The 71511-nt window shown below is 42.3% G+C and overlaps 3 protein-coding genes and 1 pseudogene across 3 annotated transcripts; 3 read left to right on the top strand and 1 right to left on the bottom strand.

Moving 5' to 3' along the window:
- Positions 1–14666: 14666 nt before the first annotated feature.
- LOC134481919 (disks large homolog 5-like) lies at positions 14667–22007 on the top strand. The gene is made up of 5 exons (XM_087587152.1): positions 14667–15005; positions 15747–15909; positions 17074–17205; positions 17663–17839; positions 21412–22007. Exons 1-5 carry the CDS (start codon positions 14855–14857, stop codon positions 21494–21496), a joined length of 708 nt encoding a protein of 235 aa, XP_087443278.1. The 5' UTR covers positions 14667–14854; the 3' UTR covers positions 21497–22007.
- Positions 22008–32282: 10275 nt separating this feature from the next.
- On the top strand, positions 32283–35921 carry LOC148000732 (uncharacterized). The gene is made up of 4 exons (XM_087586987.1): positions 32283–32446; positions 33197–33356; positions 34740–34871; positions 35314–35921. The coding sequence occupies exons 1-4, from the start codon at positions 32356–32358 to the stop codon at positions 35513–35515; spliced, it is 585 nt and encodes a 194-aa protein (XP_087443113.1). The 5' UTR covers positions 32283–32355; the 3' UTR covers positions 35516–35921.
- Positions 35922–46602: 10681 nt separating this feature from the next.
- LOC134482245 (small integral membrane protein 14-like) lies at positions 46603–46913 on the bottom strand (annotated as a pseudogene).
- An 8141-nt stretch (positions 46914–55054) lies between these two features.
- Positions 55055–62288, top strand: LOC148000731 (disks large homolog 5-like). The gene is made up of 5 exons (XM_087587150.1): positions 55055–55256; positions 55997–56159; positions 57296–57427; positions 57886–58062; positions 61696–62288. Exons 1-5 carry the CDS (start codon positions 55106–55108, stop codon positions 61778–61780), a joined length of 708 nt encoding a protein of 235 aa, XP_087443276.1. The 5' UTR covers positions 55055–55105; the 3' UTR covers positions 61781–62288.
- Positions 62289–71511: the final 9223 nt, after the last annotated feature.

The following is a 71511-nucleotide window of genomic DNA, read 5'->3' as shown; positions in this document are numbered from 1 at the left end:
GTCCTTGATCCACTTGGACTTAAGCTTTGTACAGGGTGATAAGCATGGATCGATCTGCATTCTTCTACATGTTGACCTCCAGTTGAACCAGCACCATTTGCTGAAAATGCTATCTTTTTTCCCTTGGATGGTTTTGGCTCCTTTGTCAAAAATCAAGTGACCATAGGTGTGTGGGTTCATTTCTGGGTCTTCAATTCTATTCCATTGGTCTATCTGTCTGTCTCTGTACCAATACCATGCAGTTTTTATCACTATTGCTCTGTAATACTGCTTGAGTTCAGGGATAGTGATTCCCCCTGAAGTCCTTTTATTGCTGAGGATAGCTTTAGCTATCCTGGGTTTTTTGTTATTCCAGATGAATTTGCAAATTGTTCTGTCTAACTCTTTGAAGAATTGGATTGGTATTTTGATGGGGATTGCATTGAATCTGTAGATCGCTTTTGGTAAAATGGCCATTTTTACTATATTAATCCTGCCAATCCATGAGCATGGGAGATCTTTCCATCTTCTGAGGTCTTCTTCAATTTCTTTCCTCAGTGTCTTGAAGTTCTTATTGTACAGATCTCTTACTTGCTTGGTTAAAGTCACACCGAGGTACTTTATATTATTTGGGTCTATTATGAAGGGTGTCGTTTCCCTAATTTCTTTCTCGGCTTGTTTCTCTTTTGTGTAGAGGAAGGCTACTGATTTATTTGAGTTAATTTTATACCCAGCCACTTTGCTGAAGTTGTTTATCAGCTTTAGTAGTTCTCTGGTGGAACTTTTGGGATCACTTAAATACACTATCATATCATCTGCAAACAGTGATATTTTGACTTCTTCTTTTCCGATCTGTATCCCCTTGACCTCCTTTTGTTGTCTGATTGCTCTGGCTAGAACTTCAAGAACTATATTGAATAAGTAGGGAGAGAGTGGGCAGCCTTGTCTAGTCCCTGATTTTAGTGGGATTGCTTCGAGTTTCTCTCCATTTAGTTTAATGTTAGCAACTGGTTTGCTGTATATGGCTTTTACTATGTTCAGGTATGGGCCTTGAATTCCTATTCTTTCCAGGACTTTTATCATGAAGGGGTGTTGAATTTTGTCAAATGCTTTCTCAGCGTCTAATGAAATGATCATGTGGTTTTGTTCTTTCAGTTTGTTTATATAATGGATCACGTTGATGGTTTTCCGTATATTAAACCATCTCTGCATGCCTGGGACGAAGCCTACTTGGTCATGATGGATGATTGTTTTGATGTGCTCTTGGATTCGGTTTGCCAGAATTTTGTTGAGTATTTTTGCATCGATATTCATAAGGGAAATTGGTCTGAAGTTCTCTTTCTTTGTTGTGTCTTTGTGTGGTTTAGGTATAAGAGTAATTGTGGCTTCGTAGAAGGTATTCGGTAGTGATCCATCTGTTTCAATTTTGTGGAATAGTTTGGATAATATTGGTATGAGGTCTTCTATGAAGGTTTGGTAGAATTCTGCACTAAACCCGTCTGGACCTGGGCTCTTTTTGGTTGGGAGACCTTTAATGACTGCTTCTATTTCCTTAGGAGTTATGGGGTTGTTTAACTGGTTTATCTGTTCCTGATTTAACTTCGATACCTGGTATCTGTCTAGGAAATTATCCATTTCCTGAAGATTTTCAAGTTTTGTTGAATATAGGTTTTTATAGTAAGATCTGATGATTTTTTGAATTTCCTCTGAATCTGTTGTTATGTCTCTCCTTTCATTTCTGATTTTGTTAATTTGGACGCACTCTCTGTGTCCTCTCGTTAGTCTGGCTAAGGGTTTATCTATCTTGTTGATTTTCTCAAAGAACCAACTTTTGGTTTTGTTGATTCTTTCTATGGTCCTTTTTGTTTCTACTTGGTTGATTTCCGCTCTGAGTTTGATTATTTCCTGCCTTCTACTCCTCCTGGGTGTATGTGCTTCTTTTTGTTCTAGAGCTTTTAGGTGTGCTGTCAAGCTGCTGACATATGCTCTTTCCTGTTTCTTTCTGCAGGCACTCAGCGCTATGAGTTTTCCTCTTAGCCCAGCTTTCATTGTGTCCCATAAGTTTGGGTATGTTGTACCTTCATTTTCATTAAATTCTAAAAAGTTTTTAATTTCTTTCTTTATTTCTTCCTTGACCAGGTTATCATTGAGTAGAGCATTGTTCAATTTCCAAGTATATGTGGGCATTCTTCCTTGATTGTTATTGAAGACCAGTTTTAGGCCGTGGTGGTCCGATAGCACGCATGGGATTATTTCTATCTTTCTGTACCTGTTGAGGCCCATTTTTTGACCAATTATATGGTCAATTTTGGAGAAAGTACCATGAGGAGCTGAGAAGAAGGTATATCCTTTTGCTTTAGGATAGAATGTTCTATAAATATCCGTTAAGTCCATTTGGCTCATGACTTCTCTTAGTCTGTCTACATCTCTGTTCAATTTCTGTTTCCATGATCTGTCCATTGATGAGAGTGGGGTGTTGAAATCTCCCACTATTATTGTGTGAGGTGCAATGTGTGTTTTGAGCTTTAGTAAGGTTTCTTTTATGTATGTAGGTGCCCTTGTATTTGGGGCATAGATATTTAGGATTGAGAGTTCATCTTGGTGGATTTTTCCTTTGATGAATATGAAGTGTCCTTCCTTATCTTTTTTGATGACTTTTAATTGAAAATTGATTTTATTTGATATTAGAATGGCTACTCCAGCTTGCTTCTTCTGACCATTTGCTTGGAAAGTTGTTTTCCAGCCTTTCACTCTGAGGTAGTGTCTGTCTTTGTCTCTGAGGTGTGTTTCCTGTAGGCAGCAGAATGCAGGGTCCTCGTTGCGTATCCAGTTTGTTAATCTATGTCTTTTTATTGGGGAGTTGAGGCCATTGATGTTGAGAGATATTAAGGAATAGTGATTATTGCTTCCCGTTATATTCATATTTGGATGTGAGGTTATGTTTGTGTGCTTTCATTCTCTTTGTTTTGTTGCCAAGACGATTAGTTTCTTGCTTCTTCTAGGTTATAGCTTGCCTCCTTATGTTGGGCTTTACCATTTATTATCCTTTGTAGTGCTGGATTTGTAGAAAGATATTGTGTAAATTTGGTTTTGTCATGGAATATCTTGGTTTCTCCATCAATGTTAATTGAGAGTTTTGCAGGATACAGTAACCTGGGCTGGCATTTGTGTTCTCTTAGGGTCTGTATGACATCAGTCCAGGATCTTCTGGCCTTCATAGTTTCTGGCGAGAAGTCTGGTGTGATTCTGATAGGTCTGCCTTTATATGTTACTTGACCTTTTTCCCTTACTGCTTTTAATATTCTTTCTTTATTTTGTGCGTTTGGTGTTTTGACTATTATGTGACGGGAGGTGTTTCTCTTCTGGTCCAATCTATTTGCAGTTCTGTAGGCTTCTTGTATGCCTATGGGTATCTCTTTTTTTAGATTAGGGAAGTTTTCTTCTATGATTTTGTTGAAGATATTTACTGGTCTTTTGAGCTGGGAGTCTTCAATCTCTTCTATACCTATTATCCTTAGGTTTGATCTTCTCATTGAGTCCTGGATTTCCTGTATGTTTTGGACCAGTAGCTTTTTCCGCTTTACATTATCTTTGACAGTTGAGTCAATGATTTCTATGGAATCTTCTGCTCCTGATATTCTCTCTTCCATCTCTTGTATTCTGTTGGTGAAGCTTGTATCTACAGCTCCTTGTCTCTTCTTTTGGTTTTCTATATCCAGGGTTGTTTCCATCTGTTCTTTCTTGATTGCTTCTATTTCCATTTTTAATTCCTTCAACTGTTTGATTGTGTTTTCCTGGAATTCTTTCAGGGATTTTTGCGATTCCTCTCTGTAGGCTTCTACTTATTTATTAATGTTTTCCTGTGTTTCCCTAAGGGAGTTCTTCACATCTTTCTTGAAGTCCTCCAGCATCATGATCAAATATGATTTTGGAACTAGATCTTGCTTTTCTGGTGTGTTTGGATATTCCATGTTTGTTTTGGTGGGAGAATTGGGCTCCGATGATGCCAAGTAGTCTTGGTTTCTGTTGCTTGGGTTCCTGCGCTTGCCTCTCGCCATCAGATTATCTCTAGTGTTACTTTGTTCTGCTATTTCTGACAGTGGCTAGACCGTCCTATAAGCCTGTGTGTCAGGAGTGCTGTAGACCTGTTTTCCTGTTTTCTTTGAGCCAGTTATGGGAACAGAGTGTTCTGCTTTCGGGCGTGTAGTTTTTCCTCTCTACAGGTCTTCAGCTGTTCCTGTGGGCCTGTGTCTTGAGTTCACCAGGCAGCTTTCTTGCAGCAGAAAAGTTGGTCTTACCTGTGGTCCCGAGGCTCAAGTTCGCTCGTGGGGTGCTGCCCACGGGCTCTCTGTGGCGGCAGCAACCAGGAATACCTGTGCCGCCTCTTCCGGGAGCTTCAGTGCACCAGGGTTCCAGATGGCCTTTGGTGTTTTTCTCTGGCGTCCGAGATGTATGTACAGAGATCAGTCTCTTCTGGTTTCCCAGGCTTGTCTGCCTCTCTGAAGGTTTAGCTCTCCCTCCCACGGGATTTGGGTGCAGAGAACTGTTTATCCGGTCTGTTTCCTTCAGGGTCCGGCGGTGTCTCTGGCAGGGGTCCTGCGGCTCCTGGGCCCTCCCCCACGGGAGCCCAGAGGCCTTATACGGTTTCCTCTTGGGCCAGGGATGTGGGCAGGGGTGAGCAGTGTTGGTGGTTTCTTCCGCTCTGCAGCCTCAGGAGTGCCCACCTGACCAGGCGGTTGGGTCTCTCTCTCACAGGGTCTGGGAGCAGAGAGCTGCTGCGGGCCGGCCTTTGATTTTTTTATACAATTGATATATAATAATTAATGGGCAAGCAGCTTGAAATTTTTCCTTAATGATTATATCCTTGGAATTTTCATAAATGTTTCATAAATGTTATACTGTCTGCAGATAAAAATGTCAACTTTTAATTCCTACTAGTTACAGGCCTTAAATTATCACGATCCTCCATTCTGACCACAGCCCTCTAGTGTCTATAAGTGCGATCACCACTTAGTGCTCAATGAAAGGGGAACAGAAGAGTGGTGTTGTTCTGACCCCTTCTGGCCAATGGCCCTTATGTGTTTGTCCTGAAGAAATGGGGATATGGATTGCTAGGTATGGGGTGCCACCTTGTGGAAGTGAGAATTTAGTGCACCTGAGCGATGTCTTCTCCCACAGTTGCCTTGGCTGGAGGATTCCTGAATCATCCCAGTCACAAGCACTCCTCTCTCAAAAGAAACCCAACCTCAGCCTTAAAGGAAACGGACACTTAATTTCCAGTGAGATTCGTGCACATCCCTCACTCTGGCATAAGTCCAAAGGACTTTCAGAAAAATAAAAGGGCACTTAACACCATTAGAAAATTCATGCCAGAGTTTTCTGTCTAGTCCAATGGAACAATGCCTCGAAATACCCAGCCATGCCGTGAACCATCTAAGGTGATAGCATATTTCATAATGCCCTCTTAGGCACTTAATTGCTTTTTTTGTGGTTTTAGGACACAAAGAAGGAAGTTCCTTTCATGGTGGTGGTCCACTGTTAGTTCAAGAGTTGAAGCAGGAGGGCAGAGGCAGGGAGGAGAACATCCTTGTTTACATAGATAGTTCCATGCTAAATACAAACAAAAAGATCTTGGATTACAAATACAAGACCCCAAATGAACATGTCGCTGCAGATGTGTGTCCCTTCTGAGTGCACAGGTGAAGATCACACTTTATCATGCCGAGAGAACATTCATAAGAAAATTACTGGAGACACCAGGCAGATTAGAATAGAAGTACGGGGGTTGGGGATTTAGCTTAGTGGTAGAGCGCTTGCCTAGTAAGCACAAGGTCCTGGGTTGGGTCCCCAGCTCCGAAAAAAAGAAAAGAAAAAAAAAAAGTAATGGTGCCGGAGAGGTGGTTCCACAGTTAATACTGGCTACTGTTCCAGAGGTCGGAGTTCAATTCCCAGCAACCACATAGTGCCTCACAATCATCTATGGTGAGATCTGGCGCCCTCTTCTGGCCTGCAGGCATGCATGCAGGCAGAATGCTGTATATGTCAAAAATCTTAAACAAACTAAAATAAAAATAAATAGGTTTGGAAAACTATGTGTATAATTATATATAAGTATAAAAAGTGCAACTACAGCTACTGCTATCCTGCATATATATCCAGTGGCCTGTAGCGTTCTTTTATTTCTGATAGTTCACCCATCACTTCAATAACTGAGACCAGTGTCACTTATGAAATAACTTCATCTAAGTTATAAATGTACCATTGTTATTCAAGCCTGGAAATAATAACCATTTGATGGAATGTACAAAGAGTTTTAGTCGGTATGTTGCCACAGGATCTGTCAAGGGTTGAAGAGATTGTTCAGTGATTAAGAGCACCAACCACTCCCCCAGAGATCCTGAGTTCAAATCCCAACAACCACATGGCTACTTACAGCCCTCTGGTATGGGATCTGACGCCCTCTTCTGGTGTGTCTGAAGTTAGCGGCAATGTACTCACACAAGTAAAAATTAAATATTAAAAAAATAGAAAGGAAGAAACGCAGGACCTCTAAGTATAATCAGGGAGAACTAAATGTCATGGACTTGGTGGGTGGGGCAGGGTGGCCTTGATCCTACAGGAATCTACCTACTTCTTTATCCCAAGTACTGGAATTGGCACTTTGAGTCACAATGCCCAGTTGTGAAGAGTCCTTTCGTGGTCGTGCTGAGCAACTTTGCTTATCATTTCCCATCAGCCAATTCTTTCTATGTAAATGAGACTATTTCTGTAGTGTCTGGTTTCAGGTGAATTCTGATTGGCTGTGTGATTCTGACATTTTTGTGGCTCCAGTTGACTAAAGAGGAACCCATCCATTGTTTTCTAGGTCTCTGAGTGTTTTTACCTCTTTTAAAAATATTAATCAGGAGCTGGAGAGATGGCTCAGCGGTTAAGAGCACCCGACTACTCTTCCAGAGGTCCTGAGTTCAATTCCCAGCAACAACATGGTGGCTCACAACCATCTGTAAAGAAATCCAATGCCCTCTTCTGGTGTATCTGAAGACAGCTACAGTGTACTTATAATAAATGAATAAATCTAAAAATAAATAAACAAACAAACAAACAAATAAATAAATAAATAAATAAATGGTGACTATGCCTTTCTGAGGAACAGTCTCTTTAAAAAAATATTAATCAATCATGTTTATTTAAAGTATTAACATCAGAAATTTTTAATGGGAATTTTTTTAAAAAAACCAGTAAACAACCAAATCGATTTTCCTATTCTAGCCATAAGAGCCAGCTGGAGTTTGTAAGAAAAATGATCTAAAGCATCGCTGTCAAGGACTACAGAAAACTGCCACCCACAGGTAAACTGTCAAAGTAAAGTGACTACAGCACAGCTCTGTCACTCATACCAGACAACCCAGAATAAATACCTTATGAAAAGAATTAAAATCTATCCAAACCACTTAAAATACTTAAATGCAGAAACCTTAATTTTCCTTCAGTTGGGCCAGAAACCACTGCACATAAACACACACACAGAACGCACAAAACACACACACATACAACACAAGTCATCATATTCCTTAGTAATTCTGTCCAGAGCAGAGTGCTTATAGGGATAGAAGAAAGTACAATTCCCAGCAATTTCAACTGAATATCATGTAACGCATATTTGTGAAATACATATTTCACAGAATTTTAGGATTAGAGTACATTATACTATCTATCCTTTATTTTCAAAAGTATCGAAAGTTATGAAGAGAATTCCAGCCTAGTATCAGACTTGTGTCCATCAGAATCAGAACAGGTTGCTGTTTGAAACTTTCTTTTATTACAACTGTTTCCTAATGTCACATAGGAAAACCGGCTTCAGCCAGAAATGCCTGTAACTACCACATGCATCTGAATCTCACCCTGGGAAAACCATGAGAATCCATGAGAGAATGTGTGTGGCTCTTTGATGTCCAGCTTTCCTGTAGGTCTCTTCTGGCTTGCACGGACACCACTCCTTGATTCCTCCCTCTACATGGCCGTGCTACCTTCTTGTCTTTGCTCTGCTGATGATCATTGACAATTTGAGGAAGGTAAAAAGTGCCTAGTGTGTTAGTGAAGCAGGCCTTTGAATGTCACTCTGAGGGGTTTTGGGGAGAGAATCGACGTAAAACTCACTCTGAATGGTGGTAACACCATAACTCTCAGGCTAGGAGCCTGCACTAAATGGCACAGAGAAGAAGCTAAGAGCTAGAATTTCCCTATTTCTGCTCCCTGCTCCACCCACATGGAAAGAGTCTCATTCACATCCTGCCAGCCAGTCCACTTCTACCAACTGCACCTCTCACGGCTACACTCACCCCTTCTAGGACGGAGTCTGTGCTTCCAGACTCTGAGCCAATGGAACCCTCCTTTCTTAAAATGCTTCTGTGACAGAATGGGAAACACGACCAGTGCAGTCACTGCTTCGTTCTGCCCTTTGCAGTCTCCTCCCGCCTGGTTCCCTCACAGCCTTTCCAGTCCAATGTGTCTCCAAGAAAACAGGCTAAAGATTGCACCTTAATTCTCCTTTGACTTGTCTCTGGAAAGAGCCTTTTGCTACATCAGCCCAGGTAGAAGAGTGAAAGAGGAAAAAGAGAAGAGAAGACAGTAGATGGCCTAGGCAAGGGATAACTGAAGTTCTCCTTGTAACACAAGCTACTTCCCAAGATATTACCATTAATCCAGTTTCTGTGTCAATATGGCCCCCAAAACCTAATCACCTATCGTTAGAGCACATTTGCTGACACACTTTTATTGCAGTTCAATTTCTAATACATGACTTTTGAAAACACATCTAAAAGTGGGGTGGGCTTTTCCAGCTGGATTCATGACCTCCTCTCTCCCACTCAGCACCCATACTCAAATCACCTGTGACATCTTGTTTCCTAAACACAGGTGTGGCTGTCTCTTTTACTTTTCCCCATGGGATAGTTTAGTTAGAATGACCTTACTGCACCAGCCCATCAATTACTGGCCTTCTAGCTTTAATGACTTAGGAAAATTTTTATTTGTTGATAATGGAAATCGCCCGCTGTATAAAGTCATTTGCTCCTGCTCTCAAACAGAGGAAAAGAAAGAGAGAGAAGGTCTGCCTGCTAGGCATAGTCAAGGTAAGTCAAGGCCCGTGGGCAGATTTTTCAGCCTGCTGAGGTATGGAACCGTAAGAGAAGGTGTACTTGAGGCTTAAAATTCTATTGACCTTGGTGGAAAAAATGGAGAATTTTGGGGAACGGGAACGAATGCATTGTTTATTTTAACAATTTGTTCCTGTTAGCTTGTGGTTATGCTTCCCACAGTACTACAGTAAAACAGGGCTTTGAGAATTACGCTTGTTGTTACCTTGTACCCACCAGCAGCCCTTTCATAACTGTGTCTTCCCTCTTCTTTTGGCCTTTCATATTCTGATCCTCATCTGCCCCTCAGAGGACCTTTCCACTTCCTACCACTCAGTCCACCAAAGTAGGGCCATGCCATTTCAGGAAACTGGAATTTCTGAAAAGCCCACTGAATCTGGAAGGCAATGTACCCCAGGATATGTCCTGCAGCTCAGAGTAAGATGTTGCAAAAAGAGGAAAACTGACTGATCTCCCACTTTGTGCTTTCAAACAGAACAAATACTTCAAAACTTAGTTTCTCCCTCCGCCCCATTCCAGAATCTGATTTCAGCCCTGCACACTGTGCTCTCTTGGATCCGTGGATGCTAAGCTGCAGGTTCTGGAGATGCCAACCTCGCAGATGAATTCAATGTCTGCTCAACTCAGTCCATTCATTCACAGTTCCTGGAGTCATTGTGTCCACCGACCCAGACACCCATCGCCGATCGAGAGTATTCCACGCAGCGGATCGAGTTCCAGCAAGCAGAAGGATCTTCAGTCCCAGAGCACATTGCTGAACTTACCTGACACGCTGGACAGAACTAAGAGGTTAGTGAGAAACAAGTGTGTGTGAATACCATCCTATGTCGCCATCTGCTGGGCAAATTCAGAATTACATCCTATTACCTTACTTTGGAGTCCTTCTAGCCTCGCATGTGCCTCTGTTCAAGACATAGATGCAGATATTCACAGCCAACCATTGGACTAAGCCTGGGAACCACAGTGAAAGAGTTAGGGAAAAGCCTGAAGGAGATGAAGGGGATTGGAACCCAATATGAAGAACAACAATATCAATTAACTGGAGCCTTCAGATTTCCTCGGGACTAAACTACCAACTAAAGAGGATATATGGTCCTGGCCATGGCTCCTGATGCATATAGTGTAGAGCATGTGTAGCAACAACTGGCTCATCTGACATCTATGGGAAGGGAGGCAACTGGCCCTGTAGAAACTTGATGTCCCAGAGAAGGGGGATGCTAGAGGGGTGAAGTGGAAGGGGGTGGGTAGATGGAGGAGTGGCCTCTTAGAAACAAAGAGGATTGGGAGGGTATGGGGGTTCAAAGTGGAGAGACCAATGATGGGGATGACATTTGAAATGTAAACAAATAAAATGACTACTGTATAATAGATGGTAACAGATGTCTCCATAAGGACCAGATGTTCATTATGTGTAACAGGTTCATTGAAAGTCAAAATCCATAACTGTTGTGACTTACTTATTATTGAAATTTCACATAGATGAACCCAATCAACATTTTAACTTCTCTCCTTGAACCTATAATAAATCATTAGTTACCTTTATAAAACAATTTAAAAAGCAGTTAGGGTTTCTACTCTCTTAGGCTTCGATACAGTGCCTCATTTTAGCTGTCCCTCTCTATGTTCCCTCCATTGCTGCCCTCTCCCTGTCTCTTCACATTTCACATTCCTATCCCTGACAGTGTCCCTCAGCCATCCATGAGTAAACTTGTACTTCCCTAAATGAGGACAGTCTGGCCCACGTCCCTAGACCCTCACACTAAACTGATCATACAGTTACACAGATTGAAGAATTAACAGCTAACATCCACATTTAAGTGAATATGTATCCCATTTGTCTTTTTCAGTCTAGATTACCTCATCCAGAATGACTTTTACTAGATCCATTCATTGTCCTGCATATTGCATGCTTCCTTTTGCCTTTTGTAATTGTTAAGCAGCAATGCAGTCTGTAAATGCACCACGTTTTCTTTATGCATTCATCCGTTAAGGGACAACTTAAATATTTCCAAATTCTAAGTATTATAAACGAGCTTCACTGAACATGTTTGAGCAAAGGTCTCTATTCTAGGATGAATCAACATCTGGACATGAGACCTGGAGTTGTATCTTAAGGTATAACAATTTTCACCTTCCTGAAGAACCATCGTACTGATTTCAGAAGTTGTTGTAGAAGTTTGCCTTTCCACCAGGAGAATATGAATGTTCCCCTTGCTCCATAACCCAGTCAGCTTGAGTTGTCACATGTGTTATTAACCTTAGTCATACTGACAAGTGTGAAAAGTGATTCAGAGTAATTTTGATTTGCATTTGTGTGATGTACAAGAATGATGGATATTTCTTATGAATTTCTCAGTCATTTGAGTTTCTTCTATTATGAATGTTATGCTTAGATATGTAGCACATTTTAATTATTTTTCTTGATATATAGTGTTTTCATTTTTCAAATATATTTTTATATTAGCCTGTTGGGCCCTACCTTGGAGTGTTTCCCTTCCCCCTCGCTGTGCCTTTCAGCCAAAAGTTGTTTACCCTCTTGGCAGCTGCTCTCTGCCCCTGATTTGGAGCCAGGACCTTCCATGACACCCATTCCTCTTGCTGAGCCTTTCAGCTTATTGTTGTTAAGAAGTTGTTTACGCCCCTGTGTTGGGGCCAGGACTTGTCACAATGCAGATTTCTCCTGTTTTCCTATTTTCCTGGTTGGGGATTTTCACCTGCTTTATTGTTTTTCCACAGCTTTTGCCTCTGGTATATAAGGAGATCTCAGTAAAGCCCGGACAGCATTCTTTTAACACGAATGACCCCAGTGTGTGTTTCTTCTTAACTCTTATAGGCCTATGCCTGGTTCTCAGTGTCCTGATGACACAGGCATCATCAAATGGAGGTCCCACGAAGATTGGGAAAGAGAGGACAACCTGACGAGATGGTCCCAGGAAGCCGGCCAGTGAAGGAGGGACACATTGGGGAAAATGGGCCAGGAAAGGTCCCAGTGAACAGGATACAGAAGCACCGTGGGAATTGAAAGCACATGCAAAGAAAAATAAAGATTTGGGGAGGTGGTGAATAAACCTTGTAAAAAGGGACAAGGTAATAATGGTAAAATGTTTTTTTTGTGTGTGTTCTTTTAGAGTTATGCTACAATCTAGAGAAGCAAAGTCAATTCTCATAGATGCTTTTAGTCTTTGGACCCTGATTAGAGACAGTTTACACCCTACATAAGAATGAAAATGCTTTGAGAAAAGCATTCCTCCCAGACGCTCCACAGATGCTTTGGCAAAAGAAGGAAAATGAGATTAAGCTTTTTAAGAGCTCTCCTAGGGACATCCTGCCGCCTTGCTGGTTCCTATTGGAGAAGTGCTTATTTCTGGTTCTGTGTCCTTCAAGTAGGGTATCTGGGTCCTTTTAGTGGGACACCATCTAGCTCCTTCCCTCTATGTCTATTGTCTGTCCTTGGTGTACCAAGCTGTCCATGGATGTCAATTTATGTCTGGGTTTTGCTTCTCGTTGCTTGAATGTTTTATGTTTCATGTTTAAAAGGAAAAATGGTGAAAACTTTAAATGCTGGTTGATTCCCACCTTGATTTAGTTTTAAGTCCTTTCCAGAAAGGAACAAATAAACAAAAACAGTTTCAATTGACCTTTGGAGCCCTGCATCCTAGATAACTGGTTATCTCTGGTGTTAACTGTCATGTGTGTCTCTGACTGGATCCGGCCTCAAAAGAGGAATGTAGCTAGGAGCCTAGGTCTGTCCACTGGGGAAGCTCCCCAGGGGGCTGGCTAAATGTCTACACTAGCTGATCTTAAAGGTGCCAGCAGCTTCAAAGCTTCTATGGTAAGGGAGCTGATGTCTGATTCTCTTAGAGAAATCTGTGACTGTGATTATTGGAATCAACAGGTAACAAGGTGCTTCTTTTAAAATGACACCTAAAAAAGTGAAAATGGTGTTTGATCTAAATGCTAAAGATATGTGTACTCACTTCATTTTTTTGTTTTAAATGTATAATACGCTTTACATGTCTTGGCTATAGGTGATTGGCTTTTAAGTTATTGGTTATGGTTGAAAATTTGTAACATTGGTAATAGAAAGTTGGCTTAAAAAAGGAGTCATTCTAGACAACACGTGGCATGAGCCAACCCAGGGAAACAGGTCTAGATTGGGATAATATTTTAATATATTTCTTATCATGGAAACTGGACTAATAAAAGAATTTAGGGCAATGTCTCTTTGCTGAGATATTAGAGCCTGCACCATCGTTCCTTCATATGCAAGGCTTGGCCGCCATACTTTATAGCATGAGGATAGGACTTGGTGTTTTGGAGAGACTGGATTTTGGAGGATAGATAGTTTGGTGGAGGGTGAGTTTTGCTTTCCAAAGTTATGGCTGTGCTCTGGGGTTAGGAGGGAAACTTGAAGATTGTGGCTAATGATTGCCAGTGTTACATTGACTACAGTTTACAGTCTGATCCCAGACAGACTCGGGATTCTAACTCGTACATATTTGTGCTTAAGAAAAAGTCAAACAGGTGGAGACTGTGACAAGGGTTGATGAGGCTATGGAACATATAAGAGCATTACAGCCCGGTTGCTTACTCCAACTGCTATTTCAAGAAATACATATAGAATGATTATAGGTTTAAGAGATTGTTTTTATGCTGTTTCTTGCACTCTTGGGTTGTTGTGAAATAGTTCATTTCTTGTGTTTCCTTGGGTTTTGTTTGACTTGACCATACATTTGTATGTCTTTTTGAAAGAAAACTGTATTTATTTTGGTGAATTGTTCTTTGGATGACTTTTGTCTGTGGTTCCTCTGAATGCAGTTCCAACGGTGGCCAGAGGAGGGCACCAGATACCGAGTTACAAATGATGGTTAAGCACCCTGTAGGTCCTCTGAGTGAAGCCAGCAGGTTGCCCAGGTGTGCACCATGATGTGCTACAGCTTCTCTGCTTCCTCCTGCTCTTCCTTGGCCAGCAGCACCTCTGCATTCTGCCCCTCCATGGCTCTTGCTTAGGTCTCAGTTCCCTCACTTTTGGAGATTTTAACTTTTAAGAAGGGACAGAAAGATTACAATTTGATGTTTGCCCTATACCTGAGAACCTATGTTGCCAGGAAAGGGGAGATTCCATTGCACAAAATGGGATGGTAAGACAGAGATTTCAGGAAAGAACATGGGTGAATATATTGAAACCATGACACCTCTCAAGGCACAGTCCATGAAACAATGTACTCCAGCTTGCATACATTTAAAGGTGTAGGAAAAAAATATTGGCATCTAGGGAACAGTAAAAATTGTGGATATTGGATTATATGTCACATGCATGGACCCTGGGTTTATACATTTCAGGAAGAAGAATATCCATCACCATGGTCTTTAGGTCTTTGGCTGTTAACAAAGATGTTCTATCCATTTCAAGGCCTGATACAACTCTCCCTCTCCTCAGCAACTGAGTTGTAATGAAGCAGTGAGAACTCTGAAGCTCTGGAAGGACAGTGAGCGAATGGGTGTTCCTGGCTCAAAAGTGAGTCTCTGGAAAAGCCACTGCAGAACCTGGTCAGTCTGGTTGGAGGTAGTTAGCAAGTAAGCTATGGCATTTCCCAGTGACATCACCGGTAGTGTCTTCCCTGGAAATTCTCTTGTATCCAGGAAACACTAGAATGTTCTGTGATGTCAGCAGTGTTGTGGTGACACCAACTGCCTGAGCGATTTCCCTTCATTTCCTAATGGGTTCCCGAGGAGGCATGTTCTCCAGGATCCTCAGTCTCTTTCGGAGGGACAATCATATCCATGTAGACACCAGACCAAGGCAGAGGGAGGCCAGCCCTCCATCACGTTGGAGAAGAAGACGAATGGAAAGGTCCTGGAGGAGGTCACGTGAGTACTGGGCAGGGCAAGGGGGGCTTCCTGGAGGAGGTTGGCTTGAGCTGGTCCTTCCAGGAGTAGGACGTATGATTTAGAGCCTCAGTCTTCCTAAATGGCTGACTCAGACTCAACAATTTCTGATCATTAGTTTGACAGAAAACCAAGAACTGTTATATGTCAAGGGCCTTTCCTTGAATCTCTTTACTGTCATGGGCAGTGTCAAAAAATACCAGGATGTGCCTCTGTAAGAATAACACAGTGTCTCTCCCAGGATAGGCTATCAAAGCACTTCATTCTCAGCAGTGTCCTGTAGATTACTTGGGTAATTGATGCCAAGAGGGATACTCTCCTGGTCATATAACAAGGTCTCAGTTATTTGTCCTTGAACACACAGACTAGGGATTCAAGATGTTAAGCAGTTTGGACTCAAGGACTTACCTGCCTCATATCAGACATTAGCTGAGAAGGTCCTCCAATTCTTCTTGTTTAGCCCAGCTTTAGAATTTCAGAGCCAGAGGAATGGCTTTAGGAGGTGTGTTCTATATCTATGATGGCATATGTCATCCTATGGCTATGATGGTGGGGACCAGGGACCTAGCTGAGTTCAGCTTAAAGATAGCTTTCTTGCTCTGTCAGGGATTCACTGTATCTGTAGAACTGTTCATCCTCAGACTTCTGTTTTAGACTAAGCATAGTTTTCCTTGACACTGTGTCCACATACATGCCTGTTTACTGGTGTTTATCTACCTACAGAGTCTGATCAGAAGGCATCATCCCAAGCCTCCATGACACCTGTTGAAGAGGAGAGAATGAAGCGTCTGGAGAACCTCAAAATTGCTCTCCACAAGATGCAAAAGGAGAGAGATGAACTCAGGAGAATCCTGGCTGATTACCCGGGAAAGAATTTAAATGACAGGTAGTCACAATGCAAGTTCTGTTAAATCCACATTTCCTCACATCACAGTAGGCTACAACTCCAGGGTATCCTCATGGTCAAAATCACTTTCCTGATTGCATCAGAATGTGAAGTTCAGATGGGAATGGGATGGTGGAACAGGCTATTTTAATTCCTACAAACGTAAATCATAGCCTGTGGCCTGAATGACAGTCTGGGAATAAGGGTAGTAGTGTGTGAGCTCTCATTGTGTGGTTTAAGAAGCCTGGACAGGTGTTGGCTTGTGGGAATTTCTAGGTGCTCTGATTATGACCAATCATTGTTGTAATTGACGTGGAGGTGCTTTGGGTTCAATAGGTCCTGTGAAGAGCTGGAGGGACCCAATCCCACTTGGTGCCTCACAGTGTGTGACTGGACTGACAACAGGGGATCATTGGTTTTCTCTGATTTTATTCATTGTATTTTGAGATAATGCCACATCCTTGTATTTATTTGGCATTCTAATTGTATTTGAGAGAGAGAGAGAGAAAGAGAGAGAGAGAGAGAGAGAGAGAGAGAGAGAGAGAGAGTTTTGTGTAAGTTTGTGTGTGTGTCTGTATATGAGTGCGTTTGTGTGTATAACTTAAGATCTGGGTATTCTATGTTCTGATTTGGCCTGAGAATTATCCTGTGTCAATTTTCATGGCATGATAATGATGAGGGTGAGAGCCTCACAGTGAGCAGTAGAACATTTCACATCTGCTCAGGTGGACGCACATGGGAATCTCCTGGTGTGTGTTATAAATTCTTTTCCCTGTAAATACTGTTCATGTTCCTTTGGGTTTTCATGTAGCAATAGATTCTATGATTGAGAATTGTTACCTAAGAACAGGACAATAGTCTTCATGGGTTTCAGTTGGAGCCTGGATCGTGGCACAGGGTCCTCCAAAGTTCTTGGCATGCTAGTCTATTCCTTCAAACACCCTCAGGGAGCTCAAGCAAATCAGCTCCCTCCTTTTGTTTGCTGGCACTGCTGTCCCTGTGTCCATAATAATAAACTTAGTAAATACCAAATGGACCCAGTACCAAGGATCAAGGGTGTGGCATGTCCTAGGCTGGGGTAGTTCAGGATTCAGTCTGAATTCATGTAATTCTTGCATCCTTCATTCATATGTTATTTCATCCTTGGACCATGCCCTACCACAGGAACAACTTTGAGTCCGAGATGCTCACGATGCAGCACGAGGAAGTGATGACTGACATGAAGAAAATGAGCGAGCAGGTCAATAGAGCTTTGGTCAAATGTACACACCTCACACTGGAAAATGACTGGTACTGGTGAGTAACTTACAAGGCTGTGACCCCAGCACAGGGCACAGCATGTGTCAGCCCATTCTTATGTTTGAAGTAAAGTGAGGATCAGGCTTTATAGTGTTTGAAGCAGACCAGGAAGCCTGTCTCTAAGGAAGGCTCTAGGACACACAGGACACAGAAAGATTGGCCTCCAAGCGACATTCTAATAAAATGGACAAATAAGCACACATAGGGATTATGTCCTCTTCTGGGAAAAACTTGAATCAATGGTGTCAGGTTTTTGAGAAGTGCCCTGAGTCTTCTGGAATGTGGCTCTTTTCTCCATTTGACCTGTCTCTAGGTCATGCTCCATGGCTACTGTGGACTTGGACTATAATCTGGGCTCTCTTTGGATCAGGACCCTAGAAGGAGTAATGGACATGGAGATGTGGGAGGAAGTTGGAGACTGGCTGGGAGTCACCATTTTTTCTTTGTGTGTCAGCCGCAGCTTCTGCCCCCTCCTAACTGAGTTGTTTGAGCTGAAGAACAATGCCCAGAGAGCACGGCATGAGAACAGGGAGCTTCTATGGGAACAGATTGCACTGGAAGAGTCCATTAAGGAAACAACAAGGTTCTGTGGGGAAGCCAGTATGAAAATCCACGTAACAAGCAGCCTCAGGTAGGATGAATTATGCATCAAGGGCAGGTTTTCCTGATATCTAACCATAAACCAAGTCAAGCCAGTTTAAACTTTCTCCCACTTATCCAGACGCTCTCCTAGGTCTCATCCAGTTGTTCATCTCTTTGACCATTTACAAAACTTTCTGTGATGTTAGCTTCATGCAAGAAACTGGAGGATTGACAACCAAATCCTCCTGCTCAACTAGAAAATGCATTTCCTTAAGGGGGATCTGTTGATCACACACTGCACACTTACATGCCATTATGCTAGAGGGATGCCATGTGGTAGCCGTCTTTGTAGTGCACAGAACTGATTAGAGTTTAGTTCAATTGCCAAAAGAATGGTTCTCATTGTCAATCATGATGGGGCTTGTGGACTTTCTCTCCTTTTCCCTGTACATTGAAAATGGTCCCTTTTGCCTGTCCAAATCGTGGTTTACAGTGACAGAGCTTGAGAAGCAGTTTGTCCGTCCTGTTTTATGTCAGTGTTTTAGTGTTCTTTCCTGTGGCTTATGTCCTGGAGCTGACTGGATGAACAGGGATGTAAGAAAGACTTCTCTCAGGGTGAGGGTTTGTGTGAGATATGTGAGGATTAGAGGGAAATTTTTCTCCAACTCTCTCAACCTCGTGTGCCCAAGAAGTGCATTCCCTATACAGGTTTACTCTATAAGGGATGGATAGCAGTGTCTAAGCTCTCACTTGACACATTTCCTTTGCCTAATCTGTATTCAACAACTGTTGTTCTAGCATGATGGCCTCCCCATTCTTTTCTGCTTCTCACTTATGATTTCTGTCATCTCCCTCTCCCTCTCCCTCTCCCTTCCCCTCTCCATCTCTCTCTGACTCTGTGTGTGTGTTTGTGGGCGTGTTTTTTTGTGTGTTTTTTGTCTGTGGGCACATATATGTGTGATCATGTTTATGACTATGGTCCATATTGTACTTTGGAAGTTGTTTGTTTTAATTGTGATATGGTGTCTTATATATAGAAGTGTGTGTATATGTGTGTTTTTTCGCATGTGTGTGTGTGAACTCATCAAGTTTCTGAACACAGACACATATATATATTTATATATATTGTATAAATCTATATGTGCATATTTAGAAACATGTAAAACTATATATATAGATACACACACACACCACAAACACTCTGAGAAAGAGAGAAGAAGAGAAACATAATCTTTCCAATTACATTTTAAATTGTTCTTAATGGGGTCTTGATCACTATTCAAAATATTTACACTGGGAAAACTATTCATCAACATTGACATTACTTGGAGAAAAACTCAGGAATGGGGTACAGGGATGTGAGGAGAGGCTACTGTGTGAAATCCATGTACCTGAGTGTCGAAACTGATGACTCAGGGCTCTTCTGCCTTCTTTGCTCTCGGTGTATAGTAACACTGGAAGGTCATGTGGCTTGTTGTGTCTTCTCAACATCCTGGTTATGTTAATCATTAACCTGCCACCACTTTCTTTCCAGATTGGCCTAAACTTGGTTGAATATACCTTGGCTTTGGAGTTTGGCCTGGAATTTGTTATTTGAAAGATTAATTTGCTTAGAGTTGAATATTCAGGCAGAAGATGTCCAGGAGTTATGCTGAGGTGTAATCACATCTTTGCCTCAGACAGAAACTTAGGCTCAAAATCGTCCAAAGCACTCACCCTGTGTTGTGTTGTGGCACTCTTAACCATTGTTATTCAAAATCGTTTGATCTGAGTGAAAATCATCTGTAAGGAGGGTTTAGAACAGTGATGACCCTCAGACATTGCTGGAGGTGTCAAATGGGTAGCCCTGTGAGAAACCATGTACAACTCTTGTGAAAGTTCAACCTTTTGACACAGTGATTCCAGAATAAGAAGTAGGTGTCAGCAGAGAAACTGGGGCACATTAGTGTTGTAGGGGTTCACCTCAGAGCAGCCATGAAGCAAAATTATCCAGATGTCCATCAGTCAGAAAGTGAAAAGGTACAATGTTGTCCAGCCCTTCCATGGACTGTGGCTAGTTTGATTATACCTGCCAGCATTTGGCTTTGAATTAGCCTTCTCTTACTCGAATTATATCTGATAGCATCCCAGTACAAGTTTTACCTTGGATTGTGGTTATGGAGATTTCTTAGCTGTTTGTGCTGGTAGTTTGTTTCCCCTGTCAGGTACTGTATGGTAAAGGGACCTCATATTGAAAAATGCAGCTCACTTTGCATGCACTGGGAAACAGTGAGCAGAGGACTGAAGAGGCTTACCTGCCCCCACCCAGTGCTCTGTTCCCTGAAATCAGCCTCCTGTGCACAGCATTGTGAACTTGCTAAGCAGGCTTGGCTAACAGGCCTAGATGTCACATTTCTAATTTCTGATTTTCAGGGGAATACACTTTATTGGCTGAGCTGTCTTTAGGCTATGCTCACTGTGTACTTACCCCATTCCAGGTTTTTTTTCTTATGCTACCATAGTAGACTGGGTGATCTCTTCTATTACCATTAACTGGGAAACTAACCACATTCTGCAAAATACTCTGCTTGTATGTGTGAACAAATATATTTGGGTGAGTTCAAAAGTGTGTATTTCTGGGTGTCTGTCTGTCTGTGTCTGTATATATGCATGTCTCCATGGACAATATAATCTTCTAATGACCAGGATGAGGAGAGCATGGAGGAAAGTCTGCAGGACGCCCTGAATCAGAAAAAACTGGCCACTGAGCAAAAGGCCTTGTCTGAGACAATGCAGCATCATTTCGGTGTCACTGAGAGGATTTGAAAGCACAGGATGAGAGGACCCAAGTAGATTTCCTGTACTTATAAACTGTCTTATCGGGTGTGTGACTTTCTCCAGAGTTCTCAGCATCTGTCAGCTAGGAGCAGCTCAGAATATTGTTCTTGTCCATTTAAAAGAAATTCCGTCCATGAAGTGTATGTGATCCATAGAGATTCTGGCTCTTGTGTACCGATCCCTCCAGGCTGTGCTCTCTTGTATTATCTGAGCCCAGTGCCTTTAAGTCTCCCCATAATAGTTTTACGATACCCATAAACAAAGGAGTGGTATAGTTTATTTTCTGCTTGAGTATCTCCTTTAGAGTTCAATGCTTAGTCTTGGCAAGATTTCCATGCAGCATATTCTTGCCAAATATAATATCACTTCAGTGTGCATGTACTTCTTGAGATATTGTTTCTCTGGGTCTTTGCAGATATTGAGGTTGTCATTTGGACCCCAGGCATATTCCTGCACTGGAGGAATAATAATAGTCTTCATTTCAGTGATGGCCAGGCTTCCAAGGCCTTCCTATTGTTTTCTAGGTTGTTCACATCTCTCCTCATCTGACATTGAGACATTGTTACATGATATTAAAATATAATATATATGTACGATTGGAATTATCTGCTTTTCACTGTTCGATTTTTAGCATTTTGAAAAGCTGAGAAAATATGCAGGCCTGTGGGATCTCTTACCCTTCTCTCTTGGGCATGAGAGAATGACCTCAGATGAAAGATCATCCTGGATTTTCCTGCTGAATTGTGCTGCTGTGTATGGGATAAGTGGCATGGCAGGTCCTCACCAGGTCTTCTCCACCCCTAGGTCTGAACACTGCAGCAGAAGCTTTCCCAGGGCCCAGACCAGGACTACAGCTCTCAGAGACAGGACTGTCCACCAGGAGCACTGAGGGTTCAAAGATTGACACCACCTCCCGCATCTCAGTCCTTGTAACCATAGCAATCCTGGGCTGAATTTGAAAGACCTTGAGATGTGGACTGGAACATGCCTCACGTTTAACCTTTTGACGACTTGTCCACCAACAATCAACTACACCGAATGAGGCGTCTACATTCCTCTTGAAGAGATTTTTACCATCTTACCTGCCGTTCTGCTGTGTTTGCAAGGCCAGCAACAGGCTGGAGTTATATGTTGAAAAATCATCAGGAATTGAATGCTGACTAATTTACTTGTTATATTTAGTTTTTAGTTTGAAATTTGGTTGTTTTATGCATTTGGTTTTATTTGTTTACATTTGAAGTTTTGTTCTTTATTTGTTAACATTAGTTTTTTAATTAATATGCTATATTCTTAAGGCTATATACATTGAACTCATTGACTCCCCACTTTAAAATGTTCTTGAATAAATTAATGTTTGTCTATAAATAAAAATGTGACCTTTAATCCCTCACTCAGAAGACCGTCCTGAGTCGTGTGTGGTTCTTCCTCCTGTAACAGCACAAGTGTAAGGCAACAGTGGTTTTCTGCAAGTCTCATGCAGCATAGGCTTCACCATCAGTTCACAGCCAGCCAGAGCTGCACAGGAAACTGTGCTCTTGATGTAGACAGTGTGTCATACTCTGTGGATCCCACATTCATGATGAAAAATATTCTTGCTTTATACTTGTGCTCACAAATTTAGCTTCCTTTATAATGACAAACAAAGGAGACACACAGAAGTGTTTCTCTAATACATTAGAGGAAATAAAACCATTCAGTATAGGAATATAAAAAGCGATCAGGACACACAGAGCTGTATGCCTCTGCATTCCTTGTAATATAGCATCGGTTATTACTGCAGATTTATTGAATTCCAGCAATTTTGGAGGAACAATATGTTAAAAATTTTTTATTATATATATTTCTTTACTTACATTTCAAACGTTATTCCCCATCCTTGTTTCCTTCCTGAAGCCCCCATTCCCTTCCCTCTCCCTTCCCCATATGTGTATTCCCCTATACATCCCCCTTATTGTTCACCACTATTCCCCGGCACTGCCCCTGGAACATTTTCTTTATTGTTTTGTTGGTTTGTTTGTTGTTATTCTTTTTCTCCCATTTTTATTAAATTGGGCATTTCTTATTTACATTTCAAATGTTATTCCTTTTCCCAGTTTCCTGTCCATCAGCCCCCTAACCCCTCCCCTTCCCGTTCTAAATGGGTGTCCCCTCCCTGTCCAACCCCCATTACTGCCCTCTCCAAAATTCCCTTCACTGGGGGTTCAACCTTGGTAGTACCAAAGGCTTCCCCTTCCACTGCTGCCCCAACAATGCTATTTACTGCTACCTACGCAGGGTCAGTCCATGTGTAGTCTTTGGGTAGTGGTTTGGTCCCTGGAAGCTCTGGTTGGTTCTTATGGGGTTGCAAGCCCCTTCAGCTCCTTCAGTCCTTTCCCTAGTTCCTCCAATGGGTGTCCCGTTCTCAGTTCAGTGGTTCGCTTCAGGCATTTGACTCTGTATTTGACATGTTCTGGCTGTGTCTTCAGGAGAGATCTATATCCGGTTCATGTCAGCCTGCACTTCTTAGCTTCATCCCTCTTATCTAGTTTTGGTGGAGATAGATAGATAGATAGATAGATAGATAGATAGATAGATAGATAGATGATAGAAAGATAGGTGTGGACCACATGTGGGGCAGGCTCTGAATGGCGTTCCTTCATTCTCTGCTCTAAAATTTGCGTCCCTATCCCCTCCTGTGGATATTTTTGTTCCCCCTCTAAAGAAGGAGTGAAGCCTCCTTCTTTAAAAGGGGAACAAGAATACCCTTGGCAGGGAAGTGAGAGGCAAAGATTAAAACAGAGACTGAAGGAACACCCATTCACAGCCTGCCCCACATGTGGCCCATATATATACAGCCACCCAATTAGACAAGATGGATGAAGCAAAGAAGTGCAGACCGACAGGAGCCGGATGTAGATTGCTCCTGAGAGACACAGCCAGAATACAGCAAATACAGAGACGAATGCCAGCAGCAAACCACTGAACTGAGAATAGGACCCACTTGAAGGAATCAGAGAAAGAACTGGAAGAGCTTAAAGGGGCTCGAGACCCCATATGTACAACAATGCCAAGCAACCAGAGCTTCCAGGGACTAAGCCACTACCTAAGGACTATACATGGACTGACCCTGGATTCTGACCTCATAGGTAGCAATGAATATCCTAGTAAGAGCACCAGTGGAAGGGGAAGCCCTGGGTCCTGCTAAGACTGAACCCCCACTGAACTAGACTGTTGAGGGGAGGGCGGCAATGGGGGGAGGGTTTGGGAGGGGAACACCCATAAGGAAGGGGAGGGGGGAGGGGGATGTTTGCCCGGAAACCAGGAAAGGGAATAACACTCGAAATGTATATAAGAAATACTCAAGTTAATAAAAAAAAAAAAAGAGGGAGTGAAGCATCCACATTTTCGTCATTCTTCTTGAGTTTTATGTGGTCTGTGCCTTAGATCTTGTGTATTTCGAGTATAACCAAGAGGCGAGGATGCAAAAGAATCAAATGGATAGCTTGATGCCAGAGGTTGGTGGTGAACACCAGAGGAAAAGATCATTCTTCCAGAGACAATTGGCAGGTTTCTGGTAACTCAGCTTTGCCAGACTACTTGTCTTGGGCCCACAGAACTCTCTGAGTTGCCAACACCAAGGTATGTTCTACCTAATACACTGGACAGTGTAGAAGAAGATGTCAAAGCCAGATGTCACATTTGCACCTATGTAAATAAAAAACAGAGATCATTTACCCAGAGAGGATTGCATACAGGTAGCCAATGCTCTGATAAATTATGGGATCCTGATTTTACTGACACATGGTCTCCTAGAGTAAGACAAAAGTGCCTGCTTGTTTTTATTGATTCCTTTTCTGGGTGAGTAGAAGCTCACTACATCAGACTGAAACTGATCATAGAGCAACTAGAAAGCTCTGCTAGGAACTTTCCCCCTAATTTTGCCACTCACTAGGAATGCTGTCATATAATAGCCCAGATCTCACTGCCAAAGCCTGTGAATAACAAAGATGTATGCATAGTTTGGAGTCTTTGTTGTGCAGAATTCTGGGCAGGTGGAAATAATGAACAAGACATTAAAGGAAACACTATCAAAACTCACATTAGAGTCCAGGAAGTGTGGATAGGCACTTTTCTTACTTTGGGCTTGCTGTACTATACAAGGAGGGATTGAACCATAGAATATTATGTTTAGAATATACCCCCCATTGCTTCTGACTCTTAGAGATCAGCAGTTGGCAGAATTCTTCAGCTATTTTATTCTTGAAATCCTATTCGTCCACTTCTCCGTAAAGTCTATTACTTTGACTATCGGAGAGACCCAGTGAACCTCTAAATCTATCTACAATATCCCCTAATTTGGACCTAGTGGTAGCGAACCTGCATGAGCCAACTGGGCATCGAAAAGGACAAAGCAATTTGCAAAGGACCTACGTGGTGATGTTTTACACTCTTACAGTTATGAGGTTAGGTGGAATTTTAACATGGATTCCTCACAACTAGGTCAAGAAGGTAGAAGCCACAGATGACAAGTCCAAATAGACTCCCTCCAGAACTTCTGGACCTATTAAAGTTGAGCTTTCACCTGACCTCAAGCCCTTCCACTCCCTGCCCAACCTCCTGAATCTTATGTTTGGCATGAATACAGGATCATGGTCCAAACTCTAACACCCTCTGGCCTGTCCCTGGGACCTCAGGAAGGTGGACACTAGAGAAGTGACGTCTAATGGAACTGCAGAGGACCAATCTCCGTCCACGTTGTCCTTTGCTCACTGATATCTGGTTATTTTTTGGAGAAAGGATTTGAAAGTTTCACCTGTCAGCTCACTTCCTGCACATCCACCACAGGCCAAGGGCAGGCTCAGATGAAGCTCTGTTGAAGACAGGCGCTGTCCCTTGTGAGCTGCGTCTCAGGGTATGCGGAAGACCATTCAGCCTCCCGTGATGTGGGAGAGCAGAGTAGTAGGAGGCAGGCAAAGGGGACAGTTCTGTGTTTGTTTTCTTGGCTACCATAACTACATCTTCCAGGCTAAGGATTTGCTCATGGAAGTCTGCTGTGTCACATGTGTAAAGGCCAAGCTGTCTGAAGTCTCAATAACACAACTGGCTCCAGGCTGCTTTCTCAGTCACTGGGATTTACACGCAGTCCTTTGTACCTTGTCTTCTAGGCAGTCCTTCGTACCTTGTCTTCTAGATCCACAAATTCTTTTCTGGCTTCATGTGTACAAGGCATATTTTCTCACTCTCTCCTTCTAGAGACCAGTAGGAACACATATATTGGACAGCCATGCTTATTGTCTAAACTGCAGGTGTCCATGTACGGCATTAGTGGGTATGGCATCATATCTCAGCATCTCTTACTGTAAGGGTTGAGCAGAACTCCCCCATCTCATCCTGGGTGATGATGTAGATTAGACCCATCAGATTAAATAAAGAATTGAAAAACTCTCCTGGGGGTGAAGTGGTGAGGAAATCATGTTGCCATCCCATAAATGCACTGCTATGAGCAAGCTTCAGACAGCCTGGGGGGATGCAGCCTGCAGCAGAGACCACAGGCCTTTGGTGGAGAATGATTCAGTTCAAAACTGGGAAGGGAGAAGGATGGTTGATATTGCTCCAGTAGATCTCACTGCCTATAAAAAGAGTTTCTTCTAGATCAATGAATGGTTCTTGTAAAGCAGCTCCTGGACTGGACTACTGAGACCAACCATGAGCCCACCAGACTGGTGCTTTCCAACCAACAGACAAAAGTATCCACTCTGCGAATGATACATAGATACATACACAGAATACCAGATGGATACAGAGTTTCTTCAGTTCCAGGAATGAGGGATTCAGCAGGTGAGATGGCTCAGCAGATAAAGGTAATTGTTGCCAACTCCCTACACCTGAGCTCCTTCCTAGGACCTACATGATTGAAGGAAAGAACAAACCTCTCACAACTTGTCCTCAGATTTTTATGTAGTTGTCTTTTCCGGTCTTGGTCCACAGAAGCAAAGACATCAGGTTTTCCAATTCCATTTGACACGGGACCAGTACCTTCACCCGAATGTTCCTTCCTGGAAAGCTGCAGCCTGTCGGCGTGGCTCAGTGGTTTGTGAACTGCAAGTGTCCATCTGGGAAGGTGGTCGTGTTCATCCAGCCCACCTGCCCCTATTACAGAAAGACCCAAGAAATCCTCAGTCAACTGCCTTTCAAACCTGGTCTTCTGGAATTGTGAACATCACAGCCTCTAACAACACCAATGAGATTCAAGATTAATTACAACAGCTCACTGGATGGAGAACAGTTCCTCAGGTCTTCATAGGTAAAGAAAGACTGCATAGGCAGACACAGCGATCTGATCTACATGCAACAGAATGGAGAGCTGATAACCGGGCTGAAGCAGATTTGAGCTCTGCAGTTAGGAAAGGGGTGCAGGCAGAGCCCATGCCGAGAGCCATCATCCAGCCATTCCGACGGCCAGTGCCCCTGAGAGATGATGTGCATCACAGAGGATGTCACTACTTTTTGGTGATGGGGATTTTCAACAAATTGGCTTTTATTTCTTCTTTTCCTCAGTGCTAAAACCTGTTGCCGTTTGCCTTTAACCATGGGGGTGAGCAGCTTAACAGACAACACTGGCTTTTCCACTCTTCATGTGCTGACATGGCTCTGCCTCTAAGCCCATGTTTCCCATCCAGTTGATCCAAATTATTTTATTTAATATTTTCAGATTATTATGAGGGGAATTTTTCCCAGATTTTCTCACGGTATGATTTAGATTGGCATAAAGGAAGGCTAAGAAACTTTATGTGTTCACATTGTATTGTGCTTTTATGAATGTATTTATCAGTCTTAAGAGACGGTGATACATTTTTAGAGTTTTTAAAATAGTATCATGTCTTCTGCAAATGAGAACATTTTGACTTCTTCATTTTTCATTTGGGTTACCCAAGTTCACCACCCACCACTGATGCTTATTGTTATTTTTTCCACTTTTCCTCTGGGTTTCTCTCTTGTCTCTTTTCATTATTGCTACTCTCTTCCCCCCTTTGTCCATCCTTCCCTGCCTCTACCTACGTCCCTCCATCCCTCTGCCTCCCATGATTATGTTGTCCCCCCTTCTAAGTGGGTTTCAAGCATCCACAATTTGGCCTTCTGACATGTTACCCTTCAGGTGATCAATGAATTGTATAGTGGGTCTTCTGGAACTTTTGGACTAACATCCATTTGTCACTAAATACATCCCATTTTATATCTTTTTGATCTCTGTTACTTCACTATTTTCCAGTTCCATCCCTTTGCCTACAAAGTTCTTGGCGTATTCATTTTTGATACCCGAGTACTGTTGCTCTGTATGAATAGAGCGCACTTTATCTATTCATTCCTCAGTTGAGTTGAGGTCTATCGCGGTTGTTCCCAGCATTTGACTAATATAAGTAAGGCTGCTATGAACATATTCAACCACATGTCCTTGTCATATGTGGATCAGGTTTGAGTATATGCACTGAAGTGAGTGGTAAAGCTGGGTCTTCAGGTACAGCTATTTGCAATATTCCCTGATCCTCCACATTGATATCCAGAGTGGCTATACAGCGAGTAATCGCACCAGCAATGGAGGAGCGTTCCCCTTCCTCTACATCCTAGCCCAATCTGCTGCTGCCTCAGTTTTCTATCTTAGCCATTCTGATTGGTGTAATGAAGAATCTCAGGTTCATTTTGATTTGCCTTTTTCTGATAAATAAGGATGTCAAACATTTCTTGATGAGTTTCTTAGGCACTGAGATCCTCAGTTGAGAATTCCTGGTTCAGCTCTCTGTCCCAGTGTAAAAGTCGGGTTATTTGTTAGTCTGGGAGTTTACCTTTTTGAGTATTTTGTTTATTTTGAATTTTGGCACTCTCTCAGATGTAGGGTTGGTAAAACTCTTCTCTGAATCTGTAGCTTGCTGTTTTGTCCTATTGGCAGTGTCCTTTGCTTTAAAGAAAGTTTTCAGATTGTTGAGATTTCATACATTTACTGTTGATCTTAGAGCCTGACCATTTGGTATTGTTTTCTGAAAACTTTCTCCTGTGCAAATGTGTTCTAGGAACTTTGCGACACTTTCCCTTCTATTAGCTTCTGCATGTTTGGTTTTATGTGGATTTCCTTGATTCACTTGGACTTGAACTTTGTAGAAAGAGAGAGAAATGGATCCATTGGCACTCAACTACATGCAGACCACCAGTTAGGGTAGCATCACTTCTTAAAATGCCTTCTGTTATGTTCAAAATCCTCAGTCATCAGGGAAATGCAAATCAAAGCAACCCTGAGATTCCACCTCACACCAGTCAGAAAGGCTAAGATCAAAAACTCAGGTGTCAGCAGATGCTGGCGAGAATGCGGAGAAAGAGGAACACTCCTCCACTTTTCATAGGATTGCAAACTGGACAACCTCTCTGGAAATCAGTCTAGAGTTTCCTCAAAAATTGAACATTGCACTGCCTGAGGACCCAGCTATACCTCTCCTGGGCATATACCCAAAAGATGCTCCAACATACAATGAAGGCACATGGTCCACTAAGTTCATAGCAGCCGTATTCATAACAGCCAGAAGCTGGGGAAAACGCAGATGCCCTTCAACAGAGGAATGGATACAGAAAATGGAGTACATCTACACAGTGGAGTACTACTCAGCTATTAAGAACAATGACTTCCTGGAAATCTTACAGCAATGGAAGGAACTAGAAAATATCATCCTGAGTGAGGAAACCCAATCACAAGAAAACACACATTGTATGCACTCACTGATAAGTGGACATTAGCACAAATCTCAGATTACCGAAGACGCAATCCACAGACCACATGAAGCTCAAGAAGGATGACCAAAGTGTAGAAGCTTCAGTCCTTCTCAGAAGGGGAAACAAAAATATTCACAGGAGGAAGTGTGGAGATGAAGTTTGGAGCAGAGACTAAAGGAAAGGCTACCCAGGGACTGCCCTAACTGGGGATCCAGTCTATATACATCCACCAACCTCAGACAATATTGGTGATGCCAAGAAGTGCGAGCTGACAGGAGCCTGATATAGCTGTCTTCTGAAAGGCACTGCCAGAGCATGACAAATACAGAGGCGGATGTTTGAAGTCAACCATTGAACTGAGAACAATGGAGGAGGCAGAGAAAGGATTGAAGGAGCTGAAAGGGTTTGCAATCCCATAACAACAATAATACCAACCAACTATAGCTCCAAGAGACTAAACCACCATTCAAATGGTACACATGGACAGACCCAGGGCTCCAGCAGCATATGTAGAAAAGGATTGGCTTGTTGGGCTTCAATGAGAGAAGAAGCCCTTGTTCCTGCGAAGGCTCTATGCCCCAGTGTAGGAGAATGTAGGGCAGGGTGGCAGGAAGGGTTGGGTGGGTGGGAGAACACCCTCAGAGAAACAGGGTGAGGGGGATGAGGTAGGGGGATATGGGTGTGAAACAGAGAAAGGCTTTAACATTTGAATGTAACTAAAAACAAATAAAGAATAAAAAAATTTAAAAGGCATAACAAATGCAAAAGATTGGGGTGCCATTCCATACTCGTGATGTGTTTCTTCTGTGAGAGCATACTGGTTAACTCACTTCTCTATGACTGTCTTCTTATTTGAAAGGAAATAATGGGATCATCTGTGGAGTGGTTAGTAAGAATAAAAGCATCGCCTAACATGAATAGGTCCCTCCAGAGCGTGAGCTTAATATTCTAGGTATAGAGCAATTAGCTGGGGGGATTAAAAACAAAAAACAAACAAAAAACAACATCAACGATTAAAATAAATTTTGAATGCTGGGATTAAGGCGTGTGCCAACAAACACAGGTCCTGTCACAATTCTAGCAGTCGCCAGCAGAGAGAGCTGTGAGGTAGTGTGTGCTTCTTCCTTTCCAAGATACCCCATGGCCTCAGGCCTGCATCCAGTGAGCTGGAACGTAGAGCAGCCTAGTTGAAACTCCTGATGTGTTGATTACCCTAGACCATATGAGTTAACTCTCTTCTTCATGCCTTTTTTTCTTATTTGAAAGTAAATAATGTGATCATGTGTGGTGTGGGTGGTAAGAGTAAAATCTTTAACATGAAGAATAGGGCCATGAAGAGTGTGGGTAACATTCTAGGTACAGAGCAAATAGAGGGAATTACCAAAGAAAACAATGGGAATTCTAACAACAATTGCAAAAAAAGAAGAGAAAAAAAAAAGAGAAAAAAACCCTTATGGGTGCTGGGATTAAAGGCATGTATCAACTCTGACCAGCATTGTAGGTATTTCCAATAAAATATTTTTAAAAACAAACAACCCTATTATTCTTTTAGCAATTGCAGCAGAGAAGACTGAGAGATCGTGTGCTGCTGCCGCCATGCCATGATCCTGTAACAACAACTGCCTTGGTGATAGGAGCCTGTATGCAGCAGGCCCCTTGGTGGGCCTGTCATCTCAAAAACAGATGCTTCAGTCATCTAAAAGATTGGACTCCAGTATACTTCAGGCCAGGAAAGAAGCCAGCCACCATGAGTGAAAGAACAAAGGAAAAATTACATTGGAAAAATGTGTGCCTTATTTGGAAGAAATGACCCTAAACTTCTGAGGCGTCCACCATCTCCACCCCTCTTTTTTGAACTTTGCATAGCGATGTTGTCCAACTCCAGGTGGGAGTCAGAGGCAGAGCCCTTCCCAGAGAAGACAGACGTGATTTTCACTCTTACGTCTGTGAGGTTAGGAGGCGTCATAGCACAGATTGAGCGCACCTAGGATAAGAACACAGAAGCCACAGATGACAATGCCAAATGGACTTTCCCCTGAACTTATGGACCCACTAAAATTGAGGTTTAACCTGACCTCAGGCCCTTCGACTGCCTCCCCATCCTGCTGATTCTTATGTTTGCTAGGAGTAAAGTATCAAGGGGCAACCTCCGATATCCTCGTGCCTGGACTTGGAAATGAAGGAAGACAGATATTGGAGAAGTGATGGCTGTCGGGCTACAATGTAGGAACACGCAGTCCAGGTTGACCTTTGCTCACTGATGACCAATTTAATTGTCTGGCTATATTTGAGAAAGGGATGATGTCCAACTTAATATGTAAAAGAAGGGGCAGAAATTTATGATTTTATATTTGCCCTGTAGTTAATCCCCCTATATTCCCAAGAAAAGGAAGTTTTTATTGCAAAAAGTAGGATTATCAACCACTGACTTTGTGAAATACATGGACGTTTATGTGGAAATAGTGCCGGCTATCAAAGAATACCCAGTAAGCAAATATTATTCAGGTTTTATAAAATTAAAAGTATAGGAGAAATATATTGGCCTCTAGGAAACAGGGAAACTTTGGGAATTGGACTGTATGTATGTGCATTGTCTCAGGTGTAGATTTATTATTAAGAGAAATCTCCCTCATTTATGGTCCCTAGGGATTTGGGTGCTAACAAAAATCTCTTATCCAATTCAGGGTTGTAACCAACTCTCCCCATCAAAAGCATTGATGACATCCGATGAAGCAGAGAGAAATATCTAACTTTGGAGGAGAAGTTGCCAAAGGATATTCCCTGGGTCACAGGAGAGGCTGCAGGAAAGGGTCCCATAGAAATCGGTTGCTTTTGGGAGAGCTGGGTAGCAGGGAGGCCAAAAAACTTCCCAGTGACGTCATCAGTAATCTCTTCCTTGGACAATCTCTTGTATCTAAGAGAGCACTAGAATCTTCTGTGACGTCACCAGTGTTGTGGTGACAACAAGTGCCTGTGGGATTCCTTCAGTGCCTTTTGGGTTCACAAACAGGCATGTTTCACCAGCTGCTCAAGCTCGTTCAGAAGGAGAGGGGAGACCAAGGAGAGACCAGACGGAGGCAGAAGAAAGCTGGCCTCCTGTCTTGTAAGTACGGAAGAATGAAATCATTCTGGGGAAGGCACAGTGAGTACTGGGTAGAGTCGGGGAACTTCCTCCAGGAGGCAGGTTTGAGCTGAGCCTTTCAGGAGTCGGCCTTACAAGCAGGAGCCTTGGAATTTGTCAATTGCAGACCAAGAGTCAAGAGTCCTGATGATTAATTTGACAGAGAGCCAGGAATTGGCAGGCCTGCAGCTTCTTTTCTATGAGCTTTTTAATTTCTACTGCCAAGGAATGCCAGGAGGAAGCCCTATGAGGATAACAATGTGCCCATTCATGGTTGGGAGTTGAAGCACTTCATCCTCTAGATTCCTGTAGGTTACTAAGTCTGTGGTGACAACAACAAGGAAGGATGAACCCCCTAGTCATGAATTGAGGTCGCAGACACTTTAAGCTTGAACACACGATTAGGGTTTGATGGTGCTATGAACTCCAGGATTGACCTGCTCCACGTCTGATATCTGCTGACAATGTCCCAAATCTTTATGTCAGAGGTAGATTCTATCTTTCAGTATGAGGGATCGTGTAATAGTGAGTGAGGCTTATGTATGCCAATGGAGGTTGGAAAGAGGGAAATAGCTTAAGAGTCCACATTAGAGATAGCTTTTCTTCTCTTTCAGGGATTCAACAAGTCTCCAGTCTTTCCTCTTCCTCAACCTCCATTTTGAGACTCAGAATGGTCTTTTCTACCCATGGGCTATCCAATATGTACATTCACTTGTGTTTATCTATCTACAGGGTTTATTCGGAAGGCATCATCAGAAAATTTCATCAGTAACCATGAAAAGCGTATAAAGAAATTGGAGGAACTAAAACTTGAAATCCAGAAGTGTAAAATCGAGCGGGATGAACTTTCTCAAATCCTGGACCTTTATGTCAATGATGGTTTGAACTACAGGTAGTCATTATGCCCTGTAACCTACTGACTGTCTTGTGCTCTCTCTGCTAAGCCAAGATTTCCTCACATCCAGAAAGTGTTTCATCTCTCATCCTGGACTTTAAGGAGCCTTGGCGGGTGCTGGCCTGTGAGAGAAGCTAGGTGCTGTGTTTAGGGTCAACCTCTCTTGTACTTGACCCTGACCTCCTTGGAGTTGGATTGGATTTTTTTCAACAGCTGGAAGGACCTGGTCACACTTGCTGCATCTAAGTGTGTGAATGAAATGCCTGAATGTCCTCACTCTTACTCTGATTTAGATCGTATATACTGATTCTATGGCACCTCCACGATAAAGTTGGCATTCTAATTATGTTTGTATATGGGTTGGTATGTATGGATGGATGTGAAAGTATTTGTGTGTTTTGCTCAGGATCAGGGAGTTGGGACCTTTGATTGGGTCTGAGGATTTGTTTGATGAACAGTTTGCAGCTCATGATAGTGATGAGTCCGTGGAGGCCGTCATTGATGAACAGAGCACTTTGCTCCTTCTGTTTACCTTGCTGGCACATAGGACTCTCCTGAGGGGAGGAGGTGTTATGAATCCTCTTCCCTGTAAAAAGTAGTTACGGCCTCTGGGAGTCATGTAACAAGGATTGAGAATCCCTGCTTTCAAAACAAGAGAAATGTCATCACATCTTTCTGTTGGACCCAAGGCTATGGCACAGACTGGAGGAAACATCTTATACTTCTTACACAACTGTTCAATTCCTTCATGCTTACCTGGCCAGATCTTGAAGGTCTGCTCCCTCCATTTGGTCCCCTAGCTCTGTCGTCCAATGCCCAGGATAATGAGTTTAACCAGCACCAATAGGAAGGAGCAAGTTTGTGTTATATAAATGGGCTTAGGTAGTCCAGAGAGCAGTCTGAGTTTGTTTGTTTGTTTGTTTGTTTATTTATTTATTTATTTATTTATTTATTTATTTATTTTCCTGCTTTGAAGTTTCTTTTCTTTTTTTAACTATCCAAGGATGGTTTATTGTGACCTAGAAAAGGTGACTGTAGGAATAAATTCTTGACACTTTTTATTCCCAAACATGCAGCTCTCAGGCTCTCCCCCTCCTATACAGAGGGTCTTTGTAGGACCGTATCTCACTAGCCTTTTAAGGATTACTTATTTCAAAACAAATGTGTGCTGATTTGCAGAGAAATATTTTCTATGGGAGAGTGATGGTTTGAGTCTCACTGTTGTGTTTTCGCTGTGGTCTTTAAGTTTTCTACTTTCTTCCCTAGCCCCCATTCCTTGAATTTGAATTTTTTATTGGCTATTTTTAATTTACACTTCACCTAATTCTGAAATCATGGGGTCAGACAGTTATTTGTTCCTTGGGTCATGTTCTAACACAGGCTGAGTGTTGAATTGCCAATGCTTAAATCCCAACATGAGATGAGAACGATGGACATGCATAAGATGACCAACTGGTTAAGTGATGCCATGGAGAAGTACAAGGAGCTCATACAAGAGAACAATTCCTACCGGTGAGTCACTGACAGAAAGGAGACCCCAGCACTAGGCAGGGAATACTTCTGTCCAGCTGTGACTTTGAAAAAAGATCTGGGATCCATGAGAAACACATGGGAAGATTGTATAGCTGCTGGGTCTTCTATCAGCCCTCAGAGGGGATTGGCCCTCCACCTGCCAATGGTTTTAGAATACCATGAACACATAAGCACCCATATGCACCATGTCCTCTGCTTTGATGTATATATACCCTCTAGTGTCAAGATTTTCTGAAGTACTTTGATTCCCGTGGAGTGCGGACTCGGGATTTGACCTTCCTCTGATTGGTGCAAACATGCAAACTGTGGCTCTAGTCTGGAGATGCCTGGGGATGGGGCCCTTGAAGGGATGATTGTACTTGCAGGAGTGGCAGGCAAATAGAAACTGCCTGGGATTTACCATTATTTGTTTTTGATTCAGCATCAGAAACTTCCACCTCCTGAATGAATGCAATGAATTGAAGAAGAATGTAAGGATTTTGATGAATGAGAACAGAAAACTGCTGGTGGAGCAGACTGAACTGCAAGCATCCTGTGAGGAGGGAAAGAGGTTCTGTGAGGAGGCCAGCAAGACCATCTGCAATGCAGATATTGAATCCTTGTGTCCTGTTACTTTTGAGTAAATGGAATGTATCCTTGTGAATCAAACAGTGATCTCGAACTCGTCACTCTTAAGAACCTTCTTTATTGAAGTGAGATGTAACCATCTGAAATCCCACAGCTCTCAGGCAGAGATGGATCTCTGCATTCTCACAGGGATTGGGCATCATAATGACTTCCCAGTCAGACTGAGATACAAAGACAATTGTACTTTCAGTGTAGATTGTGTGTCCAACTCTGAATACCAACTTCATGATGAAAAAATTATCAATGCTGTATCCTTATCAAATATTTAGTGACCACTAAAATATACTCTTTTGTGGATGAGAGTGTTGAACATATTAATGGAATATTCATCAGGTGTTCTCTAGTACCTCACAGGAAATAAAACAATATTATTATACGGAGTATAGAAGCAGTCATGAAACAGAATTGCTTGCTTTTGGTTTCCTTCAAACATGATATCAATTATAACTGCACAGAGGAGATAATAAATTGCAAGACCTTTCAGGGGATAGGGTTTTTATGGTTGGTTGTTTTCTTGTTCTTCTTGATTAGGATGATGACTTTTGTTCTTGACAATGTACTATGTTCCATTTGGGATTTCAACTCAAGCAGACCACATAGATTACAATTCAGTTTCTAGATTTCTTTAAAAGCTGGACAAAATATCCAGGCAAAGGTGCCATATGAGTTTTCTCCTTTGTTTTTCCCTCCTTTGGGTGCTTTTGTTTTTGTTTGTTGTTGTCGTTGATTTATTTTATATTTATGAGTGTTTTGCCTTCTGTAGGTCTGTGCATGCTGTTCCCCAAAGGCCAGAAGGGGTCACTGTGTTTCACCTGGAACTTAAGTGACAGAGGATTGTTAGGTGCCCTGCAGGTCTTTTGAGAAACAAATTCTCAAATGATGAGCCATCTCTCCAGCCCCTACCATGGACTTTTGTCCTTCATCGTGTTCCTTACTAGTTGCAATGGATCATACCTGAATAAAGTGTTTCTTGAGATATGTAGGGACACATTTATGGGGTCTGCATGCTAATTATCTAGACTTCCAGACATCTATGTGAAGTTTTTAGTTAGGGTTTCGCTGCCGAGAACAGATACCATGACTAAGACAAATGTTATAAAGGACAGCATTTAATTGGAGCTGGCTTAAAGGTTCAGATCTTCAGTTCTTTATCATCAAGGTGGGAGCTTGGCAGCATCTAAGCAGATATGGTGCTGTAGGAGCTGAGAGTTGTACATCTTCATCTGATGTTTGCTAGCAGAATACTCAGTTTCAGGCACCTAGGATGAGGGTCTTAAAGCCCAGACCCACAGCTAAACACCTGACCCAACAAGGAAATACCTACTCCAAAGGAGCCATACCTCATAATAGTACCGCTCCCTGGGCCAAGCATATACAAACCTTCACATTCCACCCTGAGGCTTCCAGAGGCTTGTTCAAACATATGAGACTATGGGGGCCACATAGTGGTGTTTCTGAGACTTCCTTTTTCAATCCAATTTATCTGATTCTCATAACCTTGGTCTCAGGCAGATTCTTCAGACAAGTGCAAAAGGTGGCCACATTCTTTACCATAAAACCTCCCCAAAGAGTCTCTACGCAAATATTGAAATTCTTCACAGAAGGCTTGGGACAGAGTCACACAATTTAAACCACTTTCAGTAACAAAGTCTTCCATATTTGTTCTAGGATAGCCCATTAAGCCCTATTTAAAGCATTTCCACAGCTTTCCAGATCCAAAGTCCCCATGAAAGAGCCCGAGTTGGGGCCAAGCTGAGGCCAGCGGGAAAATTCCACCACCAACCTCTGAGCACAGAAAGACCCCTCCCTTCCAGGAGGAGTAGAGCTAGTGTAGTTCCTGCAACAGCTGCAAACCAGACTGTTGAAAAAGCCTCCTGTGACTCCCCATCCGACTCCCTCAGAAAGTCCCAGAACAGCCCACTGACTGCCAGTCTATTTGGAGGTTGCCTCTCCCCCCTGATTGTACCCTATCTAGTTACCTTTGTACAAATTCTGCCCCAATTGTTTGAATTCTACCCTGATTGCAAGTATATAGCTCCCTGGAAGACTCTGCTCAGGGACTTCTCTCTTTGAAATGAGATGACCATGATATTTTGGAATGACTAAACTCTTGCCTTTACATAGATTTCCTCCTCTGTGAGTCACATTTCAGGAGGTTCAGGTAGTGGTTCAATTTGTACCTCATATTTTGTGTATTGGCCAGTAAACTCCCCTCTTGTGGGGGACCCACAGGAGAGTGGTGAATCGGGGAAGTGACAGCTTGAGCAATGTACCACAGTTGTCTACGTCTCCTCTATCTAGCTTCCATGTGTTCTGCTTTTGGTTAGATTCATATGTGCAAGCTTAAGGAGGGCTCGGACAGCCTCAGTAACAGGACTTTGATCTGGCCAGTGGCTGGAGCAGAAGGCCTGAGTTATGCTGTCCGTGGCATGGACAGGCTGGTCTGTGTACTTCAGCTGCCAAGGAGGGCACTTTGTGTTAGTTGTTCTTTTGTTTTCTGTGTTCTTGGACTTGGACTGATGAAATTTTTTGACATGGGACAGGTTGTTAGGACTAATGACCACTTAATGTAACTTAGAGTGGCCTGCTTTTGATGTTAAATGGCCACAGGACCCCCCCCCAAGGTGTCAGCAGTAGAGGATATAGTGTTTCAGAAGTTTTCCCTCCTCCTCCCTGCTAACACTTCTTTGTCAACGTGAACAAAATCTGAGTCCAGCCTAGCAGTTAGCTCCATCCGTGTTGACAGTGTTAGCTTTGGGGCTAGAGAGATGGCTCGGTGGTTAAGAACACTGACTGCTCTTCCAGATGTCCTGAGTTCAATTCTCAGCAGTCATTTGTTGAGTTTCTTTTTCCCTCAGGACCAGCTCCAGGTTTTACATTTCTCACCGGTTTATCCCCTCTTCCCCTCTCCTTCTGCCTAGGGCAGACACAGTGCAGTCTGGCATCCAGGGTCCATGACAGGAGAGGCCCCAAGTGGTCATATGTATCCATTAACAGAGTTTGCAATTGACTCCTGCTCACATCTTTTGTTCAGTAAATGAATATCCTTCTTGCCAAGAGAAATGCATGCTCCCTGTCCGAGTAAATGTGGTCTCTGAGTTTTTAAGATGAAAAAGATTTATTTTATATAAAGAAAGGGGATGCCTCTGGTAGGCTCATGTTGAGGCATCTCTTCCCCTGAGGAACCAGCCACCGGATGGCATAATGTAGAATAAACTGTATTCAGGACATGACACCAACTCCCCCGAAAAGTTCTTACAGGTTCTCTTCACCACAGACATAGGCCAAGAAACTGGCCCTTGGGCCCACAGGGAACCCAACCAGATTGGTTATTTAATGGGTGTAAGGGTTAGGGATCTCCTCCAGATTTGCCACCAGGCTCTGTAAGCATGTTTAAACAATAATTTGCCAGTGTTTAGATATGATATGAAATAAGAGAAAACAGAGAACTCTAGTACAGGGCTTTCTTCAATTAGTTAGTGCCAAATATTAGATAAAAGATACAGATACAAGCTAATAAAAGTTGCAGAGATTATAGAAGAGTGCAGATTAGACAAGAAGAATTAATTAGAGCCCCTCTAGCCAACAAAGCCATGGATCCAGGAGAAAAGACTACCATAGAAATGGCCAATGGCTTATTTATCATAGAAACTGGACTCAGTGACAGCAGTATTGCCTGCTTATTATTGTTGCCACAGCACTGTTGGATAAAGATGCGGATAAGTTAACTTTGGGACTCATCACACACACACACACACACACACACACACACACACACACACACACACATCCTGATTGCTGTTCAGTAATGCCTAAGGCTTCATTATCAGACTTTATTAATCTATCTTGGCTTACATATTTTCCAGCCACCTGTTTCCCCGAACCATGCAATTCTGCTGCCCAACCCTGACTTGGACTGTCCACTCCATCAAAGTGATTCTCCTCTGTCAGAGACAGAACAGATCTGGTTTTTTAACAAAAGCAGCTTTACCCATGAGGGTCAGAGGAGAGCAGAGGCAGTGGTGACACTGGAAATGGAGGTAGTCTGGACTCAGTCTGTTCCTCCAGACACTTCAATTCAAAGGGCCAAGCTAATAACATTAACACAAGCCCTCATCATGGGAAAAGAAACCAATGGCTAGAGATAACACATGGGCTAACAAGGCCGCTAAGGACATAGTCTTAAAGAAAACAGCATCTCTAGATTGGATACTGTTCTACCTGAACCACCTAGATCAACTGATATATGCAGAAAAAGAAATTAAATGGGATGGTGATGATCGAGTGAACGTAAGCTAATATTATCCATCTCTTTAACAAGAACTCTTCTCAGAAAGATCCACACAGTCACTCACTTGGGAGTAAAACGAATCACAAACTTTAAAGCTTATCAGCTGAGCAACACTCCCAGTCACCCCAAATATCCAAACTCCTGACTGAGAGGTAAGAGCTTGGAGGCCTCTACTGGGAAAATTGATTTTATAGAGATTAAGGAAGAAAGACATGGCTCAAAATACCTGCTGGGTTTTGTGGACATTTCCTCCTGGATAGACGGATAGAGATACTAGAAGAGATTTTCCCAGGTTTGGAGCACCTAAGGTAATAGGACCAGATAAGGGCCTGCCTTCATATTTCAGAAATGTCAGTGACTGACTAAGATCTTGGGGACTAATTGGAAGCTTCATTATGCATATCATCCCCACAGTTAAGGGCAGGTAGAAAGGATACATAGAACTCTAAATTAGACCTTAACTAAATTAGCCTTAGAGACTGGTGGGACTGGATGACGCTCCTTCCTTTGCCCTGCATTAGATGTATATGGCATTCTAGCCCCCATTGTATCCAGCCTACAGTTGGCAGCTATTACAGAACTGAAAAAGGATGATTTAATATTTAAGGTCAGCGCTACCCAATAGGATCATGACTATGTTTGCCCTAAATCATGTGCCCTCAACGCCCTGGCAGTCCCCTACATTGGGGAAATGATCCTTCACAGGACCGTGAAGTTAGGGTTTTACTGCTGAGAACATATAGCATGACCAAAGTAAGTCTTATGAAGGACAACATTTAATTGGGGCTGGGCTTATAGGTTCAGATGTTTAGTTCAATGTCTTTAAGGTGGGGGCGTGTCACCCTCTAAGCAGGTGTGGTGCAGCAGGAGTTGTGAGTTCTACATCTTCATCAGAAGGCTGCTAGCAGAATACTAACACTCAGGCATTTCTCTGACCCCAGATATCTTAATCAAGCAACTGGCTTTTGAAAATGCTAGTACAGTAGAAAAACACTGTCTCAAAAACCAACCAACCAACCAACCAAACCAACAAAGACAAATTAAAAACAACAGCAACGGGGTTGGGGATTTAGCTCAGTGGTAGAGCACTTGCCTAACAAGCGTAAGGCCCTGGATATGGCTCTCAGCTCTGAAAAAAAAAAGACAAAATAAAAACAGGAGCAGCAGCAACAATAACAACAGCAAACGAAAGAAAGAAAACACCAATGCATACTCTTATGTGACCTTGCCTCCAAGTTATTTCTGAATTGTAAATTAAAATGCCTATAGTCAAAAGCTGTACAGAATTAAGACAGGTGTTCCCTGGTGTTCCCAGCTTGGGGGTGGGAGGAGACCATGACAGACAGGGGTAGAAAGAAGAACATAAATAGAGGAGAAGCCACCATGAGGTAGGAATCTTTAAATAATGGCCATGTGAGTGGTCTAATTGGAGTTTAAAGCATCCCAGAAAAAACCATGGCAAATTATATAACGGAATTATTGGAAAAATATGCATAATAGTATAGAGGATAGCTATCTGCCCAGCTCTTGTGCTGATTAAGGATTATCATAGATATAAAGCTAGTGTGAATCTTTTATCCAGAAACTAACTGGGCAAAGGATGGGCAGAAATCCATGGTTGGGATCAAATACTTTCTACACACAAAACCAGATTCAGCACCTAGAATTACAATCTTCCCAACCCCAGATAACTACAGACCAGCATAGAAACACAACCAGTAACAGCCAGGGCATTCAAATCTCTATTAGAGCCCATCAACACTATGACAGAAGGCCCTGAATATGTCAACATGACTGAAGAACAATAATAAAAAAAGACTGTAAAACAGCATTTGCACATATGGGAGAGGCCTTTAAAGAGAAAGTAAAGAAATGTGTGAAAACAATAACGGTGGAAGGAAATGAATAAAGAAAACCTAAACAGAGAGATGTGGATGAGCAAAATGTAGGAACTCAAGTAGTCTCTCAGAGGCAGACCTTAATAACAGACTACAAGAGATGGAATAGAGAACCTCAGGCATTGAAGAGATCATAGGAGGAATGGATGCATAGATAGAGGAAATCTTAAATCCAAAGGGAGGAAAAGAGTGGAGGGGGAAAAGGAATAAAGGAAAAGCAAAGGAAGAAAGGAAGGAGGAGGGAGGGAGGGAGGGTAGGAAGGAAGGAAGTCAATCCTGGAAGAAAACATCCAAGAAATATACAGGATTTTTCTGCAAAATAACAAATATAATAATGATAAAGACAATAAAGTATATAGGAAGGATGAAAATAAACTTGGGTCAAAGGCAAATAAAACAGAAAACAAAAACCAACCAACAAACAAACAAAAAAAATTCTCAACAAAATATAGAAGAAAATGTCCTTAACTTAAACAAGAGACTCATCAAAGTAAAAGGAGCACACAGTATGAAATAGACTGGAGTGGAAAAGGAATTCCCCTGGGCATATATTACCTAAGACAGTAAACATGGAGAACAAATAAGTATAATAAAAGCTGCAAGGGAAAAAGTACTGGTAACATACAAAGTCAGTCCTCCCATGAGAATCACATATCACTTCTCGCTAGAGACTCTAAAAGCCAGAAGAGCCTGGATAGATGCACCGAAGACTAAGAGACCAGACTAATAAAGTTGGATTTTAGTTGACCCAAGGGCCTCTCTTCTTTTATCACATACAAAATTATTAGATACTTCCTAAAATTGCCTTCAGAGCTTCTTTGAGGAAGCCTGAGGAGCTTAAGACCTCTGATAAAGTATTTTGTACAAAAGGACCTGCTTCCTTTTTCCTTATTTCTACTACAGCAGGATGGAGGCAAAGTTTTTTGCAAACTACTTTTAATAAGTAGCCCACATCATAGTTAATGGAAGAGAAAAGTTATTAGGATATGGGGGAAGAGGACCGGTTCACAATAGTTCTTCAGGAACGAGCTTGTTTTTCTTTGGCAGCAGTTCAGGACAACAGCAAGCAGCAAACCTGACTCCAGAGGGGATTTCTCAGGGGAGGAAAGCAGGAGTGAGGTGGAAACATTGTGGCAGCGGCTGTGCAGACTCAGGAGCTCCTGCTCAAGCTGCAACAAAGCACCCTGTGCTCTGAAGCACAGCAGCTTAGCCAGTTAGCTGGAGACCTGGCTCTCCCACTGCCTGCCTTACCTGGAATCCGCACAGGATACAAGAGGACAAACAACTGTGCCCAAGCTGAGCAGGCAGCGCAAAAGCGCCTGTGAAGGACCCGCAGGCACCGCCTTAGTCAGCTTCATAGGAGCAGAGAGTCTAAAGTCTTTTCCTCCTTCAAGCATGGCACCCCAGCCCATTTTCTTTCATTCCCTGCCTTCATTTTGATGGCTTCTACTTCCCTTCAGAAGTTTGTCGTTTAGTTTCTTTTCTCTCTTTTTTGTTTCTTTGTTACTTTCTTTCTATCAACTAATATAAAGGACCAGCAATTTGATATTTCTAACCTAATATTTGTTGTGGTTTATGCCATGCATATTTGCACATTAAAATTCTTTTTTCTTGCATTTGCCACACTTTAATTGGACTCATTAGCTTAGCTCAATTTCGGTTCTTGGGTTTTCTGAGGTAAGTGAATGTTGGGGTGACCTCATTCCCAACTCCTGATCCTTGTGCCTCTAAAGTCAAATGTTTATGAATTTTCAAAGTTTTCTTTGCCAGTGGATATGTGTGTGTCTGTGCACATATGTGCCACAATATTCAGTTCATGTTTCTACCATGGGTCCCAGGTATTGAACTCAGATAATCACACTAGTGCCGCAAGTTCTTTACCTGCTGAGTACCTTGCTGCTATTGCACGTGTGTGTGTGTGTGTGTGTGTGTGTCTAATTTTCATATATGTATATACCATATATTTTGCCTATCTCTGCGTCTCAATACCATTGTCCTTCCTTTCCTTACCTCTTCTATCATTTCTTTTTATCCCTCTGGACAGTTTCTCTTTGTTCACATCAGTTTAAAATGTAGGAACACACACACACTGTTTGAAAGCAAATTAAAATGAAAAAATAAAAATATGCAGTCTTTTTGATCAGTACTCCTTAGCAATAGCTTTTCTTTGATTTTTTTATACAATTGATATATAATAATTAATGGGAAATCAGCTTGAAAATTTTCCTTAATGATTATATCCTTGGAATTTTCATAAATGTTTCATAAATGTTATTATACTATCTGCAGATAAAAATGTCAACTTTTAATTCCTACTAGTGACAGGCCTTAAATTATCACCTTCCTCCATTCTGACCACAGCAGTCTGCTGTCTATAAGGGCGATCACCACTTACTGCTCAATGAAAGGGGAACAGAAGAGTGGTGTTGTTCTGACCCCTTCTAGCCAATGGCCCTTATGTGTTTGTCCTGAAGAAATGAGGATATGGATTGCTAGGTATGGGTGCCACCTTGTGGAAGTGAGAATTCAGTGCACCTGAGGGATGTCTTCTCCCACAGTTGCCCTGGCTGGAGGAGACCTGAATCATCCCAGTCACAAGCACTCCTCTCTCAAAAGAAACCCAACCTCAGCCTTAAAGGAAACAGACACTTAATTTCCAGTGAGATTCATGCACATCCCTCACTCTGGCATAAGTCCAAAGGACTTTCAGAAAAATGAAAGGGCACTTAGCGCCATTAGAAAATTCATGCCAGAGTCTTCTGTCTAGTCCAATTGAACAATGCCTCGAAATGGCCAGCTACAAGTTGTTAATCTATACGCCATGCCGTGAACCATCTAAGGTGATAGCATATTCATAACGCCCTAGTAGGCACTTAATTGCTTTTTTGTGGATTTGGGACACAAAGAAGAAAGTGCCTTTCATGGTGGTGGTCCACTGTTAGTTCAAGAGTTCAAGCAGGAGGGCAGAGGCAGGGAGTAGAACATCCTTGTTTACATAGATAGTTCCATGCTAAATACAAACAAAAAGATCTTCGATTACAAAATACAAAACTCAAAATGAACATGTCATTGCAGATGTGTGTCCCTTCTGAGCGCATAGGTTAAGATCAAACTTTATCATGCCAAGAGAACATTCATGAGAAAATTACTGGAGACACCAGGCAGATTAGAATAGAAGTAATGGTGCCGGAGAGGTGGTTCCACAGTTAATACTGGCTACTGTTTCAGAGGTCGGAGTTCAATTCCCAGTAACCACACAGTGGCTCACAACCATCTAGAGTGAGATTTGGCGCCCTCTTCTGGCCTGCAAGCATGCATGCAGGCAGAATGCGGTATACGTCATAAATCTTAAACAAACTATAATAAAAGTAAATAGGTTTGGAAAGCTCTGTGTGTTTTATGTAAAAAGTGCAACTACATCTCCTGCTATCCTGCATAGATATCTAGTGGCCTGCGGCGTCCTTCTATTTCTGATCGTTTACTCACCACTTCAATATCTGAGACCAGTGTCACTTATGTTATACTTCATCTAAGTTATAATGCACCATTGTCATTCAAGCCTGGAAATATTAACCCTTTGAAGGAATGTATAAAGAGTTTTAGTATGTTGTCACAGGATCTGTCAGGGGTTGGAGAGATGGTTCAGGGATTAAGAGTACCAACTGCTCTCCCAGAGATCCTGAGTTCAAATCTCAACAACCACATGGCTACCTACAGCCATCTGCAATGGGACCTGACGCCCTTTTCTGGTGTGTTTGAAGATAACTACAATGTACTCACACAAGTAAAAATTAAATATTAAAAAAAAAAGGAAAAACGGGACCTCTCAGTACAATCTGACAGAACTGAACATAATGGACTTGCTGTGTGAAACAGGGTGGCCTTGATCCTACAGGAATCTACCCATTTCTTTATTCCAAGTATTGAAATTGGCACTTTGAGTCACTATGCCCAGTTGTGAAGAGTCCTTTCATGGTCATGGTGAGCAACTTTGCTTATCCTTTCCCATCAGCCAATTCTTTCTATGTAAATGAGACCATTTCTGTAGTGTCTGGTTTCAGGTGAATTCTGATTGACTGTGTGATTCTGATATTTTTGTGACTCCAGTTGACTAAAGAGGAACCCATCCATGGTTTTCTAGGTCTCTGAGTGTTTTACCTCTTTTAAAAATATTAATCAATCATGTTTATTTAAAGTATTCCTAACGTCAGAAATTTTTAATGGGAATTTTTTAAAAAATGAGTAAACGTTGGGGATTTAGCTCAGTGGTAGAGCGCTTGCCTAGGAAGCGCAAGGCTCTGGGTTCGGTCCCCAGCTCCGAAAAAAAAAAAAGAAAAGAAAAAAGAAAAATGAGTAAACAACCAAATCGATTTTCCTATTCTAGCCATATAAGCCAGCTGGAGTTTGTAAGAAAAATGATCTAAAGCATCACTGTCAAGGACTACAGAAAACTGCCACCCACAGGTAAACTGCCACAGTAAAGTGACTACAGCACAGCTCTGTCACTCATACCAGAGAACCCAAAATAAATACCTTATGAAAAGAATTAAAATCTATCCAAACCACTTAAAATACTTAAATGCAGAAACCTTAAGTTTCCTTCAGTTGGGCCAGAAACCACCACAGACGCTATGGTCAGGGTTCCAGGGAGAACGAGTGGAAAGTTTAAGCTTAGGCCAACCAACATAGCCCTCGACTTTTCAAAGAAATCGTTTACTCAGGTATACTGTAAATAAGGACTGTGGCAACACAGGAAACAAAGGCAGTTGGCAAGTGAAACTTCTAGAAGCTCATGAAACTGCAGATGGAAAAGGAGAGACAGGTAGTGCCAGGTTCTCTGCAGTCCTTCGGTCGTGCAGGGTGTCAAACAATCGCTGCTTCCCACACCAGGATGTTAGCCCACAGGAGGGGCTGGCGGGACCTGTCCACTGTGAGGACTGGAGGGCTTTCCAGGAAGGCTGAAGCCTCTCAGGTGAGGAGGCCTCAGTAGAAAGAAGAGCACAGCGATCACCATCCAGGCCATCAAGATCACAGTGATGCTGATGCCACTGTCACCGGAGGGCCCTGGCAATTCCCGAAGGCATTCTGTGTCCGTACAATAGGCCCGGGACTGCCGGAGCAGATTGATGAGTCTTCTCATAGCGCGTTCCTGAGAGCAAATACATTCACAGGGATCAAATCCTCCTTCAGCCATGGTTGGTTACCAGCTTGATTTTACTCAACTCTTTAAAGCCGCCCAAACAAGTGGTGGGTGGGGAGGGTGGTGACCTGGAGTATTCTGGACGCCCCTGTCGCTGCGGCTGCTGCTGGCCGCCAGCCTCCTCCCCTCCGGATTAGATAGTCAATGTCACTATTAGCCACTAGACCCGGATCTGTGTTTTGCCTTTTGTATGGGTGGGTGGATCACGAGGTTGTCAAGTGTGGGCAGAATCTGGAAGACAGCTTTGCCTATCGAGGTTGGTGTTAGTCTTTGTATGGTTACCAGGAACCAATTCCAGATCCTCTGGAAGAACAGTAAGTGATTTCAACTGCTGTGATATCTTCCCTGCCCCTTCCTCTATACTTTGATCTTTCTTTCTTTTTTTTTTTTTTCTTTCTTTTCCGGAGCTGGGGACCGAATCCAGGGCCTTGCCGTTTCTATGCAAGTGGCTACAACTAAGCTAAATCCCCAACCCCTTACTTTGATCTTTCTGTAGTCTCTCTGACTCCATCTGCCATAACGAAAGACTTCATCTCATAAAACACTGTGGACAATAGCTACTATGAAAAAATACCGTAAGTTGACAGAACCTCCATTTTCACATAAATATATAAACACATAAATACACAAACATACCCAAAGAAACAAACAGACACACATAAACACACACAGAGAACGCACAAAGACACACATACACACAGCCCAAGTCATCATATTCTTTGGTAATTCTGTCCAGAGCAGAGTGGTAATAGGGATAGAAGAAAGTACTATTCCCAGCAATTTCAACTGAATACCATGTAATGCATATTTATGAGATACATATTTCACAATATTTTAGGATTCAAGTACATTATACTATATATCCTTTATTTTCAAAAGTATTGAAAGTTATGAAGAGAATTCCAGCCTAGTATCAGACTTGTGTCCATCAGAATCAGAACAGTTTGCTGTTTGAAACTTTCTTTTATTACAACTGTTTCCTAATGTCACATAGGAAACCCGGCTTCAGCCAGAAATGCCTTTAGCTACCACATGCATCTGAATCTCACCCTGGGAAAACCATGAGTATCCATGAGAGAATGTGTGTGGCTCTTTGATGTCCAGCTTTCCTGTAGGTCTCTTCTGGCTTGCACGAACACCACTCCTTGGTTCCTCCCTCTAAATGGCCGTGCAACCTTCTTGCCTTGCTCTGCTGCTGGTCACTGACAACTTGAGGAAGGTAAAAATTGCCTAGTGTGTTAGTGAAGCAGGCCTTTGAATGTCACTCTGAGGGGTTTTGGGGAGAGAATCGACGTAAAGCTCACTCTGAATGGTGGTAACACCATAACTCTCAGGCCAGGTGCCTGCACTGAATGGCACAGAGAGGAAGCTAAGAGCTAGAATTTCCCTATTTCTGCTCCCTGCTCCACCCACATAGTAAGAGTCTCATTCACATCCTGCCAGCCAGTCCACTTCTACCAACTGCACCTCTCACGGCTACACTTACCCCTTCTAGGATGGAGTCTGTGCTTCCCGACTCTGAGCCAATGGAACCCTCCTTTCTTAAAATGCTTCTGTGACAGAATGGGAAACACGACCAGTGCAGTCACTGCTTCCTTCTGCCTTTTGCAGTCTCCTCCCGCCTGGTTCCCTCACAGCCTTCGCAGTCCAATGTGTCTATAAGAAAACAGGCTAAAGATGTCACCTTAATTCTCCTTTGACTTGTCTCTGGGAAGAGCCTTTTGCTACATCAGCCCAGATAGAAGAGTGAAAGAGGAAAAAGAGAAGAGAAGACAGTAGATGGCCTAGGCAAGGGATAACTGAAGTTCTCCTTGTAACACAAGCTACTTCCCAAGATATTACCACTAATCCAGTTTCTGTGTCAATATGACCCCCAAAACCTAACCACCTATCATTAGAGCACATTTGCTGACAAAATTTTGTTGCAGTTAAATTTCTATTATATGTCTTTCAAAACACATGTAAAAGTGGAGTGGGCTTTTCCAGCTAGATTCATGACCTCCTCTCTCCCACACAGCACCCATACTCAAATCACCTGTGACATCTTGTTTCCTAAACACAGGTATGGCTGTCACTTTTACTTTTCTCCATGGGATAGTTTAGGTAGAGTGACCTGACCACACCTGCCCATCAATGATTGGCCTTCAAGCTTTAATGACTTCGGAAAATTTATGTTTGTTGATAATGGAAATCCTCCCACAGTATAAAGTCATTTGCTCCTGCTCTCAAACAGAGGAAAAGAAAGAGAGAGAAGGTCTGCCTGCTAGGCATAGTCAAGGTAGGTCAAGGCCTGTTGGCAGATTTTTCAGCCTGCTGATGTATGGAACCTTAAGAGAAGGTGTACTTGAGGCTTAAATTTCTATTGACCTTGGTGGTTAAAAACGGAGTAGTTTGGGGGATGGGAACGAATGCATTGTTTATTTTAACAATTTGTTTCTGTCAGCTTGTGGTTATGCTTCCCAGAGTGCTATAGTAAAATAGGGCTTTGAGAAATGTGCTTGTTGTTTCCTTGTACCCACCAGCAGCCCTTTCATAGCTGTCTCTTTCCTCTTCTTTTGGCCTTTCCTCATCTGCCCCTCAGAGAACCTTTCCACTTCCTACCAGTCAGTCCACCAAAGTAGGGCCATGCCGTTTCAGGAAACTGGAATTTCTGAAAAGCCCATTGAATATGGAAAGCAATATACCCCAGGATATGTCCTGCAGCTCAGAGTAAGATGTTGCAAAAAGAGGATAACTGACTGATCTCCCACTTTGTGCTTTCAAAAAGAACAAATACTTCAAAACCATAGTTTCTTCTGCCTCTCCATTACAGAATCTGATTTCAGCCCTGCACACTGTGCTCTCCTGGATCCATGGAGGCTAAGCTGCAGGTTCTGGAGATGCCAACCCCTCAGATGAATTCAATGTCTGCTCAACTCAGTCCATTCATTCACAGTTCCTGGAGTCATTGCGTCCACCGACCCAGACGCCCATCGCCGATCGAGAGTATTCCACGCAGCGGATCGAGTTCCAGCAAGCAGAAGGATCTTCAGTCACAGAGCACATTGCGGAACTTTCCTGACATGCTGGACAGAACTAAGAGGTTAGTGAGAAACAAGTTTGTGAAAAGGATCCTATGTCGCCATCTTCTGGGCAAATACAGAATTACATCCTATTACCTTACTTTGGAGTCTGAGGCTTCCTTCTAGCCTCGCATGTGCCTCTGTTCAAGACATAGATGCAGATATTCACAGCCAACCATTGGACTAAGCCTGGGAACCACAGTGAAAGAGTTAGGGAAAAGCCTGAAGGAGATGAAGGGGATTGGAACCCAATATGAAGAACAACAATTTCAATTAACTGGAGCCTTCAGAGTTCCTCGGGACTAAACTACCAACTAAAGAGGATATATGGTCCCGGCTATGGCTCCTGATACATATAGTGTAGAGCATGTGTAGCAACAACTGGCTCATCTGACATCTCTGGGATGGGAGGCAACTGGCCCTGTAGAAACTTGATGTCCCAGAGAAGGGGGATGCTAGAGGGGTGAAGAGAAAGTGGGTGGGTAGATGGAGGAGTGGCCTCTTAGAAACAAAGAGGATTGGGAGGGTATGGGGGTTCAAAGTGGAGAGACCAATGATGGGGATGACATTTGAAATGTAAACAAATAAAATGACTACTGTATAATAGATGGTAACAGATGTCTCCATAAGGACTAGATATTCATTATCTGTAACAGGTTCATTGAAAGTCAAAATCCATAACTGTTGTGACTTACTTATTATTGAAATTTCACATAGATGAACACAATCAACATTTTAACTTCTCTCCTTGCACCCATAATAAATCATTAGTTACCTTGATAAAACAATTTAAAAAGCAATTAGGGTTTCTACTCTCTTATTTTCGATACAGCGCCTCATTTTACTCTCCCACTCTATGTTCACTCCATTGCTGCCCTCTCCCTGTCTCTTCACATTTCACATTCCTATCCCTGACAGTGTCCCTCAGCCATCCATGAGTGAACTTGTACTTCCCTAAATGAGGACAGTCTGGCCCACGTCCCTAGACCCTCACACTAAACTGATCATACAGTCACACAGATTGAAGAATCAACAGCTAACACCCACACCCACATTTCAGTGAATATGTATCCCATTTGTCTCTTTCAGTCTGGATTGCCTCATCCAGAATGACTTTTACTAGATCCATTCATTGTCCTGCATAGTGCATGCTTCCTTTTTGCCTTTTGTAATTGTTAAGCAGCAATGCAGTGTGTAAATGCACCACGTTTTCTTTATGCATTCATCCGTTAAGGGACAACTTAAACATTTCCAAATTCTAAGCATTATAAATGAGCTTCACTGAACATGGTTGAGCAAGGGTCTGTATTCTAGGATGAATCAACATCTGGACATGAGACCTGGAGTTGTATCTTAAGGTACAACAATTTTCACCTTCCTGAAGAACCATCATACTGATCTCCGAAGTTGCTGTAGAAGTTTGCCTTTCCACCAGGAGAGTATGAATGTTCCCCTTGCTCCATAACCCAGTCAGCTTGAGTTGTCACATGTGTTATTAACTTTAGTCATACTGACAAGTGTGAAAAGTGATCTCAGAGTAATTTTTATTTGCATTTGCGTGATGTGGAAGGATGATGAATATTTCTTATGAATTTCTGTCATTTGAGTTTCTTTTATTATGAATGTTATGCTTAGATATGTAGCACTTTTTAATTATTTTTCTTCATATACAGTGTTTTAGTTTTTCCAATATATATTTATATTAGCCTGTTGGGCCCTACCTTGGAGTGTTTCCCTTCCCCCTCGCTGTGCCTTTCAGCCTACTATGGCCAGAAGTTGTTTACACCCTTGGCAGCTTCTCTCGGTCCCTGATTTGGGGCCAGGACCTTCCATGGCACCCATTCCTCTTGCTGAGCCTTTCAGCTTATTGATGTTAAGAAGTTGTTTACGCCCCTGTGTTGGGGCCGGGACTTGCCACGATGCAGATTTTTCCTGTTTTCCTATTTTCCTGGTTGGGGTTTTCACCTGCTTTATTGTTTTTCCACGGCTTTTGCCTCTGGTATATAAGGAGATCTCAGTAAAGCGTGGACAGCCTTCTTTTAACACGAATGACCCGAGTGTGTGTTTCTTCTTAACTCTTATAGGCCTATGCCCGGTTCTGAGTGTCCTGATGACACAGGCATCATCAAATGGAGGTCCCACCAAGATTGGAAAAGAGAGGACAACCTGACGAGATGGTCCCAGGAAGCCGGCCAGTGAAGGAGGGACGTATTGGGGAAAATGGGCCAGGAAAAGTCCCAGTAAGCAGGATACAGAAGCACCGTGGGCATTGAAAGCACTTGCAAAGAAAAATAAAGATTTGGGGTACTGGTGAGTAAACCTTGTAAAAAGGGACAAGGTAATAATGGTCAAATGTTTTTGTGTACGTGTTCTTTTAGAGTTATGCTAAAATCTAGAGAAGCAAAGTTAATTCTCATAGATGCTTTTAGTCTTTGGACCCTGATTAGAGACAGTTTACACCCTAGACAAGAGAAAAAATGGTTTGAGAAAAACATTCCTCCCAGACTCTCCACAGATGCTTTGGCAAAAGAAGGAAAGTGAGATTAAGCTTTTTAAGAGCTCTCCTAGGGACATCCTGCCTCCTTGCTGGCTCCTATTGGAGAAGTGCTTATTTCTGGTTCTGGGTCCTTTAGGTAGGATATCTGGGTCCCTTTGGTGGGACACCATCTAGCTCCTTCCCTCTATGTCTATTGTCTGTCCTTGTTGCACCAAGCTGTCCATGGATGTCAATGTATGTCTGGGTTGTGCTTCTTGTTGCTTGAATGTTTTTGTGTTTCATGTTTAAAAGAAAAAATGGTGAAAACTTTAAATGCTGGTTGATTCCCCCTTGATTTAGTTTTAAGTCCTTTCAAGAAAGGAACAAATAAATAAAACAGTTTCAATTGACCTTTGGAGCCCAGCATCCTAGATAACTGGTTATCTCTGGTGTTAACTGTCATGTGTGTCTCTGACTGAATCCTGCCTCAATGGAGGAATGTAGCTAGGAGCCTAGGTCTGTCCACTGGGGAAGCTCCCCAGGGGGCTGGCTCAATGTCTACACTAGCTGGCCTTAAAGGTGCCAGCAGCTTCAAAGCTTCTATGGTAATGGAGCTGTTAGCTGTTTCTCTTAGAGAAATCTTTGACTGTGATATTTGGAATCAACAGGTAACAAGGTGCTTCTTTTAAAATGACAGCTAAAGAAGTAAAAATGGTGTTTGATCTAAGTACTAAAGATATGTGTAGTCACTTCATTTTTTTCTGTTTGGTTTTAAATGTATAATAAGCTTTACATGTCTTGGCTATAGGTGACTGGCTTTTAAGTTATTGGGTATGGTTGAAAATTTGTAATATTTGTAATAGAATGTTGGCTTAAAAAAGGAGTCATTCGAGAAAACACGTGGCATGTGCCAACCCAGGGAAACAGGTCTAGATTGGGATAATATTTTAATATAACTCTTATCATGGAAACCGGACTTGTAAAAGAATTTAGGGCAATGTCTCTTTGGTGAGGTATTAGAGCCTGCAATATCGATCCTTCATATGCAAGGCTTGGCCGTCATACTTTATAGCATGAGGAATGGACTTGGTGTTTTGGAGAGACTGGATTTTGGAGGATAGTTTGGTGGAGGGTGAGTTTTGCTTTCCAAAGATATGGCTGTGCTCTGATGTTACAAGGGAAACTTAAAGATTGTGGCTAATGATTGCCAGTGTTACATTGACTACAGTTTACAGTCTGATCACAGACAGACCTCGGGATTCTAACTCACACATATCTGTGCTTAAGAAAAAATCAAACAGGTGGAGATTGTCACAAGGGTTGATGAGGCTATGGAACTTATAAGAGCATGACAGCCTGCTTCCTCCAACTGCTATTTCAAGAAATACATATAGAATTATTATAGATTTAAAAGATTGGTCTTTTTTTTTCTTTTCTTTTTTTTTTTTTTTTTTTTTTTTTTTTTTTTTTTTTTTTTTTTTTTTTGGTGCTGGGGACCAACCTGGGGCCTTGCTCTACCACTGAGCTAAATTCCCAACCCCTAAGAGATTGTTTTTATACTGTTTCTTGCACTCTTGGGTTGTTGTAAAATATTTCATTTCTTGTGTTTCCTTGGGTTTTGTTTGACTTGACCATACATTTGTATGCCTTTTTGAAAGAAAAATGTACTAATTTTTATTTATTTTGGTGAATTGTTCTTTGGATGACTTTTGTCTGTGGTTCCTCTGAATGCAGTTCCCTCGGTGGCCAGAGAGACACCAGATACTGAGTTATAAATGATGGTTAAGCACCCTGTAGGTCCTCAGAGTGAAGCCAGCAGGTTGCCCAGGTCGAACTCCAATTCTAGCTCCCAGTGCACCATGATGTGCTACAGCTTCTCTGCTTCCTCCTGCTCTTCCTTGGCCAGCAGCACCTCTGCATTCTGCCCCTCCATGGCTCTCGCTTGGGTCTCAGTTCCTCCCTCACTTTTGGGGATTTTAACTTTAAGAATGGACAGAAAGTTTACAATTTGATGTTTGCTCTATACCTGAGAAGCTTTTTTGCCAGGAAAAGGGAGTTTCCATTGCACAAAATGGGATGGTAAGACAGAGATTTCAGGAAAAAACATGGGTGAATATATTGAAACCATGACCCCTCTCAAGGCACACTCCATGAAACAACATACTCCAACTTGCATACATTTAAAGGTGAAGGAAAAAAATATTCGCCTCTGGGGAACAGTAACAACTGTAGAAATTGGACTATATGTCACATGCATGGACACTGGGTTTATACATTTCAGGAAGAAGAATATCCCTCATCCACGGTCTTTAGGTCTTTGGCTGTTAACAAAGATGTTCTATCCATTTCAAGGTCTGATACAACTCTCCCTCTCCTCAGCAACTGAGTTGTAATGAAGCAGTGAGAACTCTGAAGCTCTGGAAGGAGAGTGAGCGAATGGGTGTTCCTGGCTCAAAAGCGAGTCTCTGGAAAAGCCACTGCAGAAACTGGTCAGTCTGGGTGGAGGTAGTTAGCAAGTAAGCTATGGCATTTCCCAGTGACATCACCGGTAGTGTCTTCCCTGGAAATTCTCTTGTATCCAGGAGATACTAGAATGTTCTGTGATGTCAGCAGTGTTGTGGTGACACCAACTGCCTGAGCGATTTCCCTTCATTTCCTAATGGGTTCCCGAGGAGGCATGTTCTCCAGGATCCTCAGTCTCTTTCGGAGGGACAATCATATCCATGCAGGCACCAGACCAAGGCAGAGGGAGGCCAGCCTTCTATCATGTTGGAGAAGAAGACGAATGGAAATGTCCTTGAGGAGGTCAAGTGAGTACTGGGCAGGGCAAGGGGAGCTCCCTGGAGGAGGTTGGCTTGTGTTGTTCCTTCCAGGAGTAGGACGTATGATTTAGAGCCTCAGTCTTCCTAATGGCTGACCCAGACACAATAATTTCTGATCATTAGTTTGACAGAAAACCAAGAACTGTTATATGTCAAGGGGCTTTCCTTGGATCTCTTTAGTGTCCTGGGCAGTGTCAAAGAATACCAGGATGAGCCTTTATAAGAATAACAAAGTGTCTCTTCCACGATCGGCTGTTGAAACACTTCATTCTCAGCAGTGTCCTGTAGATTACTTGGGTAATTGATGCCAAGAGGGATACTCTCCTGGTCATATATCAAGGTCTCAGTTACTTTGTCCTTGAACACACATGATTAGGGATTCAAGATGTTAAGCAGTTTGAACTCAAGGACTTACCTGCCTCACATCAGACATTAGCTGAGAAGGTCCTCCAATTCTTCTTGTTTAGGCCAGCTTTAGAATTTCAGTGACAGAGGAATGGCTTTAGGAGGTGTGGTCTATATCTATGATGGCATATGTCATCATATGGCTCTGATGGTGGGAACAGGGAACTAGCTGAGTTCAGCTTAAAGATAGCTTTCTTGCTCTGTCAGGGATTCACTGTATCTGTAGAACTGTTCATCCTCAGACTTCTGTTTAGAGTAAGCATAGTTTTTCTTGACACTGTGTCCACATATATGCCTGTTTACTGGTATTTATCTACCTACAGAGTTTGATCAGAAGGCATCGTCCCAACCCTCTACGACACCTGTTGAAGAGGAGAGAATGAAGCGTTTGGAGAACATCAAAATTGCTCTCCAGAAGATGCAGAAGGAGAGAGATGAACTCAGGAGTATCCTGGCCGATTACCCAGGAAAGAATTTAAATGACAGGTAGTCACAATGCAAGTTCTGTTAAATCCACATTTCCTCACATCACAGTAGGCTACAGCTCCAGGGTGTCCTCATGGTCAAAATCACTTTCCTGATTGCATCAGAATGTGAAGTTCAGATGGGAATGGGATGGTGGCACAGGCTATTTTAATTCCTACAAACGGAAATCATAGCCTGTGGCCTGATTGAATCACAGTCTGGGAGTGAGGGTAGTAGTGTGTGAGCTCTCATTGTGTGGTTTAAGGAGACTGGACAGGTGTTGGCTTGTGGGAATTTCTAGGTGCTCTGATTATGACCAATCATTGTTGTAATTGACGTGGAGGTGCTTTGGGTTCAATAGGTCCTGTGAAGAGCTGGAGGGGCCCAATCCCACTTGCTGCCTCACAGTGTGTGACTGGACTGACAACAGGGGATCACTGGTTTTCTCTGATTTTATTCATTGTATTTGGAGATAATGCCACATCCTTATATTTAATTGGCATTCTAATTGTATTTGAGAGAGAGAGAGAGTGTGTGTGTTTTGTGTGAGTTTGTGTGTGTGTAGGCATGTGTGAGTGTGTTTGTGTGTATCACTTAAGATCTGGGTATTCTATGTACTGATTTGGCCTGAGAATTATCCTGTGTCAATTTCCATGGCATGATAATGATGAGGGTGAGAGCCTCACTGTGAGCAGTAGAACATTTCACATCTGCTCAGGTGGACGCACATGGGAATCTCCTGGTGCGTGTTATAAATTCTTTTCCCTGTAAATACTGTTCATGTTCCTTTGTGTTTTCATGTAGCAATAGATTCTATGATTGAGAATTGTTACCTAAGAACAGGAGAATAGTCTTCATGGGCTTAAGTTGGAGCCTGGATTGTGACACAGGGTCCTCGAATGTTCTTGGCAAGCTAGTCTATTCCTTCAAACCCCCTCAGGGAGCTCAAGCAAATCAGCTCCCTCCTTCTGTTTCCTGGCACTGCTGTCTCCGTGTTCACAATAATAAACTTAATAAATATCAAATGACCCAGTACCAAGAAGCAAGGGCGTGGCATGTCCTAGGCTGGGGTAGTTCAGGATTCAGTCTGAATTCATGTAATTCTTGAATCCTTCATTCATAATGTTATTTCATCCTTGGACCATGCCTTACCACAGGAACAACTTTGAGTCTGAAATGCTCACGATGCAGCACCAGGAAGTGATGACCGACATGAAGAAAATGAGCGAGCAGGTCAATAGAGCTTTGGTCAAATGTACACACCTAACACTGGAAAATGACTGGTACTGGTGAGTAACTTACAAGGTTGTGACCCCAGCACAGGGCACAGCATGTGTCAGCCCATTCTTATCTTTGAAGTAAAGTGAGGATCAGGCTTTTTAGTGTTTGAAGCAGACCAGGAAGCCTGTGTCTAAGGAAGGCTCTAGGACACACAGGACACAGAAAGATTGGCCTCCAAGCGACATTCTAATAAAATGGACAAATAAGCACACATGGGGATTAAGTCCTCTTCTGGGAAAAACTTGAATCAATGGTGTCAGGTTTTTGAGAAGTGCCCTGAGTCTTCTGGAATGTGGCTCTTTTCTCCATTTGACCTGTCTCTAGGTCATGCTCCATGGCTACTGTGGACTTGGACTATAATCTGGGACTCTCTTCAGATCAGGACCCTAGAAGGAGTAATGGACTTGGAGACGTGGGAGGAAGTTGGAGACTGGCTGGGAGTCACCATTTTTTCTTTGTGTCTCAGCCGCAGCTTCTGCCCCCTCCTAACTGAGTTGTTTGAGCTGAAGAACAATGCCCAGAGAGCACGGCATGAGAACAGGGAGCTTCTATGGGAACAGATTGCACTGGAAGAGTCTATTAAGGAAACAACAAGGTTCTGTGGGGAAGCCAGTATGAAAATCCGTGTAACAAGCAGCCTCAGGTAGGATGAATGAAGCATCAAGGGCAGGTTTTCCTGATATCTAAGCATAAACCAAGTCAAACCAGTTTAACCTTTCTCCACCTTATCCAGACACTCTCCTAGGTCTCATCCAGTTTTTCATCTCTTTGAACAATTACAAAACTTTCTGTGATGTTAGCTTCATGCAAGAAACTGGAGGATTGACAACCAAATCCTCCTGCTCAACTAGAAAATGCATTTCCTTAAGGGGGATCTGTTGATCACACACTGCACACTTACATGCCATTATGCTAGAGGGATGCCATGAGGTAGCCGTCTTTGTAGTGCACAGAACTGATTAGAGTTCAGTTCAATTGCCAAAAGAATGGCTCTCATTGTCAATTATGATGGGGCTTGTGGACTTTCTCTCCTTTTCCCCGTACATTGAAAATGGTCCCTCCTGCCTGTCCAAATCGTGGTTTCTAGTGACAGAGCTTGAGAAGCGGTTTTGTCCGTCCTGTTTTATGTCAGTGTTTTAGTGTTCTTTCCTGTGCCTTATGTCCTGGAGCTGACTGGATGAACAGGGATGTAGGAAAGACTTCTCTCAGGGTGAGGGTTTGTGTGAGATATGTGAGGATTAGAGGGATATTTTTGTCCAGCTCTCTCAACCTAGTGTGCCCAAGAAGTGCATTCCCTACACAGGTTTACTCTATAAGGGATGGATAGCAGTGTCTAAGCTCTCACTTGACACATTTCCTTTGCCTAATCTGCATTCAAAAACTGTTCTTCCAGCATGATGGCCTCCCCATTCTTTTCTGCTTCTCACTTATGATTTCTGTTCTCTCTCTCTCTCTCTCTCTCTCTCTCTCTCTCTCTCTCTCTCTCTCTCTCTCCCCCCCCCTCTCTCCATCTCTTTCTGACTCTGTGTGTGGGGTGGTGTTTTTTGTGTGTTTGTGGGTACATATATGTGTGATCATGTTTATGACTATGGTGCATATTGTACTTTGGAAGTTGTTTGTTTTAATTGTTTGTGATATGGGGGTCTTATATATATAAGTGTGTGTATATGTGTGCTTTTTCACATGTGTGTGTGAAGTCATCAAGTTTCTGAACACAGACACATATATATATTTATATATATTGTATAAGTCTATATGTGCATATTTAGAAACATGTAAAAGTATACACACACACACACACACACACACACACACACACACACACACACACACACCACAAACACTCTGAGAGAGAAAGAAGAAGAGAAAACATAATCTTTCCAATTACATTTTAAACTGTTCTTAATGGGGTCTTGATCACTATTCAAACTATTTACACTGGGAAAACTATTCATAAACATTGATATTACTTGGAGAAAACTCAGGAATAGGGTACAGGGATGTGAGGAGAGGCTGCTGTGTGAAATCTATATACCTCAGTATAGAAACTGATGACTCAGAGCTCTTCTGCCTTCTTTGCTCTCGGTGTATAGTAACACTGGAAGGTCATGTGGCTTGTTGTGTCTTCTCAACATCCTGGTTATGTTAATCGTTACCTGCCACCACTTTCTTTCCAGATTGGCCTAATTGGTTGAATATACCTTGGCTTTGGAGTTTGGCCTGGAATTTGTTAATTGGAAGATTAATTTGCTTAGAGTTGAATCTGCAAGCAGAAGATGTCCAGGAGTTATGCTGAGGTGGAATCACATCTTTGCCTCAGACAGAAACTTAGGCTCAAAATCGTCCAAAGCACTCACCCTGTGTTGTGTTGTGGCAATCTTAACCATTGTTATTCAAAATCATTTGATCTGAGTGAAAATCATCTGTAAGGAGGGTTTAGAACAGTGATGACCCTCAGACATTGCTGGAGGTGTCAAATGGGTAGCCCTGTGAGAAGCAGTGTACAACTCTTGTCAAAGTTCAACCTTTTGACACAGCGATTCCAGAACAAGAAGTAGGTGTGAGCAGAGAAACTGTGGCACATTAGTGTTTAGTGGTTCACCTCAGAGCAGCCATGAAGCAAAATTACCCAGATGTCCATCAGTCAGAAAGTGAAAAGGTACAATGTTGTCCAGCCCTTCCATGGACTGCGGCTGAGTTTGATTATACCTGCCAGCATTTGGCTTTGAATTAGTCAGCCTTATCTTACTGGAATTATATCTGATAGCATCCCAGTACAAGTTTTACCTTGGATTGTGGTTATGGAGATTTCCTAGCTGTTTGTGCTGGTAGTTTGTTTCCCCTGTCAGGTACTGTATGGTAAAGGGACCTCATATTGAAAAATGCAGCTCACTTTGCATGCACTGGGAAACAGTGAGCAGAGGACTGAAGAGGCTCAGCTGCCCCCCCCCCCCCCCAGTGCTCTGATTCCTGAAATCAGCCTCCTGTGCACGGCCTTGTGACCTTGCTAAACAGGCTTGGCTAACAGGCCTAGATGTCACATTTCTAATTTCTGATTTTCAGGGGAATACACTTTATTGGCTGAGCTGTCTTTAGGCTATGCTCATGGTGTACTTACTCCACTCCAGGTTTTTTTTTTCTTATGCCACAATAGTAGACTGGGTGATCCCTTCTATTACCATTAACTGGGAAACTAACCACATTCTGCAAAATACTCTGCTTGTATATGTGAACAAATATATTTGGGTGAGTTCAAAAGTGTGTATGTCTGGGTGTCTGTCTGTCTGTGTCTGTATACATGTATGTCTCCATGGACAATATAATCTTCTAATGACCAGGATGAGGAGAGAATGGAGGAAAGTCTGCAGGACCCCCTGAATCAGCAAAAACTGGTCACTGAGCAAAAGGCCTTTTCTGAGAAGATGCAGCATCATTTCGGTGTCACTGAGAGGATTTGAAAGCACAGGATGAGAGGACCCAAGTAGATTCCCTGTACTTATAAACTGTCTTATTGGGTGTGTGGCTTTCTCCATAGTTCTCAGCACCTGTCACCTAGGAGCAGCTCAGAATATTTTTCTTGTCCATTTTAAAAGAAATTCCGTCCATGAAGTGTATGTGATCCATAGAGATTCTGGATATTGTGTACTGATCCCTCCAGTCTGTGCTCTCTTGTATTATCTGAGCCCAGTGCCTTTAGGTCTCCCCACAAATAGTTTTACGATACACATAAACAAAGGAGTGGTATAGTTTATTTTCTGCATGAGTATCTCCTTTGGACTTCAATGCCTACCCTCGGCAAGATTTCCATGCAGCATATTCTTGCCAAGTATAATATCACTTCAGTGTGCATGTACTTCTTGAGATATTGTTTCTCTGGATCTTTGCAGATTTTGAGGTTGTCATGTGGACCCCAGGCATATTCCTGCACTGGAGGAATAATAATAGTCTTCATTTCAGTGATGGCCAGACTTCCAAGGCCTTCCTATTGTTTTCTAGTTTGTTCATATCTCTCCTCATCTGACATTGAGACATTGCTACATGATATTAAAATATAATGTATACGTATGATTGGAATTATCTGCTGTTCACTGTTTAATTTTTAGCAGTTTTAAAAGCTGGGAAAATATGCAGGCCTGTGGGATCTCTTACCCTTCTCTCTTGGGCATGAGAGAATGACCTCAGATGAAAGATCATCCTGGATTATCCTGCTGAATTGTGCTGCTGTGTATGGGATAAGTGACATGGCAGGTCCTCACCAGGTCTTTTCCACCCCTAGGTCTGAACACTGCAGCAGAAGCTTTCCCAGGGCCCAGACCAGGACTACAGCTCTCAGAGACAGGACTGTCCACCAGGAGCACTGAGGGTGCAAAAATTGACACCACCTCCCGCATCTCAGTCCTTGTAACCATACCAATCCTGGGCTGAATTTGAAAGACCTTGAGATGTGACCTGGAACACGCCTCACGTTTAACCTTTTGACGACTTGTCCATCAACAACCAACCACTCCGAGTGAGGGAGGTCTACATTCATCTTGAGGAGATTTTTACCATCTTACCTGCCGTTCTGCTGTGTTTGCAAGGCCAGCAACAGGCTGGAGTTATATGTTGAAGAATCAGCAGGAATTGAATGCTGACTAATTTACTTGTTATATTTGTTTTTAGTTTGAAGTTTGGTTTTATGCATTTGGTTTTATTTGTTTACGTTTGAAGTTTTGTTATTTATTTGTTAACTTTAGTTTTTTAATTAATATGCTATATTCTTAAGGCTATATACATTGAACTCATTGACTCCCCACTTTAAAATGTTCTCGAATAAATTAATTTTTGCCAATAAATAAAAATGTGACCTTTAACCCTTCACTCACCAGACCGTCCTGAGTCGTGTGTGGTTCTTCCTCCTGTAACAGCACAAGTGTAAGGCAACAGTGGTGTTCTACAAGTCTCATGCAGCTTAGGCTTCACCATCAGTTCACAGCCAGCCAGAACTGCACAGGAAACTGTGCTCTTGATGTAGACAGTGTATCGTGCTCTGTGGATCCCACATACATGACGAAAATTATCCTTGCTTTATCCTTGTGCTCACAAATTTAGCTTCCTTTATACTGACAGACAAAGGAGAAACAGAAGGATTTCTCTAATACATTAGAGGAAATAAAACCATTCAGTATAGGAATATAAAAAGCGATCAGGACACACAGAGCTGTATGCCTCTGCATTCCTTATAATAAAGCATCGGTTATAACTGCACATTTATTGAATTCCAGCAATTTTGGAGGAACGATATTTTTAAATTTTTTATTAGATATATTTCTTTACTTACATTTCAAACGTTATTCCCCATCCTTATTTCCTTCCTTAAGCCCCCATTCCGTTCCCTCTCCCTTCTCCATATGTGTATCCCCTATACATCCCCCTTATTGTTCACCCATATTCCCCTGCACTGCCCCTGGAACATTTTCTTTATTGTTTTATTGGTTTGTTTGTTGTTATTCTTTTTCTCCCATTTTTATTAAATTGGGCATTTCTTATTTACATTTCAAATGTTATTCCTTTTCCCGGTTTCCTGTCCATCAGCCCCCTAACCCCTCCCCTTCCCGTTCTAAATGGGTGTCCCCTCCCTGTCCAACCCCCATTACTGCCCTCCCCAACATTCCCTACACTGGGGGTTCAACCTTGGTAGTACCAAGGGCTTCCCCTTCCACTGTTGCCCCAACAATGTTATTTACTGCTACCTACGCAGGGTCAGTCCATGTGTAGTCTTTGGGCTGTGGTTTGGTCCCTGGAAGCTCTGGTTGGTTTTTATGGGGTTGCAAACCCCTTCAGCTCCTTCAGTCCTTTCCCTAGTTCCTCCAATGGGTGTCCCGTTCTCAGTTCAGTGGTTCGCTTCAGGCATTTGACTCTGTATTTGACATGTTCTGGCTGTGTCTTTCAGGAGAGATCTATATCCAGTTGATGTCAGCATGCACTTCTTAGCTTCATCCGTCTTATCTAGTTTTGGTGGATATATATCCATATCTATATCTATATCTATATCTATATCTATATCTATATCTATATCTATATCTATATCTATATCTATATCTATATATCTATATATCTATCATCTATCTATCTATCTATCTATACATCTATCTATCTATCTACCTATATGGACCACATGTGGGGCAGGCTCTGAATGGCCGTTCCTTTATTCTCTGCCCTAAAATTTTCCTCCCTATCCCCTCCTGTGAATATTTTTGTTCCCCCCTTAAAGAAGGAGTGAAGCATCCACATTTTCATCATCCTTCTTGAGTTTCATGTGGTTTGTGCCTTAGATCTTGTGTATTTCGAGTATAACTAAGAGGCGAGGATGCAAAAGAATCAAATGAATAGCTTGAGGCCAGAGGTTAGTGGTGAACACCAGAGGGAAAGATCATTCTTCCAGAAAGAATTGGCAGGCTTCTGGTAACTCAGCTTTACCAGACTACTTGTCTTGGGTCCACAGAACACTCTGAGTTGCCAACACCAAGGTATGTTACACCTACATACACTGGACAGTGTAGAAGGAGATGTCAAAGCCAGATGTCACATTTACACCTAGGTAAATAAAAAACAGAAATCATTTACCCAGAAAGGATTGCATACAGGTAGCCAACGCTATGATAAATTATGGGAACCTGAATTAACTGACACATGGCCTCCTAGAGTCAGATAAAAGTACCTGCTTGTTTTTATTGATACCCTTTCTGGGTGAGTAGAAGCTCACTACATCGGACTGAAACTGATCATAGAGCAACTAGAAAGCTCTGCTAGGAACTTTCCTCCTAATTTTGCCACTTACTAGGAATGCTGTCCTATAATAGCCCAGCTCTCACGGCCAAAGCCTATGAATAACAGTCAAAGATGTATGAATAGTTTGGAGTCTTTGTTGTGCAGAATTCTGGGTAGGTGGAAATAATGAACAAGACATTAAAGGAGACACTAAGAAAACTCTCATTAGAGTCCAGGAAAGGTGGAAAGGCTCTTTTCTTATTTTGGGCCTGCTGTACTCCATACAAGGAGGGATTGAACCCTATAATATTATGTTTAGAATACACGCCCCATTGCTTCTAAGTCTTAGAGATCAGCACTTGGCAGAATTCTTCAACTATTTTATTCTTGAAATCCTGTCTGTCCAGTTCTCTGTAAAGTCTATTACTTTGACTATCAGAGAGACCCAGTGAACCTCTAAATCTATCTACAATATCCCCTAATTTGGACCTGGTGGTAGTGGGCAACGAAAAGGACAATGAAAGCAATTGGCAAAGGACGTACGTGGCGATGTTTTACACTCTTACAGCTATGAGGTTAGGTGGAATTTTAACATGGATTCCTCACAACTAGGTCAAGAACGTAGAAGCCACAGATGACAATGCCAAATAGACTCCCTCCAGAACTTCTGGACCTATTAAAGTTGAGCTTTCACCTGACCTCAAGCCCTTCCACTCCCTGCCCAACCTCCTGGATCTTACATTTGGCATGAATACAGGATCATGGTCCAAACTCTAACACCCTCAGGCCTGGCCCTGGGACCTCAGGAAGGTGGACACTAGAGAAGTGACGTCTAATGGAACTGCAGAGGACCAATCTCCGTCCACGTTGTCCTTTGCTCACTGATATCTGGTTATTTTTTGGAGAAAGGATTTGGAAGTTTATCATCTGAAGTAGGTGCACAACATTTAAAGTTGTATATTCACTGTGTAACTGGGTTCACTATGTTACCAAGATCATTGCAACAGAGGGATGCAAAACAGAGACTTTGTGAGTACACATCCATGAATATATATAAAGAAAGCCCGCTTTGAAGGAATGCACAATAAGAAAATGAAATCCAATATCCAATAAATTAAAGGTCTGGAGGGAAATACTGCCTTTTGGGAAACAGGAAAACCTAGGAAATTGGAATGTATGTCACAGGACTGGATCTGGGAATAAAATTATTATGCAGAAGAATCTTCCACCCCATGTCCCTTGATCTTTCTCCCCATGCCAAGCCCCTGACGCAATCTGCCCTTTCAGAGCAGGTAACTACTAATGGAGCAAAGAGAAATCTCTAGCTTTAGAGGGAGGAGATATGGAAAGGGTTCCAGTGTGTCACTGGAGAGCCTCCTGGAGATGGCACCTCAGAATCTGGTCACCATAAGGAAAGCTGGTTAGCAGGAGGCCCTGGCAGTTCCCGGTGACGTCATCCAAATGGTCTCCTGTAACGTGGCCTTCTTGACAGAGTAGAGTAAACTGCAATAAAAGGATACACTTGAAAGTAAAACTTGGAGGAAAGGCCCTGGCTTATCTACATTGTCACTGTGAACTGTGACATTGCTCTCTTGGCTTCTGTGGCCCGACATGAGGGCTCTGAAGCTATGCTGCCTCCTGTGAACTGTGAATGTGCTTGTGTCACACAAAGCATATGAATGCAGTGAGAAGACAGTAGGAGGACATTGTGACACTGCCCCCCAATGGAGACATGGAAGTGTTGACAATCACAGTGGGTGAGTCTCAAGCTGCACTTTGAGACCCAGCCAGGCTACGTTTCACCTGTCAGCTCACTTCCTGCACATCCACCACAGGCCAAGGGCAGGCTCAGATGAAGCTCTGTTGAAGACAGGCGCTGTCCCTTGTGAGCTGGGTCTCAGGGTATGCGGAAGACCATTCAGCCTCCTGTGATGTGGGAGATCAGAGTAGTAAGAGGCAGACAGAGGAGACAGTTCTGTGTTAGTTCTTCTGGGCTACCATAACTACATCTTCCAGGCTAAGGATTTGCTCATGGAAGTCTGCTGTGTCACTTTTGTAAAGGCCAAGCTGTCTCAAGTCTCAGTAACACAACTGGCTCCAGGCTGCTTTCTCAGTTACTGGGATTTACACGCAGTCCTTCGTACCTTGTCTTCTAGATCCACAAATTCTTTTCTGGCTTCATGTGTACAAGGCATATTTTCTCACTCTCTCTTTCTAGAGACCAGTAGGAACACATTTATTGGATAGCCATGCTTATTGTCTAAACTGCCAGGTGTCCATGTAGGGCATTAGTGGGTACAGCATCATATCTCAGCATCTCTTACTGTAAGGGTTGAGTAGAACTCCCCTATCTCATCCTGGGTGATGATGTAGATTAGACCCAGCAGATTAAATAAAGAATTGAAAGACTTTCCTGGGGGTAAAGTGGTAAGGAAATCATGTTGCCATCCCATAAATGCACTGCTATGAGCAAGCTTCAGACAGCCTGGGGGGATGCAGCCTGCAGCCGAGACCACAGGTCTTTGGTGGAGAATGATTCAGTTCAAAACTGGGAAGGGAGAAGGATGGTTGATATTGTTCCAGTACATCTCACTGCCTATAAAAAGAGTTTCTTCCAGATCAGTGAGTGATTCTTGTAAAGCAGCTCCTGGACTGGACTACTGAGACCAACCATGAGCCCTCCAGACTGGTGCTTTCCAACCAACAGACAAAAGTATCCACTCTGAGAATGATACTTAGATATATACACAGAATACCAGGATGGATACAGAGTTTCTTCAGTTCCATGAATGAGGGATTCAGCAGATGAGATGGCTCAGCAGATAAAGGTAATTGTTGCCAACTTCCTACACCTGAGCTCCTTCCTAGGACCTACATGATTGGAGGAAAGAACAAACCCCTCACAACTTGTCCTCAGATTTTTATGTAGTTGCCTTTTCCAGGTCTTGGTTCACAGAAGCAAAGACATCAGGTTTTCCAATTCCATTTGACACGGGACCAGTACCTTCAACCGAATGTTCCTTCCTGGAAAGCTGCAGCCTGTCAGCGTGGCTCAGTGGTTTGTGAACTGCAAGTGTCTGTCTGGGAAGGTGGTCGTGTTCACCCAGCCCACCTACCCCTATTGCAGAAAGACCCAAGAAATCGTCAGTCAACTGCCTTTCAAACCTGGTCTTCTGGAATCTGTGAACATCACAGCCACTAACAACACCAATGAGATTCAAGATTAATTACAACAGCTCACTGGATGGAGAACAGTTCCTCAGGTCTTCATAGGTAAAGAAAGACTGCATAGGCAGACACAGCGATCTGATCTACATGCAACAGAATGGAGAGGTGATAACCTGGCTGAAGCAGATTTGAGCTCTGCAGTTAGGAAAGGGGTGCAGGCAGAGCCCATGCCGAGAGCCATCATCCAGCCATTCCGACGGCCAGTGCCCCTGAGAGATGATGTGCATCACAGAGGATGTCACTACTTTTTGGTGATGGGGATTTTCAACAAATTGGCTTTTATTTCTTCTTTTCCTCAGTGCTAAAACCTGTTGCCGTTTGCCTTTAACCATGGGGGTGAGCAGCTTAACAGACAACACTGGCTTTTCCACTCTTCATGTGCTGACATGTCTCTGCCTCTAAGCCCATGTTTCTCATCCAGTTGATCTAAATCCCCATTGAATCTGTCTCTGGTTTCCTGCCATGCTGGTCAGCTGAAGTCATTTTTCAGAAGTCTGCTTCCTGAATGGTTATTAAATCAATGGATATTGTGAATTTGTTCATGAGCCACACTCAGGCCTTTCCCTCCCTCCTGCATGCACCGTCCCACTTCTGCGTTCACAGCTCTCAGCCAGTGTTCTCAACCTTGCCCTCCCACAACCCACAGAAGTCCACACTCGTATGAGGACGCTGTTTGGAAAATCAGATGAAGAGCTTTAGCATACTTGGTCCTCACTGTAGCCATAATAACATAGACGACAGAGCAGATGGTACATTCATCTCTATTCGTAAAGGAGATTAAGAAAATCCCAAGAAGTTTTATGTTGGTCCTAGTCAGAGTACCAGCAAAGTCAAATATGAAATGCAAAATTGCAGAGCTCTCCTACCAAGAATATCTGTATCAAAACTTGTTTGCAAAACACTATCCTAAATAATTTCTTCCATTCACACTTTGACATTTTGCTTTGATGTCTTGCTATGACATTTAATTATCATGGAACTGTAGGTCTCTTCTCTGGTCTCCAGTGAGAAGGACTCATTCCTAATAATGATGTATCTGTAGATGACTAAAAAGGAAAAAAAAAAGATCAGGATTAAAGTTCTGGGTTATAGGTGTGACTTCCCACCTCAAATATTAGAAGTAAATTTGACTTTATATTAAGCAGAAATTCCTCACAGATTTTCCCTCTACTTTTGTGGTTTGGTTAATCTCAGATGAAGACAATTTAACAACCAAGAACAACCTTTAGACTCATATGCCCCTCCTCACTAATATTCTTGAGCAAATGGAACACTAAAAGACCAAAAGGAAGGGATGGTTATAATCAAAAGCAACATCTGGGTCAGCTCTAACTCTCTTAGTCAAGGTGACTTTGGATTCGCTCCTTAATGCCCATGGATTGCTCACATAGGACTCTGTAGAGTGCTGTTTCTACTGCCTCACTTTAAGCTCTAGGCAGACCAAGCTATCAACCCTGCCCAGGTTTCTTTGGATTGCACATAAAAGACACATACATTAAGATACTTTTGATGAGACGGCTCAGTGGACAGGTTCTTCTAAGTCTCCTCGAATTGGGATGCCCTCCTTTTTACAGCTCAGTCGCTCAGTTGCCTTTAGTCATAGCTCAGCACCCCAAGTCTGCTCTCAGCTTATTGTGTTTATAGCCTCCTGCCTGCTACACCAAGCCCAGTCTGGGAGGCCATCAATGGCCACTGAATCCTAGATATCAAATGGCTGGTAGCTCTTATTCCCTCTGAAGTTTAAATCCCTTCTCCTCCCTTGTTTATAATAGCCTGCCTGCAGGGAATAGAAGACCTGCCTATGCCACCCAGCTGCTTGGCCAACAGCATCATTATTGAACTATCAAGAATCAGTGTTCACAGGAAGATTCTAAGCATCAAAACCACACCCTACAGAACTCAACGCCTGTCTCTGGTTTGGAGTGGGAGATAGAGTAGTTAGAATTGGATCATTGAAATTCAAATAATTATGATAGATATGTTACTAATTACGCCTGGATAAAAGCCTCCAAGAGAGTGAAAATTGGTAACATTTAAGGCAAAAGGGAAAAAATCCTAATGCAGCAAACACAGTGGACCTGCCAGAAAGACTGGGGTTTGTACTTGAACTTCTTTCGACAACTTCTTGATCACTCCATGCATCCTAAGAATAGACCAAAAACAAAAACAAAGCAAAAAAAAAAACAAAATAAAATACAAAACCACCAAAACAAAACAAAAAGTAAAACCAAAAGCACAAGAAACAAACAAACAAAAAACCAAACCAAAACAAAACAAACAAACAAACAAACAAAAAACCCTTGCTAAAACAGGAGGACTGAGGGAAGATTGCTTGAGGTCTTCATTGTTAACTACAACTACAACTACCAATGGCTTTCAATGCAAAAATTATTTATTATTTTATTTGAAGCTTCTCTCTGGGTCAAAGAAACAGGGTTTGGGGGCAGCACCACCAGGAAACTGGAACAAATAATACTATAGAGCTCACCACTGATATTACCGTGGTGACTGAGGGCACAGCAGAGAATACTGGTGTGAGACAATGGGTCTTGTGGTGTTCTGGATGCTTGCGATATTTATGACTCTGAAATGTGTTAGAGCCACCCTGAAATCATGACTAAATGGACTCCTCCATTTCTTTGGAGCACAAGATCTGTCATCCAATTGACTGACTATGGTTTGTATCTGGGACCTGGCCTCTGTAGTAAGGCTAAGGCTTCTGATGGAAAATCCTTCACCAAAACTCTGGATGGTCCATGGTGGTGCCAGCAAACAACCATGCCCTGAGTCCACCCTGCAGCCTCCAGAAGTCGTTTCAAGAAGTCAAAGTTCCCAACATTTTATTTGTGGCTTTGACTTGATATCACATTTTATTTTAAATACTGTGTAATTTCTGGCATAATTCCTTCTAATTTCTTCCTCACATGAAACTTCACTTTTGACCGCAAATTCTATTCATGAAGTGTTACTTTTATCTGGAGTAGGGTAAGGTTTGTATTTTCCTTTTATACCTTACTGTGATGGCTAATTGTAGCTGTCTAAATGGTGCACTGTTGAGCAATTGAGGCCATCAGAATGGCTGGCAGGCTTGTGTCTTTGGCATTTTCTTGATGGTTGGTTGATGTATGGGGACTTAGCCCACTGTGGGTGGAACCAGCCCTAGTAAGGGGAGGAGAGGTCATAGAGAAAGGTAGCTGAGCAGATGAATAATCAGAGTTCCTATCTGTTGTCAAGCTGCTGCCTTGTGTTCTTATCTCGTATTCCATTGATGATGAACTGTAACTTATGGGGTGAATAAAACCTTCACTTTCCCACATTGGCATTTTTATGTTTCCTATAACAATAGGAAACTAACTTGAACATTCGGGATTTTCTTGAGATCTGCTCTGATAGTCCCTCCTCCTGCAGGTATGGAACCTCAGTTTTTAAATCAATAAACACAGTTCCTGGACACTCTAAACTGTTGAAATATTCGCTCTGCCAACCGCATCACACTGCTTAGGTAACTATTACATTTTTTATCTCATTACATTTTTTCCTCCTTTTTTTTTCTCTTTAAAATTATCTCTCTAGACATGTTAGCTCTTTGTACTTTAAAAGTTGTCTTTTGTCCCATAGTAGAATATTTATAGTTACATTCATGCATTTCATAAAAGTGGGTGATTTATTGCAGTAAAATTTTCTAATCATTATTTATTGTATTAATTTTATTAATTCATCAAAAACTGACCTTAATATATTATCTACTTATCCATAAAAATATAAAAGCTTTGATTTATTCAAGTCTTTAAGGTCTTTCAGAACATCAGCCGGAAAGTTCTTAAATGTATTCAGGATGGATCGTGGGTACTTCATATGTCTTCTTACTAATAGTATGCTTTATAAGTAAGCTAATCCACAGTATTTTGTTATATATTTTAAGAGTATTTTGAGTAGAATATTTCCCTGATTTCTTTCCCATGGTTTTTTATTGGTATACAGGAAAGATAAAGAGTTTTGTGTGCTATTTTGCATTCTACTACTTTTATGAATGTATTTTCAGATTTAAGAACATTTTTTAGAGACAAATTGTCTCTATTTAGCATCACCTCTAGCTAATTCATGGTTGTCTTTA

Source organism: Rattus norvegicus, chromosome 15 (assembly GCF_021556685.1).
Source record: "Rattus norvegicus strain SHRSP/BbbUtx chromosome 15, alternate assembly SHRSP_T2T, whole genome shotgun sequence".
NCBI classification, from domain to species: domain Eukaryota; kingdom Metazoa; phylum Chordata; class Mammalia; order Rodentia; family Muridae; genus Rattus; species Rattus norvegicus.
The sequence above is the reverse complement of the archived record's forward strand: the minus strand, read 5'-3'. Positions and strand labels throughout refer to the sequence as shown.

Coding starts and splice junctions, on each gene's coding strand:
- LOC134481919 (XM_087587152.1), top strand. CDS start 14,855: ATGGGTTCCCGAGGAGGCATGTTCTCCAGGATCCTCAGTCTCTTTCGG. Junction 17,206..17,662: donor CTGGAAAATGACTGGTACTG/GTGAGTAACTTA, acceptor TTTGTGTGTCAG/CCGCAGCTTCTGCCCCCTCC. Junction 17,840..21,411: donor CACGTAACAAGCAGCCTCAG/GTAGGATGAATT, acceptor CTCCACCCCTAG/GTCTGAACACTGCAGCAGAA.
- LOC148000732 (XM_087586987.1), top strand. CDS start 32,356: ATGTTTCACCAGCTGCTCAAGCTCGTTCAGAAGGAGAGGGGAGACCAA. Junction 32,447..33,196: donor GAAAGCTGGCCTCCTGTCTT/GTAAGTACGGAA, acceptor ATCTATCTACAG/GGTTTATTCGGAAGGCATCA. Junction 34,872..35,313: donor CAAGAGAACAATTCCTACCG/GTGAGTCACTGA, acceptor TTTTTGATTCAG/CATCAGAAACTTCCACCTCC.
- LOC148000731 (XM_087587150.1), top strand. CDS start 55,106: ATGGGTTCCCGAGGAGGCATGTTCTCCAGGATCCTCAGTCTCTTTCGG. Junction 56,160..57,295: donor GGAAAGAATTTAAATGACAG/GTAGTCACAATG, acceptor GCCTTACCACAG/GAACAACTTTGAGTCTGAAA. Junction 58,063..61,695: donor CGTGTAACAAGCAGCCTCAG/GTAGGATGAATG, acceptor TTCCACCCCTAG/GTCTGAACACTGCAGCAGAA.